This window comes from Acinonyx jubatus, chromosome B2 (assembly GCF_027475565.1).
Source record: "Acinonyx jubatus isolate Ajub_Pintada_27869175 chromosome B2, VMU_Ajub_asm_v1.0, whole genome shotgun sequence".
Taxonomy (NCBI): Eukaryota; Metazoa; Chordata; class Mammalia; order Carnivora; family Felidae; genus Acinonyx; species Acinonyx jubatus.
Genome location: NC_069385.1, coordinates 17,484,663 through 17,556,751, shown reverse-complemented (window position 1 = coordinate 17,556,751; position 72,089 = coordinate 17,484,663). Strand labels below are relative to the sequence as shown.

The window sequence follows — 72,089 nt, the reverse complement described above, 5'->3', positions numbered from 1 at the left end:
AGGTGGGAATCTGCTGGCTTTGTGAGCTCAAGTCTTCTTGCCTGTCACTCACTGCTGACCAGCATTAGGAGCCCGCATGCCCTTTCTGGTCACTGCCCTTTGTGCTATGGTTTGAGGCAACATTATCAACCTGTAGAACAGGACTGCTGTTGTCTACGGAGGTCTTTGCAATTTCTCAGTCAACGGCCACCAGATGCCCAGTTCTTCCGTGCCCTTCAGGGTAGCTGTCCCACCAAGTCTAACCCATGTCTCACAGTTCTCTTGTGGGTGGCTGGCCTTAAGGGAGGTAAGCATGAAGATTCTCTCTACCACATCTATTTACAAAAATCAAGTGATGCAAGAACTGTAGAGAAGAAGATGTAATCGTAGGGGAGATTCCATGTATTGAGTCTCTGAAAAGGGGAGTCAGTGAAAAGCTCTTCCAGAAGAGTTTTGGGGTAGGTTGTGCAACTGAACTTGAGGGAATATGGTCCAACAGAGTGCTTCCCATCCCCTTTGGTGTCACAGTACACAGAGAATACGATCATGTTTGAACCACACACCGGGGGACAAGGTAAAGACGTGTGGTGACTCCAAGCCAGAAGCCAAAGGCCAGGAAGCTCTGGAAGCTTCAGTCCCACTGCCAGCCCAAGAATCGAGGGACCAAGCCTGGGCACACTAAGGGGGACCTCTGTACTACTCAACGGGAGGGTCTGATGAAAATTCAGTGGAACCCAATCCTATTACCACTGATGTGGGTATTTCTCAGGCGGCTCAGAAACCAACACAACTATTTACGGTCTGGAGCAACGTCTTAGATCCTCTCTCTCTGGGCCCAGCCCCCATCCCAGTCTAATCTCCCAGCAATACAGAACTCCTGATGGTGAAGAAGGGTCATTTTGATGATACGTTATCAATCCTATTTCTCTCAAAGAGCCAGAATGCTAACACTGGGCTAGAAGAGCATATGAAGGATGAGAATTCGTCTCTGATTTACATCATTACCAGGCATTTCGTGTATAATCTCTTCTTTCCATGAAATTTTTGGAAGAAAGATGCTCTATTTTGAAATGTGATATACCAACAAAATGTCTCAGGATATAGCCTCTATTTTATTTCAGATATTCCCCCACTTTGCCACATCTTAGGTCTAATGTAAAATGTTGTTCTAAACATTTTTAAGTGGTCAATTTTTTATAATTTATCCTACCTTCAATTAAAGTTAGGATATAGCTAAATATCACAAAGATACATGATATTCTTGACTGCAGTCCAGAGAACCACTGCAAAAAAATAACCCACCATAAGGAAAAAGTGACTGAAACTTGCTTATATCTGCTTATCAAATTTAATTTAATAAGTGGTTTTGATATGACCCAGAAGTCCTACTCCTAGATTTATGTACCCAATAGCAATCTGTGCATAGACCTGCCAAAAGAATCATACAAGAATGTTTATAGCAGCTTTATTCGTAATAACTCCAAATTGGAAACCACCCATACGTCCATCAATAAGGGAATGGATAAATAAATTGTGCTACATTCGTATAATGGGATGCAACTCAGAAATAAAGACTACAGACCACTCATGACAATATAGATGAATCTCACAGACATTATGTTGAACAATAGAAGCCAGACACAAAAGGGTATGTATTGTATGACTTCACTTCTATGGTATTCAAGAACAGGGATCTGGAGTGGTTACCTCCAGGTGGAAAACCACGGACTGACTCGAAAGTGAACAAGGAACTTTCTGGACACATATTCTTAGCATGTGCTATGTCTTGATCTGAGTGGTGGTTACAAGAACGTCCACATATTTAAACATTGAGCAGCACACTCCAGATTGGTACATTTTATGCATTTATGTATATCTCCATAGAAGAAAAAAATGGGGGCGCCTGGGTGGCTCAGTCAGTTAAGCGTCTGACTTCAGCTCAGGTCATGGTCTCACGGTTCATGGGTTCAAGCCCCACGTCGGGCTCTGTGCTGACAGCCCGGAGCCTGGAGCCTGCTTCAGATTCTGTGTCTCCTCTCTGCCCCTCCTCTACTCACACTCTGTCTCTCTCTCTCTCGAATAAATAAACATTTAAAAGAAAAAAGAACAAAATGGATTTGACATGTGTTCAGTGCCTAGGAAAATTCCCCTAGTAGTGACCTAACTTTCCCTTATGTTAATAAGAATAATTAATAAATAAATAAAGCTAGAAGTTGAGCCCAGCAAGGCCAGGATGTTCTGGGAATGAACATTACATCAGAATCTGTTGAAAATACCACTGAGTGAAATCAGTAGATATTCCTCTGCTGATCTGCTCCATCCTGAAGTCTCACTGAGGGCTTATTCTACCCCTTCTGCCTTCTGCTTTCCCATTTTCTCTCTGGGGTTTGTTATGGGCTGAATGGTGTCTTCCAAAATTGATATGTTGAAGCCTTAACCCTCAATGTGACTGTATTTGGAGATAGGATCTTTAAAGAGGTAATTAAGTTTAAATGCAGTCATTAGGGTGGGTCCTAGTCTAATCTGACTGGTGTCCTGATAAGAAGAGATTTAGACCTAGACACACGCAGGGGAGAGACCTTGTGAAGACACGGGGAGAAGAAGAAGGCCATCTGCAAGCCGAGAAGAGAGGCCTCAGAGAAAAACCCTGCCAACATCTTGTAGGACTTCTAGCCTCCAAAACTGTGGGGAAATTAAAATCCATGTTTAAGCCACCCAATCTGTAGTACTCTGTTATGGCCACCCAAGCTAAGACAGCTTCTTGCCCTGGTTGAGACGACTCACATTCCTGTTCTTGCTTCCTGCCAGCCAAGTCTGCTTTCCCCAAGAATAAGCCTTGGCCTTATTCTTAATCTGTGCCCAGACCTCAATTCCAGAAGACACTTGGCATTCTGGACCCAGGGCATACTCCAGGAACAAACCACTGTAGACAAACACAGGAAGTCCAAGCCCATTTTCTGAAGGAAAGAAGAGGTACAGAAACAGAGTTTAACACACTCACAGTAATCCAAACAAACATGTCTCTATCTCCTTTGCTTCAAGTCTCTCCCAAAGAGAAGTCATTGTGATTTGAGGACGTGTTTTAAAAAAGAGAGAAGTCAAGGTGGCTCAGCTGGTTAAGCATCTGACTCTTGATTTTGGCTCAGGTCTTGATCCCAAGGTTCATACGGGATCGACCCCTGAGTCGGGCTCTGCGCTGATAGCACGGAGCCTGCTTGAGATCCTCTCTCTTGCTCTCACTCTGCCCCTCCCCTGCTCACAGGCTCTCTCTCTCTCTCTCTCTCTCTCTTTCAAAATAAATAAATAAAAATAAATAAAGAAAGAAAGAAAGAAGTGAGTGATCAAGCAGACAAAGACTAGAGCATCAAAGGGTTATGTTTTTTATGTTAATATTGTTAAAGCCACAAGAGATTGACTTCTTCCAGGAAGATGACTTCTTCCAGAGGTAGTTTTTTCCATTCCATTTGCTGAGTCCAACTAGAAATCTCAAACATTTGGTATAAAACCATGAAGGGTGTAAAGAAGAGGGAAGATGGGCTAGAGACCTTGGGACCCAAAGAATGACATGGTGGTGAGTTCCCTGGGCTTTCATTTTGCCTCATGTGTCCAGACATGTGGCCAAAGAAGCAGGCAACTGGGAAAACCCATGGGCACAGAAAAAAGAAAGCTTGCTCTCTCTAGCCAGAGGACCAGGAAAGGGTCAGCCTCGTCAGATTATCTTAAACAATAGCTGTTTTATTCCAGTCAAACACCCCAGAAACGCCTGTAGCCCTACTCCTGCCAGAAAAGGCCAAGTGGGGAGGCTAGAATTTTACCTCCACAGGCTGCAACAGGCTAACCGCCCCCCACTACATCGTGGCAGGGGGGAGGGTCAGAGAAGAGTAGGGAGCTGGAAATTCACCCCTCTGGGTAGTAACAACACCATCCAGCAACAGCAGAATGTACTTTTATTACAAGTGCCTACAGACCAGATATCAAGATAGACCATATCCCAGGCCACTAAAAATTCTTTTTTCAAGAAATTTTAAAGACTTGAAAATCACACCATAATGGAATCAAACTGGGATGCCTGGGTGGCTCAGTTAGGCATCCGACTTTGGCTCAGGTCATGATCTCATGGTTCATGGGTTTGAGCCTCACATAGGACTCTGTGCTGACAGCTCAGTGCCTGGAGCCTGCTTTGGATTCTGTGTCTCCTTCTCTCTCTGCCCCTCCCCTGCTTGCTCTCTGTCTCCATCTCTCAGAAATAAATAAATGTTGAATTTTTTAAATAATGGAATCAGGGGCACCTGGGTGGCTCAGTCGGTCAAGGGTCCACTCATGCTCTGTCTCTGTCTCTCCAAAATAAATAAACATGAAATTTTTTTTAAAATAATGGATTCAAATTATAAATCAATAACAGAAAGATAACAGGAAAATCTCCAAACATTTGGAAACAAAACAGCAGTGGATTGATATGTCTCCTTAGTGGATTGACCCTTTAATCATTATATAATCTCCTTACCTGTCTTTGTTAATTTTTTTTTGCTTTGAAGCCTATTTTATCTGATATTAATATAGTCCCTCCTCCTTTGATTGATGTTTGCATGATATATCTTTTTCCATTTTTCTCCTTTCCAACCTGCCTACATCATTATATTTGAAGTGGGTTTCTTACAGACAGCATACTGTTGAGTCATGTTTTGAAATTCTCTCCACCAGTCTTTCTTTTTTAACTGGCGCACTTAGACCATGTACCAACACTGAATGCTTTCCACTTAAGATTGGGAACAAGGCAAGGTTGTCCGCACCCACTATTCTGATTCAACACAGTGCTGCAAGTTCAAGCCAGTGTAGTAAAGCAGGGAAAGAAAGTAAAAGACATACAGATCAGAAAGGAAGAAATAAAACTGTCCCTATTTGCAGATGACATGATTGTCCACGTAAAAAATCTTAAGAATTTACCAAGAACTCCTAGAGCCAATAAAGGAATCCAATGAAGGTCACAGCATACAAAATAAACATGCAAAACTCAGTTGTATGTCTACATACTGGCAATGAACACGTGCACACTGAAATTAAAAATACTATACCACTTATAATTCTAAACAAACAAACAAAAAATGAAATACCTAGGTGTAAATCTAGCAAACCAGGCCTAAGATCTATATACTGGAAACTACACTGTGCTGATGAATGAAATCAAACAGGATCTCAGTAAATAAACATACATTGCTCATGGATTGGATGACTCAACAGAGTAAAGATATCAATTCTGCCCAAATTTAGATACAGGTTTCATGACATTTCTATCAAAATCCTAGAGAGATTTTTTGCACATGTAAAGAGTATCCCCAAATGCATATGAAAAGGTAAAGAGGTAGAATAGTTTTTTTTATAAAAAAGTGAAATAAGAACAATGTGGATTTCAAGACTTATTATGTCATAAGTAATATTATACAATCAGTAACCAAAACTGTGAGGCACTGAGAGAGGAATAGGCACAGTAAGCAATGACTAGAACAGGGAACCCAGAAGAAGACACACAAATATGCCCAAGTGACTTTGGATAGTGCTGCGAGTACTATTACTTAGAGTGGAGTCAGGGTAGCCTTTCCAACAAGTGGCAGTAGAGTAATTGGACGTCCAGACACAAGAAATGAACCCAAGCCTCTGTCTCACACCTTCTACAAAAACAAACTCAAAATGGACCAGAGACTTAAATGTAAAAATATAAAATGTTGGGGGGAAAAATAGAGGGAGATCTTTGAGATTAAGCGCTAAGCAAAGACTTTTTAGACTTAACACCAGAAACACAATTCACAAAAGAAAAATAGATAAATTGGATTTCATTAAAATGTAGAACTTTTGCACCACCAGCGACCACGTTAAGAGAATGAAAAGGCAAGCTAAAGATGGTGAGAAAATATTTGAAAACCACACATCCAACAAGGGACTACTCTCTCAAACATATAGTCTCAACATTCAGTGGTAAAAAAAACAAAAAAACAAACAAAAAAACTCATTAGAAAATGGGCGAAGAGGGGCACCCGGGGGGCTCAGTCGGTTAAGCATCCGACTTCAGCTCAGGTCATGATCTCTCAGTTCGTGAGTTCGAGCCCCGCGTCGGGCTCTGTGCTGACAGCTTGGAGCCTGGAGCCTGCTTTGGATTCTGTGTCTTCCTCTCTCTCTGACCCTCCCCCATTCGTGCTATGTCTCTCTCTGTCTCAAAAATAAATAAACATTAAAAAAAATGTTTTTTTAAAAAGAGAAAGAAAATGGGCAAAGAGACCAGGAAGCGATATTTCACAGAAGAGATATACAGATGACAAATAAGCGTATGAAAAGATGTTCAGCATCTTCTGCCATTGGGGAAATGGAAATTCAAACCACGACGAGGTATCACAACGCACTGATCAGGATAGCAAGGACGCAGCGAAACTGTACTACTCACGCATTGCTGGTGGGAGAGGGAAATGGTACAGCCACTTTGGAAAATGCTTTGGCAGCTTCTTAAAAAGAATAAACCTGCAACCACCACATGACTCAGCAATTGTGCTCCTGGGCATTTATCCCAGAGAAATGAAACACGTTCACACAAAAACCTGGCACAAATGTTTATAGCAGCTTTATTCATAATAGCCCCAAGCTGGAAAAAAAAAAAGATGCTTTTCAGTGGGTGACTAGTTGAACAAACTGTGCTGCACTCTTACCGTGGGATACTCGAGCAATAAAAGGAAATGAACTACTGATGCACATAACAACCTGGTTGAATCTCTAGAGAATCATGCTGCGTGACAGAATTCAATCCTATGCGTAACTCCATAGGTAACATGATTGAAAGGAGAAAATTATGGAGAACAGATTAACGGTTGGCATGGGTCAACAGGGAGGGAAGTGGATTTGGCCATAAAATTTCACCACGAGTGGGATCTTGTGCTGTCGGAAAGGTTCTGTAACTTGACTGTGTCACTGTCAGTATCTTGGTTGGGATGCTGTCCTAGTTTTGTAGCATGGTACCGTGGGGGGAAACTGGTGAGGGGTACATGGGATCTCTCTGTGTTGCTTCTTACAACAGCCTGCGAATCTGCCGTTATTTCAAAAAGTGTAATTTCAAACACGACCAAACAAAAATAAAGAACGAAAGAAAGAACAAAGAGAGAAAAAGGTCATGCCAACAGTACCAGGAGAAAATTCCCCGGATAGACTCTGGTTTGGCATGCTACTTGTCATCCTGGTGCATTTTATGAACCCAGTGTTTCTTAGAGTTTAGTTTGTAATCATCCAATATGGAGAGAAAGGGACTAAAACAAAGATATCAGTAGAGTGACCTTGTAACCTTGCTGCTCGGCGGATCCTTCCGTGGGGGTTGGAGGAGAGCTCTCGGTGGCACTCAAAGTCCATCCAGAAGAGATCCTTCCAGCTGTGTGTCGTCTTGTCCTTATAAACGTGCCACGAAGGAGAAGCTGATAGGATCCTGCTTTCTCTGTGCTCCTGATTCCCAGAAAGGAGGGAAGTATGGCATGGACACATTTCGAGATCTGAAAAGACACAGTCTCTATCTGGGATATTGGTCCCAGTGTCTAAGGAAAGGCTCCTTTCTTGCCCCACACGTGAGGACGTGAGCAGGACCTATCCTTGGCTTTGCAAAGAGGGAAGGTGACAGAGCAACACTCCAAGAAAAATGGCTAGAAATTCTACTATCAGCCTCTGACCTCTGACCTATGGCTTCAGTGCAGGACAACCGAATCCAGGAACAGATAAGGCACACCATAGTACCTCTTAAATTTTTCACTGAACGTGTGCCCCAGACACGGAGGAGAGGAAATACATACCCTCACACCCAGGGTGCAGCCTGAGACAATTCGCTACACACTAAAAATTTCTTTGAGGTTGTGTGTCTGCATAAGACTTCATATCTCTTTTGACGGAAGCTGGCCATTGCCTGCGTCCCCGCCTTTCCAGGAAACTACGAAAGTTCCTGCAGAAGTAAAGTAGGATTTCATAAGAACATGATGGATGGAGAAGAGAAAACCTATGGTGGCTGTGAAGATCCTGCCATGGATGTCATATCAATATCTTCGGATGGTCATGAGTTTGTTGTCAAAAGAGAACATGCACTAACATCCGGAACAATAAAAACCATGTCGAGTGGCCCTGGTCACTTTGCTGTGAATGAAACTAATGAAGTCCATTTTATTTTTTTTTTCATTATTTTTTTAATGCTTGTTTATTTTTGAGAGAGAGACAGAGCGCGAGTGGTGGAGGGGGCAGAGAGAGAGGGAGACACAGAGTCCAAAGCAGGCTCCAGGCTCCGAGCTGTCGGCACAGGGCCCGACGCGGGGCTTCAACCCACAAACCGTGAGACCATGACCTGAGCCAAAGTCAGACGCTTAACCAACTGAGCCACCTAGGCTCCCCCTAATGAAGTCAATTTTAGAGAGATCCCTTCACATGTGCTATCAAAAGTATGCATGTACTTTACCTACAAGGTTCGCTACACTAACAGCTTCACGGAGATTCCTGAATTCCCAATTGCACCTGAAATTGCACTGGAACTGCTGGTGGCTGAGAACTTTCTAGATTGTTAAATAAAATAAATTATTTTAAAAAAGACTTCATATCTATTTTATCATTGTAAAAAATAATGTGCTTAATTACTCACCATCATGCAACCTGAACCTTCAGGAAAACGGCCATGTTCAACTCACGGCTTTAGGCTTAACGGTCATGTCGTGCTGTGGCTGAGGGTCTGGGCTTGGGAAGCACTCCATCTGGATTCAAATCCTACCTCTAGGGCAAGTTCCTAATTCTTTTGTGGCTCAGTTTCCTTATCTACATAATGAGGATTTACAGCAGTGCCTACTTCGGAGCAGTGAGTTGAGAAGGTTAAAAAAGTTAATATGCATCAAATACTTGGTACACGCATCCGATAAATGTTAGTTTTGGGGCGCCCAGGTGGCTCAGTCGGTTAAATGTCCAACTCCAGCTCAGGTCATGATCTTGCGGTTTGTGAGCTCGAGCCCCGCGTCGGGCTCTGCATCGACAGCTCGGAGCCTGGAGCCTCCTTCGGATTCTGTGTCTCCCTCTCTCTCTGCCCCTCCCCAACTCGTGCTCTGTCTCTCTCTCCCCCTCTCAGAAAACAATAAACATTACAAAAAAAAAAAAAGGTAGCTTTTATCATTATGAGTTACCCTCGGTATTTTACCCCCGTTCCTAAATCCCACTCCAAAAGCAGTAGATAACACGGCAAAGATAAACTTGTAAGGTAAAAAACCTGGGGAATTATTGTTGTTTCAAAGTAGTGGAGTTAGAGATACAGCAATATGTTTTTGTTGTATGGGCAAGAAAGTTTGGGCACAGACTTGTACTACAGTCACTTTAGAGTGAGATTTCTAAATCTGTTCTGTACTTAAACCCATCTCCCTTTCTTCACCAAGCCGGCGAAACTTTGTGTTCCACGAAGCATGGAATAACATAAACGGGAATACACAGAGTTTGGGCCCCATAGTTTTGGGGGTCAACACCATCCGTACACGCTCCGCTTTTTATAAACAGATGAATACTACGTTTGGACAATGGTGACACTCTCCACGTCCTCCACAGCGGCTACTTTGTTGGTTACGTTTGGGAAATCTGCAAGGCTGTGGAGAACGTGAACAGGGCTCAAATGCGGCCCTTCTGTGGCAGGCTCTGAGTTGGAATGCGGTACAACGAGAAGCTTCTGAAGCTCGCCCAAGTTAAACACGGGGTTTGTCACACACACGGCAGTGACATAAAACGGGTGCGTGATGGTGCCCCTGCTTTTTCCGCAGCATGAGACCCGAGCCCAACCCTCCGAGCGAGGGTCTGCGAGATCTGTGCTGGGGGTGGCTGCTCTACTGAGTTGCCTTTTAACCAAATACCCTCCGAAGCCAGAATCCTTCTTTGTGTGCGGGGAACTGTCACCGGCTGTGCTCTGTTTCCACTGAGGGCAGGACAGGAGGAAGTAGAATGGATCAAACAGCACAGACAGGAGTTAGCGTAGATACAAGAGAAAACATTCCGACTGTGAGAATTATCAAACAGTCAGGGAGAGCTATGTAGGGCACTATAGAACCCTCTTCTCTGAATATCTTTTTGAGAATCCTCAGCATGGGCTGAGGGGAGAAAGCTGGCTCTGAATCAGTGATTGGAGGCCAACATTTCACAAAATGGGGTACCCGTTGACAAACTCCTGATTTTCTGAAATCTTGGTGGAAAATGAAAGGCCCTTCAGACTAAAAAGTGTACCTCCTGCTCCCCTAATCTTGATTAATAGCTTTCCTTTTTAAAATGTAAACACTGCCCACGTGCTCACATACATCAGCCGTTCCTAACAGTAGAAATCTCCAGAATCGGATAATCTCCTAAAACCCAACCAGGATGCTTCACCCCAGGGAACGAAGGTGTAGCGAACCCAGAAAAAGGTCTGGGTCCACCCAGGACTATCCACTGAGGTGGGTGCCGGGAAAGAACAGGGGGTGATGAAGTCAGGATCAAAGGGAACAGGAAGACCGTAAAATCACCCACCTTCTTCATGGTTTTATCCAAGTTTCTATCAATCTATACAACGACTGAGGAGCACTGAAAATCCTCCTCTTGCCCATCGCTGGCTCCACGCTATGAATTCCAAGCTGGGAAGATTGCCAAGGCGCCTTCTGGACTCACCATTCTCTGATTCCGGGATGCCTCTGTTTCCCAAAATGCCACATAGTCTGTCTTCCAAAGAAGCTCAGAGTCCCAAGGGGGAGGATCCCTGGGCAAAGACAAAAATGGAGCCATTACCAATACATGGGGTTAAGCCACCAGAGAGGGAGTGGAACTTTTAGGAGGAAAATAAAGAGACCACATATAATTTATTAACAATAGCTGACACTTATGGAGAACTTAATATGCGCCAGGAAAATATTCCAAGTGCTTTGTATGTGTTATCTCACTTAATCCTCACGACACTGTATTGTCCCCATTCTAGAAAACTGGGTGAGGAAACCATGCCACCAAGAGGTTCGGAGTCATTCCAAGTCTCCCAGCTGATAGGCAGAGGGGCTGGGCATGGTGGTCATTAAACTCCGTGGAATGTGCTGGATGGGTGTCCCTTTTCTCTTTCTTGAGTCACATCTTTGGTTCTCTCTTCACTCATCTTTTCCACTGAGCTTGTGGGGGGAGACTGGATGTGTCATGATTGTCGCCAAAGGAGCCCCAGGAAAGAAAACAAGGAGTGAGAAGTTTAGACCAGATCTGAGAGTCAGGAAAGAAGTCCTTGTTCCTCTCAGTCACTTCCTCCCCCCGTAGTAGAAGGAGTAAGATCAAAAGGGCCAAAATTCTTGCTGCCACTTCCCTCTCCATGCCCATCACAGACCATCCTCCCTCATGCTGAGCCAGAACAAAGCTGTAAAATCTTGGTCAACACAGTACAGGAATTGGTGATCGAAATGATTTTTTTTTTTTTTCTATTCTTGACCTGACACACAGTCTGCTTTCTTTTACCGCATCTCAAACCCACTTATAACTCGGGCATAACACCAGCACAGCAGAACTAACTGGTAAATCACAACATCCACAAAGGTATGACCAGCGGGTCACATGCAGTCACTTCTTCAGTCCTTAATGCATCCATTGATAATGATCAAAGATAATCCATTGATAATGTTCAAAGAGCAGCCCCTTGTGCTCCCTGGGTCAATTAATGATAGAGCCAAGAGAAAACACCTGTGCAAAGACAAGGGGGTGCTGGAGAAGGAGTGGCGGGGGTGGGGGCAGGGGAGGATCTTGGCCTCCGGCTGGTATTGGGTACCACTCCTGAACCCAGGCTGGGATGGGGAGCAGAGCCTTTGCGAGAGCTTTCCCAGCCTCATTCCAGTCCACAAAGCAGCCACAGGATCCTGTCACCAGCCAGAGGCACAATGTCTGGGACCCTACCCCAGGGAACTCTTCCCCCTTTCCAAATACAGTGTTCCCTTTTTTAATTAAAATTCATTCAGCCCCAGTGAAACCAAGCTCAGTTTCCACCCGCCTCTTTTTTACTCTTCTTACCTCCCCAACTCGAGAAGAAAAATAATTCTAATGAGCCAAAGAGCGTCTGCCCACAGGAAATGTTTGCATGGCCGACGGAGTCGAATTGGTGTGCAAAATGAGTTCACAGAAGTGTCTGAGAAGTAATTCTAGACATTGGGGAGGAAAAGTTTCAGAAGAATGAAGACTCTACAGGGACAGATGGAGAAGACAGCAAAGGGATTTGGCAACCACCCTTGGCCACAGCGGACAGAGCAGGATTCTCCCTTTCTCTGTCTTCCTTGAAGGAAACTGGTGCCCTAGATGCTGATTGCACTTCTTGGGTGGACAAAGCAGAACAGTTGTGTTCATTTCTTTGCCTTTCAACTATTTCCCCTCAAGGAAACATGTTAATAGAGCAATGGTAGGTGGGTTTGAAGTTTATTTTGTGTTTTTTAAAGTGGCCAGCTAGCTATATATGCTACATGTGGGGATTTCATTCTAAGTTCACCTTCTCACATCAAGTCCAGAATAGTAGCAGTAGAGCTTTTCGGGGGGTGGGGAGGGGGGAGACATTTTTTCACACTTAGGATACAATTTAAATAAAACTGCAGAAAAGGCAAATGGCGGGGGAAGAGTTACCATGACTCTGGCAAGATGTTTACTATGAGGAAAAGAGACATGAGCAGGAACCCACAAAAGGGCCAAGGAAGATCGTGAAAGAAAAAAGAATAGGATCTGAACATTGGGATCCACCATTTATTCATTCCTCCTCTTAAAAAAAAAAATTTTTTTTAATGTTCATTTACTTTTGAGAGAGAAAGAGTAGAAGCAGGGGAGGGGCAGAGACAGAGAGAAGGAGACACAGAATCCAAAGCAGGCTCCTGACTCCGCGCTGTTAGGTCAGAGCCCAATGTGGGGCTTGAACCCACGAACCATGTGATAATGACCTGAGCCTAAGTCAGATGCTTAACTGACTAAACCACCTAAGTGCTCTTCATTCCTTCTTCTATCTCTTCCATTCGCAAGGTTGAATCAAGATAATCTGGTAAGTAGGGGCGCCTGGGTGGCTCAGTCAGTTGAGCGTCCAACTTTGGCTCAGGTCACGATCTCGCGGTATGTGAGTTCAAGCCCCACATCGGGCTTGTGCTGACCACTCAGAGCCTGGAGCCTGCTTCGGATTCTGTGTCTCACTCTCTCTCTGCCCCTCCCCTGCTTGCACTCTGTCTTTCTCTGTCTCAAAAATAAATAAAATATGAGGGGCGCCTGGGTGGCTCAGTCGGTTGAGCGGCCGACTTCGGCTCAGGTCATGATCTTGCGGTCCATGAGTTCGAGCCCCGCGTCGGGCTCTGTGCTGACAGCTCAGAGCCAGGAGCCTGTTTCAGATTCTGTGTCTCCCTCTCTCTGACCCTCCCTGTTCATGCTCTGTCTCTCCCTGTCTCAAAAACAAATAAAATGTTTAAAAAATTTTTTTTCAAATAATAATAAATAAAACATGAAAAAAAAATTAAAAAAAAGATAATCTGGTAAGTAAAATAGCCCAATATTAATGTTTTAACTACGTGGGACCTGGTACTCCATCATCACCATCATCACCATCATCATCATCACCATCATCACCTTCTACATTCAAGTGCTTATTTGCTAATACGGCCCATAGTTTCTGCCATGATAACTTGGAGCTATTTAAAAAAAAAAAAAGGAAACATTTCTGGGGGAATCACAGGAGATGCTTCTGGGCTAGCCCTTGCCTGACTCTGATGAAAGTCACTGATGGGATGGAGAATATTTAGAATTTATGAGAAGACTTGAAGAGAGCTACTCCAGAAGAAAATACCATTTGGTACCAACTCTGGTGCTTGTGGGTAGGGTTCTATTTTGATGTCCTGGATTTCAGATAAAATGTTTCTTACAAAGTAGCCGTCAAGCAACTTCCATGGGTTTACAGTTTGGGGGAGCAGAAAGCCACAAAAGAGGGTCTTGACATGATCTGGGGGCTTCAAGAATGTAAAAAGATGTACATATTCAGTAATGCTTGGCTCTTGAATGGAAGAAGGGACAGACTTGGGATTCCGGGGAAAAGAGAGAACCCTGGCAGGCAATAAAAGTTGAATTTCTGAAGTTCACACAGGGGTCTTATACATCTTACATGTATACAAAGACATTGAGTTTCTCACTGTTAATTTCTTAACCTATCTAAAACAAACACTTAATGAGAAAGAAAACCTATATAAACAAAATTTCTTTTGGAGTAGCCCAATAAAGAAAGAACTGTACATTTAATAGCTGCACATGAATGAACTGGTAATCATTAAAAGGAAAGATAAGAAAAAGACCCCCCCAAAGAGGGGGGAATTCTAGATAAAGAGCCATATTTCCTACAAACAAGTATGCAAACAAAACAGACCAGGCAAAAAGCACTAGAGAAAAAGGGGAGGAAGCTGAACAATGGCTTTATTGATTTAAGACATGTGGATTTCATTAGGAAAGCTGAATGCATAAAAATGGGTTGTGATATCTGAAACGAGGCAAGGAGCAAAATTAGGTCACAGAGCTCCTCGGACAAAACGAATGATGAATCTTTATTAGGTAATTGGACTCGAAGGTAGGAAGTAAAAAAAAGAACTCTTTTCTTCCCCAACCCCCTTCGGATAGTTTTTGAGCCTTCAAAGGTAAGTCTACATGTCGAACTGAAATGGCAAATCCCAGAGCCCCGCTCTCTGACCCAGCATCTGCACTGCCAAAGAACCCCTGAGCCAGAAACTAGAGATTCCCCAGGAAAAACACACACACCGATATGGAAATAAATAATAAAGAGATCAAAGCAATGCATGTAAGATGTCCCAATGGCCCCAACACAAAGCTTCAGCTGAATTTGAAAGTAATAAAGTAGCAATAATATTTTTTCACTTGAATAGACATTTTCCTCTTAAGAGCTTATAACCCACAGTAGCCTATACGAAGTTGATACGCTATTCATATGGGAGTCTCATTTTAATAACAATGACACAGAAGCGACAATCACTGAACCGTTCAGATGAGACACAAATACATAGAAAGTGTGATGGGAATCCTTTTGCAGAAAACCTCTGAAATCCAATTTTGACGCTTTGGTTTGGCATGCTGAATCAAAAAAAAAATTTTTAATTAAGGGAAACGGTCTTTGAAACTCTTATATCTTTCTGTCCCCTTCCCTCTGTGCATTCATTTTTCCAGCACATTCTCACTTTTATTTTTGTGAACTAGTTGCCTCTTCCTGCTTCCCATCAAGAACCATGATCCCATAAACTGGCCCTTCCCCGCCAACTTTGCACACCCCCTTTGGACCCAGGATCCTGTTCCTCTGGGACCAGCCCATGGAAGGTCTCCTCATGTCAACCAATACAGGAAGGAGTTATTGGTTCAGTGTTTTACCCCCACTGGACAACACTAATACCTAAATGGCTGCCTTAGATTATAGTTGAGCCCACAATGTTATAAATTGAGCTAAATAACCGTGGGTGACTTTACTGACCAAAAAAATACTGACTTTTTTACCTTAGAAGAGTATATGAGTTTTTAGAGCACCTGATTTGTGCAAGGGATGTGGCTAAACTCTTTGAAACTACACAGGAAACACAACGCTTCGCCAACCTAGTCTCCAGAGTTTAAGACAAGACGAGGAAAGTAAGCCAAGTAGCTTTAATGTGAGGCTGATATGCGGCACGAGGGAGGGATATAGAGACCTGGGGTTGAGAGGGGTTCTCCCCTGGGTGAAGGGACTGGGGACGGATACACAAAATGTTCCGAAGAAGGTCAGATTTCAACAGGTAGTTTGGGGAGGATCCGGGCAGACAAAAAAAGCTTGAGTAAAGGTGGGAAAGGCCCTAACGGGGGCTTGTTCCTTAGACAGCTCTCAGGAATGTACAGTGATGGAAGGCCTCAATGGTGTAGATAAAAAAAGAGGGATCCCAGAATCAGGCTTCCACGTCACAGCCTCCCTGCCAACCAGCATAGTCCCTCCCGGCTGTCACCCACTGGACCCCTAATGGAAGTTCGAGAGAGAGAGAGTGCCCCCTTCCACGGGGCAGGTGTCAAATGCCAAGCCAAGAAATTTGAACCTAATTGCAAGGGTCTTGGGGAGCCTCAGAAAGCACAATAAATTACCTTTCCAGACTCACGCACGTGCAAGTGTGTGAGCGTGTGTGTGGCATTAGGTACATTCGCATTGTTGAACGCAGCCATCACCACCATCCGTCTCCAGAACATCCTGCAACCTGAAACTCCATACCCATTAAACAACAACTCCCCGTTCTCCCCACCCCCCCTTCCCCTCCACGCAAGAACCAGCCTTCTAATTTCTGCCTGCCTGGCTTTGACTACGCCAGGGACCTCACCTAAGTGGAATGATACCATATCTGTGTGCAGCTTACTGGACTTGGCATAGCGTGCTAATGGCTTTTAGAAGTTAATGCAGCTTCCACATGTGTATGAGCCTGGGAAACAGGTTAAATATGGAGCACATCCGGCCAGAGAGGTATCACAGCAGAATGCAAGGAGTGGGAGCAGCTGGGGCAGAACCCCTACTTTTGAAGCATGGGCCCAGCATTATCGGCTGTGTGGCTGGAGGAGTCACCGCAACTCTCTGTGCCTGGACCTGCCCACATGTGAAATGGAAATAACGACAGTGCCCATCCAGGGGGTCATTGTGGAGATCAAATAAGTTAATATATGCAAAACACTTACAACAGTGCCTGGCACATAGTTGACATCGGACAAAGATTAATGTGGTTAACAATAAAGGACCTACGTGAACATCTGCAAAATTATAAAGTTTATATTCTTAGGAAACGCTTAAATATTTCTGAACCGGTTATTCATGCAAAAAAGCAAAGAAGTATACTCTCAAAAAGCAGATCTTGGAAAATTAAACATGCATTTTCTGTTTGATACATAGAAAGAAAAAAAACCTGTTGAATGCAATAACCCTTGATCTTGGGAAAAGATAAGATCTAAAAGGAAACTGGAGGAATCCGGACAGGTTTACGAAAGATATGCCCCAAACCTCTAACAGACATTACATCCAGAAAGGTGGATAAATCAGGTCCCATTCAAGAAGTGCAAAGTAAAACTTTGGGCACCTGGGTGGCTCGGTTGTTTAAGCATTCGACTTCGGCTCAGGTCATGACCTCATAGTTTGTGAGTTCAAGCCCCATGTGGGGCTCTGTGCCAACGGTGCAGAGCCTGCTTGGGATTCTCCCTCCCTCTCTTTCTGCCCCTCCCCTGCTCTCTCTCTCTCTCTCTCTCTCTCTTAAAATAAATAAATAAAGTTTAAAAAATCTATTAAAAAAGAAGTGAAAAGTAAAACTTAAAACACTAGGTGATGAAGCAAAATAGTTTAATATTGCTAATGTTCCCAGCTTGCAATTGGAGATATTACAAGCAGTGAATCCTCAGAGAGGGAGAAAAAAAATCCTTTTGCGTACTTATGGAAGTGTGGACTTTCCCCATTATTGAACAAAAATATGTCATTTATCTTAGAAAAGTTCATTTTAAGGATTTTAGAAAACCAAAAAGGTCATTGGATACAGATTTCACAAATGAAATTCCTTGCCCACCTACTAACTTTCTATGTCTTTCTTTGTCCTCAGTTAGAAGTAACCACTGTCACTCTGTGGCTTAACTTAGCCAACCATCTTCCAGAGTTCTGCCACCTGCTCTCCCAGGACTTTTGCAGGAGAGCCACACAGCCTCCGCAGTGGGTCATGGTGGTGACCTTCCAGTATCATAGGTGAGTGTGCATCCCATCACAGACTGGCTTTTTTTCTCACCCATTTGATGGTTTGGGCATATAATCATCTTTGGGATAGACCAAAACCAAAAGAGCCTAATGTAGTACACTGGGAAGCCACTGAGAGGGTCATTTGAGTCAAGCCATGGGTTTCAGAGTGGGGCAGCCAGAGGTCAAGTCTCTGCTCCCATCTTGAGTCTGAAATCACCTGGGTCTTCATTTACAGTAGGACCAGAAGGACAAAGAATTAAATTGCTTCGACCCAGCAGAGACCAGTTCAGAAATACAGTTTTCTCTTTTGAGGGCATATTCATCATTCTGTCTTATCTTAAGCTTTCGCTTGGCCATTTTTGTGCTGTGCTGGCCTCAGAGTCAGAGTCTGTTGTCTGAAAGGGTTTTTCTGAAATGTTTACCCAGGAAGCACATGGAATGCACCCCGACAAGTAAAGCCCATGTTTCCACTGTTCACTGAGGCGCTTTGTTTTCACATATCAAATACCAAATACTTTATTTGCTAATAAAGATTCAAGACTTCAGCCACGGGGAAAAGAAAGGGAACCAGTGGAAATTAGTGGCATCCCAGTAAAAGGGAAAATATTTCATTAATTTCATTTTGAAAAGCAGGCCTTCATGGGTGCTAGAAAATTCCCCTAGAGTTGTTTCATTAAAAAGCACGGTATGTGTCAGAGTATGAAAACAGGAAAGGGGTGAGAGAGTCACCGTTGTTTGATCATCTCACTCAAGGGGAAATTTGTCTGAGATAAACAGTTCTCAGAAACAGCAATCGTTTCATGATCTGATGTTTTCAATGGTTGTGGTATACTCCAAGTGAGGCTTGGACTGAAAGTCCACACTCTTCAGGGCTATGAAAGGCAGGGCAAGTCAGTGGACTGCCTTAGGACTTGAAAGAACTTGGGACCCAAAGGGGTAATGATTTCACTATCAGAGAGTAACTTTAATTTGTGGGGACTGGCAAAGAAAAAAAAGACATAATTATTTGGCAATTATAGGGAAGTTGATTGAGAAGTGATCATAGGAAAAACATATGAACATCCTTGGATTATTCAAAAGGATAAAATATTAACATTAGACTTGGTAAGTAGATAGTCCTAATAAAATTTCTAAGGGAGCTACTAAAAGACTAGCTATAGAGTTTATCACTTCCAGACTAGTGGGACGGCGAGGTGGGAAATAGTACAGAAAAGAAAACATATTTCCTAAATTTATATAACCATTATATGGCTTATATATAAAAAAAAAAAGTGGAAAATTACTGAAATAAGCATGCAATTTAAGAAGTTAACCTGAAAAACACAATATAATCCACCCAAAGAGGCTGGAAAAAAAGAGAAAAGAAAGGAAATACAGGAGAAGAAATCAATGAAATAGGAAAAATAAAAACAAGAAAGAGGATCTATATGCCAGAAGTTGGATTTTTAGGAAGATTAATAAATGAATACTTGTCTCACATAACTGATCAAGAAAAAAGAGAGAAGGTATAAATAAACAATAAAATGGGCCAAACCACAAATATAGTGGAGATTATGAAGATTAAAAAAAAAGAATAATATGAATAAGTTTATAAAAATAAATTGAAAACTTAGATGAAATGGACAAGATCCTAGAATGACTCAAGCAACAGTAGAAAATCTGAATGTTTGCTAATAACAAACAAAATTAGATCAGTGGTTGAAAATCTTCCCACAAGAAAACCAAGCCTAGCTTTTGGTTCTACAGGTAAGTTCTCCCAAAATTCAGGAACAGATATTTTCAATGTTACCAACCTCTTTCGGAAAGCAGAAAAAGAGGAAATATTACCTCAACTTATTTACAAAATTTGTATAATTTTGTTTTGAAAATGGGGGGGGGGGGACAGCTCATGCATAAGAATTGAGTGAAATTCCTAAACAAAATATTGGTAGCCTGAATTCTGTGTGTTGTATACTACATCATAATCAAGTTAGATTTATTTTAGTAATGCAAGATTACTTCAAACTCAGAAAATCTGTTGATATAATTGACATTACAGATTAAAACGATGAGGGGATATAATCATCCTAATAGATTCAGAACAAGCAGTTGATGAGATTCAATATGCAGCAAACAATAGAAGAGAATTTCCTTAATGTGATCAAAGGTCCACATTTAAAAAAAGACAATAAATACTGTATTTAATGTTGAGATGTTAAAAGTATATTTTTTGAAATCAGGAACAATTCAAGGACACACTTTCTTACTGCTATTCCATCTTGTTCTAGAAGTCTTAGTCTTCCTAGATAAGCAAGAAAAGCATATTAAAAAATATAAGAATTGAAAAGGAGGAAGAGCCCTTGGTTGGCTCACAGTTAAGCACCCAACTCTTGATTTCAACTCAGGTCGTGATCTCATGGTCATGATCTCATAGTCACGAGATCAAGCCCCATGTCAGACTCTGCACTAAGCATAGAAACTGCTTAGGATTCTCTCTCTCTGCCCCTCCCCATCCAACTCTCTCTCAGAATAAATAAATAAACTTTTTAAAATCTTTAAAAAAAAAAGGAAGAAACAAAATTATTACTGTATATATAGATCATATGCCTGCATAGAAAACCTAAAAAATATCTACAAAGTGTTAACATTAGAACTTCTAGCATGGTTACAAGATATAATACCAATTTGTAAGAGTTCATTGTTCTCCATTCCAATAACAAATACTTGAGTTTAATGTTTTAAAAAGATACCATTTACAAGATCAAAAAATACATACAATAACTTAGGAATAATTCCAAAACAACACAGGCAATACTTTCCTGCAAAAATAATTCTATAAATGTAGAATTCTTTTAAATATTTAAAAGCATAAAAATATCTACATAAATTGGGGCACCTGGCCAGCTCAGTCGGTAAAGCATGAGACTCTTGATCTTAGGGTTATGAGTTCAAGCCCACATTGGGTGTAGAGATTATTTAGAAATAAACCTAAAAAAATTTTTTTTAATCTACATAAAAAGAAGGACATACTAATTTAATAGACCAGAAAGCACAATTTCACAAAGATGTTAGGTCTTAGGGGCACCTAGGTGGCTCAGTCGGTTAAGCACCTGACTCCTGATTTCAGCTCAGGTCATGATCTCATGGTCATAAGTTTGAGCCCCGCATTGGGCTCTGCGCTGACAATATGAAGCCTGTTTGGGATTCTCTCTCCCTGTTCCTCCCCCACTCTCTCTCTCTCAATCTCAAACTATATAAATTAAAAAAAAAAAAAAAAAAAGATGTCAGGTCTTATACAAGTGTATTATAGACTAAATGAAATTCCAACTGAAATCCCTAAACGATTTTTCTTGGAAGTCGACAACTTCTAAAATTTATATTAGAGGACAAAGAGCTTATTATAGTCAAGACCTCTTGAAGAAGATAAAGCAGGTAGAGGGATTTCCTCAACCAGACAGCAAGACTCACTACAATGCTATAGTAATTGAGATAATGTGATCTGTCTTAATGGAACAGACAAACAGACCAATGGGACAGATTAAGACATGCCTAGAATGCCTAGACACAGACCCACACACGTGTAAACACTGACATTTGTTGGAAGTGATATCACAGAGGTAGCTTGGAGTACTCCCAGGTGGTGTGGAACTCTTAACTATCTCTATAAAAAAACTATATTCGATCTCTACCTTGTAACTTACTCAAAAACTAATTCCTGAAGGCTCAAGGATTTAAATGGGAAAAGCAAAATTTTTAAACCTTTAGAAGAATATCCAGGCTCTTAAGAAACATACACTGAAGTATTTAGGGGCAAAGGGTCATGATTGATTTACCTTACTTTTAAATGTTTAAAGAGAGAAAGAGAGAAAAAAAAATTAGTGAGAGAGAGAAAACGCAAAAGGAAATGAAGATAAAATGTAAACAATATGGGAATCTGGTTATAGGACTTACTAGAGCCCTTGGTACAATTTTTATACCGTCAACTTATCTGTGAGCTTGGAGCTATTTCAAAATAAAAAGCCTTTTTTTCTTTTACAAAAATCTTTTAGAAGACGACACAGGAGACAACCTTTATCACCTCAGGGTACAGAAGCCAAACACAATTCAAAAGGTGAAAATCATAAGGGAAAATATTGACGAAATAGGTTGAAAAATGTCTGTTCCTTAGAAGACGCCGTAAAGAGAGTAAAAATTTCTTAGTAATCAAAGAAATGCAAATTAAAACCCCAATGGGGCATAATTTCAGACACACATGATTGGCAAATATGAAAAATCTCAATGATAGCAAGTATTCATATGTACAGCACGGTGACTGTAGTTAATAATACTGTGTGGCATATTTGAAAGTTGCTAAGAAAGTAGGTCTTAAAAGTTCTCATCACGAGAAAAAATAACTATGTAGGGTCATCTGTGCTAACTAGACCTACTGTTGCTATCATTTTGCAATATACATACATATTGAATTACTATGTTGTACACCTGAAGCTAATATAATGTACATGTCAACTATATCTCAATTTTGAAAAAGTGTTCAGAAAGACCTGGAACCACCAGAGGTCTCATATGCAGTAGCATAAAAATCAGTGCAACCTTCAGCAACATCTATTAACGTTGACCCAGCAATTTCACTCCTAGATACTTACAGACACTAGCAAACTTCGTGCACACGTAAACCAGGAGACACACATAAGATTGTTTATAATAGCATTGTTTGTAATATATAAAAAGACTGAAAAGAGTCTAAAATTTCCATCAAGAGTGAAGTGCATAAATACAATGTGATATGTTAATAGAATAGAATACCAAATAGCTATGTACAGCAACATGAATGAGTCCCAAAAGCGTTGAGGGGGTCAAAAGTAAGTCCCGAAAATACATTCAAGCAGTCAAGATGAGATTTTGAAAAATGAGGAGTGAGCTAGGAGAAGAGAGGAAAGGACACGCCAGTCACAGAGACAAGGGACAGCATAACCCTTTTAGGATCTGCAAATGCACCCCTCCTCCATCAACATTTCCCTAAGGTGGACCTCAAGTATCCATGAACTCAGTGCCGATACCTTTTATTAAACCATGAGAAATACTGTGTAAGTGAATTGCTTCTTAGAAATAGCTGCATAAGGAGGGGCACCTGGGTGGCTCAGCGGGTGAAGTGTCCAACTTTGGCTCAGGTCATGATCTCACGGTTCATGGGTTTGAGCCCCGCGTCGGGCTCCCGGAGCCTGCTTTGGATTCTGTATCTCCCACTCTCTCTGCCTCTCCCCTGCTCATACTCTGTCTCTGTCTCTCAAAAACAAATAAACGTTGAAAAAGAAAAAAGAAAAAAGAAATAGCTGCAGAAGGGGAAGAATGAGCTTAGGAAGCCAAGAAAAGAGGTAAAGCCCTTAGAAAAGGAGTAAATATGTCTGCAATTAATTCCTCATAGGACTCAGGTGGGGAAATTAAATCCTGTGCATAGGCCTTCCCTCCAGCGACGTCCCCAAGGATGAAAGGGGCAAAGACAAATGTAAGGCTTGTTTCAATGTGAAGATCACAGAGGTACAATCAAGCTGCATTAACCTGAATTTTGGAGAGGGATTTTAAAAGTCAAGGACAACCAAATTAAGGTTTTCCCTCAGCTTTTTCCATCTCAGGTGCTTAAGTTACTCCCTGAGATCACAATGGGAATGAGCAGTTTTTAAAAGTTAGAGGGATTTTCCACAAACGTATGGCCAACTAATCTTTGACAAAGCAGGAAAGAATATCCAGTGAAATAAAGACAGTCTCTTCAGCAAGTGGTGCTGGGAAAACTGGACAGCGACATGCAGAAGAATGAACCTGGACCACTTTCTCACACCATACACAAAAATAAACTCAAAATGGATGAAAGACCTCAATGTAAGACAGCAAGCCATCAAAATCCTCAAGGAGAAAGCAGGCAAAAGTTGCTTTGATCTTGGCCGCAGCAACTTCTTACCCAACATGTCTCCGGAGGCAAGGGAAACAAAGCAAAAATGAACTATTGGGACCTCATCAAAATAAAAAGCTTCTGCACAGCGAAGGAAACAATCAGCAAAACTAAAAGGCAATAGTCACAATGGGAAAAGGTATTTGCAAATGACATATCAGATAAAGGGTTAGTATACAAAATGTATAAAGAACTTTTCAACTCAACACCCAAAAAACAAATAATCCAGTGAAGAAATGGGCAAAAGACATGAATAGACACTTCTCCAAAGAAGAGATCCAGATGGCCAACCAACACATGAAAAAATGACCCCATGACCCAGCAATTGCACTACTAGGCATTTATCCACGGGATACAGGTGTGCTGTTTTGAAGGGACACATGTACCCCAATGTTCATAGCAACACTATCAACAGTAGTCAAAGTATGGAAAGAGCCCAAATGCCCATCGATGGATGAATGGATAAAGAAGATGTGATACACACACACACACACACACACACACACACACACAATGAAGTATTACTCAGCAATCAAAAAGAATGAAATCTTGCCATTTGCAATTACGTGGATGGAACTGGAGGCTATTATGCTAAGTGAAATTAGTCAGAGAAAGACAAAAATCGTATGACTTCACTCATATGAGGATTTTAAGAGACACAACAGATGAACATAAGGGAAGGGAAATAGAAATAATATAAAAACAGGGAGGCGGGCAAAACAGAAGAGACTCATAAATATGGAGAACCAACTGAGGGTTACAGGAGAGGTTGTGGGAGGGAGGATGAGCTAAATGGGTAAGGGGCACTAAGGAATCTACTCCTGAAATCATTGTTGCACTCTATGCTAATTTGGATGTAAACTTTAAAACATTAAAATTAAAATTAAAAAAAAAAGTTAGAGGGATTTTGTGCCTAGAAAGAAAGATTTTCTGTAGCAGGGCTTAAAATTAGTATTCAATCCATTAAAACTATAAATTGAGAATCTCGGTCCTTACAAATGTTTAAATTCAACCTACAAATCTTGTTTCTTTTTTATTTAGAAATATAGTAATTGTCCAAAAATAAGAAAAGTCATTTCACACCCCTTGATTGATTTTTAAATTAGCTCATAAGTAAAAGCACTGAACTTTCTTCTCTTAAATAACAAAATTCGCTTAGACATTCCATACTACAATTACATATTTAGTACACATAATTAAATATATTTAATTATATTAAATATAATAATTTATATTTAGTAAATTAAATATATTTAATACATCGTGGCAAATGCCTGTCAAGTAAATTTAACAAATCTAAAAGTACATTCCTTTCTAACATTTAATCACCTATTGTGGCTCCAATAAATTTTAGAATACAGTAAAGTCAATAATTCTAATCTCACACGTCTTAAAATCAGATAACACATACTAAATGTAGCACAGTCATGACAAAACTTACTACATTCATGTGATCCTTACGAATGCATACCTTACATAACACCATCAACATTACCTTAACTTTTTAATCCTGGATTTACAAGTTTATGCAGTGGAGACCAGCAATAACACTCTGGCTGGCTGCGGCAACCAGAGTGGAGGCCAATAATAGATCTTGCCATTGACCTGGGCCGGGTGACCCTTCCTGAGTCACAGGCCAACAAGGGGAACCCTGGTTCAATCTTAGGCTCTGTCTGCTTACTCAATTATTCACTGAAATAGTTTCATAATATTTTGCTTCATGCCCACACTCCCTTCCAATTCCCTGCCCCACCCAGATTGCAACATCTTTTTTTTTGAACCAAATAATATATCTTGGAGGGTTTTTAAAAAAAATTTTTAATGTTTATTTTTGAGAGAGAGAGTGCGAGCAGGGGTGGTGCAGAGAGAGAGGGAGACACGGAATCCGAAGCAGGCTTCAGGTTCTGAGCTGGCAGCACAGAGCCCGATTCAGGGCTCGAACCCATGAACCATGAGATCGTGACCTGAGCCAAAGTTGGATGCTTAACCAATTGAGCCACCCAGGTGCCCCTGAACAATTTTTTCAAGATCAGTTTATAAAGAACTTCTTCGATATTCTTAATGACTGCAGTGACTTTTGTTGTATGGATAATACGTACCATAATTTACTTAAGTACTCCTTTATTAATATTTATATTGTTTCTATTCTTTTATTAATACAATTGAGGCAACGTAAAGCCTTGTGTATATGTAATTTCTTTTTGTGTTTTTTCCAGCTTTATTGAGATATGATTGATGAATTAAAATTGTATATATTGAAGGTATAGAGTGTGATGTTTTGATATACATATATATTGTGAAATAATTGTCATAATCAACCTAATTAACGTATCCATCACCTCATACGGTTAAGCTTTGTGTGTATATGTGCGCATGCATGGAGAACACTTGAGATCTACTTTCTTAGCAAATTTTAAGTATACATTATATCGTTACTAACTATAGTCATCAGCCTAAGCATTATTAGCTCTCCAGAATTCATTTATCTTGTAAGTGAAAATTTGTACTCTTTGACCAGCATCAGGTTGCAATGTCTTTACGTCTTTTCATTTCTGAAACTCTGTACCCTCTTTGGTATTTTACCTTGTCATCTGTTTTCTCATTTCTATAGCCATTAATTTGCCCAAGGCCAACCCAGAGGGGGGAAATGAATGCTCTGGATCGTAAATTCCGATAGGCATTGGACACTTGGTTAGAAGATGAGCCAGAGACAAAACGTATTCTTAGACTATGAAGTATCTGCAATAAAGACAAAAAAGACTTACAAACATCTTGAAACCCTGGGTGGGAGACGTACCCTGTTGTTTCTGACAAGCAGGGGTTGGCGAATAAAAATTACTTCAGCGCCCATGTCTTAGTCAGTTTGGGCTTCCACAACAGAGTTCCATAGACTGGGTGGCTTGAACAACAGAAATCTAGTTCTCATAGTTCTGGAAACAGGGAAGTCAGATCAAAGTGCCAGCAGATCCAGCATCTGGTGACGGCCAGCTTCCTGGCTGGTAGACAGCCACCTTTTTCCCTGGGTCCTCACTGGCCAAGAGAGCGATCATGTTTCTCTTGTCTCCTTATAAGGACATTCATTCCAGCATGAGGGGTCCATCCTCATGGCCCAGTCTCCAAATACCATCACGCTGGGGATCAGGCTTCAACATACAAATTTTAGGGGGACACAAACATTCAGCCAACAGCAGCCCATTGTAACTTAAGATGCGTAAAATGTCACTGCCTTTGTGTCAACCTCCCCAGCGGGGACACAGACGCTGTTACAGTTACAGTAGTCATCCAGTTGTGATCAGTTATGGCCCCTGCCTGCTGGTGTAAGAACTTGGGCACCTCCAAATACCAGCCAAAGATTTGTGGTGGTTCCCCCACAAATGTCTCACATGTTTTCATCAATGAATTCGCTCACGCAGCTGAGGCACCGGTAGTTTTAGTTTAAGCACTTTTAAATGACCCACCACTGGCTCGCTCGAGACCCCAGGGCTGTCCCATTCGGCGGTGCGTCGTGTACCCACAGGTGAACAAGGGTGACACTGCCAAGAAGGCCTCAGTGCGACACACATGGAACGCCTCCAGGTATAGGGTTTGGGGAAATCGCAACATGGTTCTTCTAGCTTTTCTTTTAGCTCCTGAGGAATCCAGCCAAGATGGGGGTTTCCCAAGAAATCAGACCTAACACACAACAGAATTTGAATTCCAGCAGAAAACAGAGAAGAAGCTATAGCTTCTTAGTCCTCACCCTGTCCCGTAGGCTTTTGTTCCTCAAACACATTTTCCTCTCCACATAATGCGTGGCCCTTCCAAAATAGAAGCAAAACCCAAACCAAAACACTCCACTCTCCACAGAGCCTCATCTGAGGACCAGTATATAGATTGTCCAACAGCAACTGGGGTTGTGGGAGGGGAGAGCTGACACCCCTCCAAAGTATGTTTCAGTGTTTTCTACCCACAGAGACCCTCTCAGGAAAACATGAATAAAAAGAAACTTCCTCTTACTATTTCAACCTTAGACTATATACCAAGCACTTTTCAGCCCCCTGCCGGGTTAAAAATCACACCAATCCAGACAGTATGCAGTTTATTAAAACTCTGTTCCCACTGGGGTAGCAGAAACAGCTAATATTATTGTTTTAAAGATATTGAAGCCAGGTTTTGGGGGGTGTTGTTTGTTAGTACAAGCTGATAGGACCAAGTAGCTCCCTTTTTATTCTTCAGAACAATTGGGAGGCACTTGGTTTTTGCTTTTTGTTTCTTTGGCTTTTTATTCTATTGTATGTCAACTGACTCATTTGGAGGGCGTAAATTCACATGTCAGCCTGTGGTCTGACCAATGTGAGTTATCCATAGGAAAAAAAAAAGAGAACATTTTCAAATTAAGGTATATTCAGCAGTTATACATTCTTACTTGATTTTTCCTTACTCTTTAAAATTTATTGACCAGCAACCAGACCACATAAGCCAAGGGCCTGTGCCTGAGATAGTCAGGTGGGAAGGTTGGTCAACATCAGTCCCATCATTTCAGTGGAGATAATCTGGGTATAAGAAACAGAAACCCACTTCCAGCAGCTTCAGTAAAGGGGGGTCTCGTGCAAGCACAGTGAAGTACTTCATGAAGTGGAAAATGTACACCTAGGAAATCCATAGCGGTTGGGAACTAAATGCTTGCTTGCTGTCTCTTTTTTCTACCTCCTCTAACCCCAGCTTGATGGTCTCTCACGTCTATTTCCCTGTGTGCCGTTGCTCAACCTCTGGCTTCCCTTGGCAGACTGGCTTTCTCTGTTCACACACAAGTCCTCATGGCCCAAAAAGGCTGCTCTAATCCAGTCTTCCAGTTGAAGAAATGTCCAATGGAACAAGCGTCTCCTTGTCTCTTAAGTCAAATTTTTGTAATTTATAGCTGAGTTCTTCAGGTTGAGTCAGATGTCCCTGACTGTGTTATAAAAATAGTTGCCGAACTCTACTCTTCAACAAAGCCTGTAAAAAAGGTGCTTGTAAAATGAGGGGCGGTCTTTGCAGGCCCCCTAAACATGTTTACCACGCTTCCTATTTTCATATTTGAACCTCTTAGCAAATCCAGCCCTATTTACCCTGGCAGGTAGTGAGGCAAGAGACAAACCATCCATCTTGGTAAACCTGTACATCATGTTTGGTTTTGCGTAGAGATGCCCCGTAGAGATGGGACTAATATACCCAAGGTCCAAGAGTATAATGTTTATTTTTGAAAGAAAAGTAAGTAAGGGAGAGTATTATAGCAGATTTCAACATATCAGTAGAGGCACTTATTTTTAACCAAAAACATATTAATTAAAAGTATGCAAATAATCCCTTTGACTTAGGAATTTCACTTCAAAGATGTGTATTAAGGAAATATTCATAATAGAACACAAAACGCAATAAAGGAAAGTGCTCATTATGGATGCATATAACATAACTATCAATAGAATTTTGATGACAAATTTATGTTCTGTGCGTGTGGTTGCAATCAGGCAGCCTCTAAAAAAAAATCACCTTTTTGAAGACTTTTTACTAACATGGAAAACGGTTCATAACACACTAGAGGAAAAAGATCAAAATACACAATTACATGTCCAATTCTAAGATAAATGTCTATTGTTTTATAATATAGATCATATTTACAATGCATATTCTAATGGCCTTGTTGACTGAATTTTTTCTAATGTTTTTTAATGTTTATTTCTTTTTGAGAGACAGGGACAAAGTGTGGGCGGGGGAGGAGCAGAGAGAAACAGAGACACAGAATCCGAAGCAGGCTCCAGGCTCCAAGCTGTCGGCGCAGAGCCTGACGTGGGGCTGGAACTCTCAAACCGGGAGATCGTGACCTGAGCCGAAGTTGGATGCCTAACTGACTGAGCCACCCAGGCGCCCTGGACTGAATTACTTGATCAGTTTGCTTCAGTTTTCCGCCTCATAACAGTGGGTTCAATAAAATGAACACAAAAGGGAAAAACAGAGAGAGAAGAAAATATTAGTAAAATACCATGAAACATGACCAGTGTTTGCCTTTATTTTTCAGCCCGTCTTTTGTTCTTGTGGGAAGGGCACTGTGGAAACCAGCAATTTTCCTGAAACTGACATCTGACAGGGGCTGTTTTTTTCTTCTTCCCCATCACAATCTACAAATGCCCCAACATAATGCTTGTGATCACCAGGGGTTAATTGTGCATTTCAGCTTCCACTAGCACACGGGGAGGCTGATAGGGTTTCTGAAAACGGTTGCTTCTATATATATATATATATTTTTATGAATGGTTATGTTTATTATGACAATTGAGTGTTGACAATCATGGCAGAGACTAAAAATATAGTTCCTTTTTGAAATAAAATATTCAGCATTTTCACTGGCTGAAGATTTATTTGGCAGTAAGTTCTTGGTGAAAATTCCCTGAGGTTTGTTTATATGGCTATTTTGGTTCTTTATTTTAAGCATATCAGCATTTTTCCACAGCTTCAAGCTATTCTCATCTCAGCATGTAGGAAGTTAATAGGTAGCACAGAAGCTTATTATTTTAATTCCAGTGAAAATATAATCAACTAAAGAAGCAAGAGCGGTAACGCCATCCCTTCTGGCATGCTGAAGTATGCAAATTCAAACTCATCATGGCTCTCAGGACCTCTGGTCCAGGTGACCAAAGGGATGGGCTCGCGACACTCGGCTCCGAGTAATCTACAGGCACTGCCAGTGAATGCGAAATAAGGACGGCTTGGCATTTTGTTTCTCTAATGCGACAAAACTTTATGAGATTTTTTTTTTTTAAAGAAGCATAAAAGCAATGTAGTTCCATTTAAGGTAGTTGCCCACGTAGATAATATATGTATTTGTCACCATTCTGCAAAACATCCGTGAACTGGTTCTCAGATACAGTTTATTAAATGCATCAGAAAATTAATCTTGTCAGTTTCTAATCACATATGAATGAGATTATAAAGTTAGATTACTCAACGTATTTACCAGACTGGGCTCCAGATGCCTTTTGCGTTTTCTAAATAGCAGATCCCCTCACAAAAGCAAAGTTTGCCGCCAATAAATCCTTCAAAACCACATGCCTTGCTCTAAGACAAGAATTCCAATATGAGAATTGCAAAAGGGATTAGAATAATGGCAGAATCACTGGAATGAGTGTATAGATTTACAACCTAACAACTCTGAATTAGGCATTTGGATCTGTGAGACCAAACTTTAATTAAAAAAAAAAAAAAAAGAAAGAAAGAAAGAGAAAGGAAGGAAGGAAAGAAGAAAGGAAGAAAGAAAGAAAGAAAGAAATCCTGACTTTTTTTTCATTCACTTAGTAGTGAACGAGTGCCAGCCACCGTTACAAAGGATGCAGCAGACATGGCCGACATAGGTTTGGCCTTAACTCTATGGCAATACCAATCTAGTGACAACTAATTTTTAAAAGTGTTTTAATATGCTATTTTAGAATTATGTGAATTTGAACTCTCTCAGCAAGATATATATAGAATAGGATATCTCAAAAGTGAGAAAGTTAGGGGAAATTTTTTGAAGTCTTTTCCTTTGTTTTTTGTTATTGTTGTTGTTGTTTTCTGTATGGGACTTTGAAACAAAGCAAGGAAGTATATTTGGATTCATCTCAATGTAATTTGAGTACCTAGATAGCCTCTGAGAATTTGGAAGTCTCCCTAAGCTGGAATATGCAACCAAAGCTTCCCACCTACCTCACGGTAGTTGCTATGAAATAAAGGACTAAAAACTTTAAATGCTGCTTAATTAAAGCATCTTTGCCATCATCAGTAGCAGTGGCAACATTCTCTAGTAGTTGAGACGTCCCAGGTTTCACCCCTTTAACAAAAGGGTAAAAACAGTTTGGGAAAGTCAGTTAAAGTCAATTCAGCTTCAGTCAACAAATACAATCTAGCCACCAGGAATGGAGCTCAGATATGAGGATACAAAAATCAATGTTCTGGTGAGATTTCTTCAGCTGCAAGGAACTCATCCAAGTTACCTCAAGTATTGGTATCTTCCTGAGAATGTAATAGGGACACATAGTCTCTCAGTTCTCAGCTAGGACCAGCTCTGGAAGCTTTATCCCCCAACTTCTACCAGTCTAGATGTCTAGAGATCTCCTAAGCTTAGTGGTGTCTTGATGTAAGGAAAAGAATCTTGCTCAGGAGATGACAGTGGTTTGGCAAATAATATCTAGAAAGACTGGCAGCTTGATGTTCCCATTCAGAAGATGAACAGAATCTTAACCAAACAGAATTGCACTGCAGTGGGAGCATCAAAGTTCCTGTCATACTGCAGAGCATCACCTAGATTGGGTGGGGCCCTTGGTCTCTCCAGAAAATTCAAGGGCCACCATTTATAGTGCTCTTCCTACTTTTTAAGTCACCCCCCAAATTGGGGGTGAAGGACATTCAGCTGATTCCCTTAAGTCAAGGCCCCTTCCCTTTCCCATTTCCCAAGTACCACCGTTCTCTTCTTTACGTCCTCAAGGACTGGTCCATGTAGGAGAATAACCTCACATTTTTTCCTAAATGATGCTGTCATTACATCAGAGAAATAAAAGTACCTGCTCTCATCAATCACGATCTTGACCTCAACTACTTCTCTTGGGTCCTAATACCTTGACCTTCAAAGATTCTAAGATGCTGTGTGGCAGGTGTCTCTTACTGTGCCTTTGGCCTCCCCATGCTGCACTCCCCCACTCCCCATCAGCCATCTCCTTGATGAGCAAGCAGCACAAAATTGTTGGTACTGAATCTCAGACTAAAGGAAAAGTCACCAACCCAAGGATTCTTTCTTTGTTAAAAATTATTAACCACTTATTCCCAACGCTCTAAAAATATTAACCAATTATATCCAATTGTCCAAAGGCCCATTCCTAAAATCATCCCATCAATTCAAATTGGTTCCTTTCTACCAGCTTGACAAGCAAAAATGTTCTTCCTCTCATTGGAAGTGCAAGTCCCTTTCAACACATAGGCCTGTGAATATGCCATTAGTATATAAATTCTCCTTTTAAGTTACCATTGTATTAATGAGTAGTAGTAGCCTTAACTGAAATTCAGGGATATAATTGGCACTGTTTATTTTGTTCATTAAATTAATTTAAAACGGGGCAACAGGGTGGCTCAGTTGGTTAAGCACCTGATTCTTGATTTTGGCTCAGGTCATGATCTCATGGTTCGTGAGTTCGAGCCCAGCACTGGGCTCTGCACTGATAACACAGAGCCTGCTTGGGATTCCCTCTCTCCCTCTCTCTCTGCCCCTCACCCACTCACACACACTCTCTCTCTCTTTCTCTCTCTCAAAAAGAAATAAAATTTAAAAAATTAATTTGAAATAAATGTGTATCAGTAAACTTATGGGGTTAGTGGTTTAAGGTGGGTAAGAATTCAAATGACTTCTTTTCACATAGAAAAGTTTTGTAGACAAAAGAGAACAATTAAGTTGACCTGTGTCACTAGCTTTTTCTGTGACCTTATTAATATCCTTAAGACCTTTAGGAATATATTTTAAATAATGTACATTTGTGCTGCCTTTGACATTCCAAGGACCTTGGTGACCAGGAATTTAGATAATAAATGATTGGGATGGAAATTGTCCTCGATTTTGTCCAAATCTAAAGGTGAGGATGCATATGTATATATTTTTTTCCCTCTGCCATCCAGGAAAGAGTGCTGTCTGCTACGTCTTGTCTTCTAGCAATGCTATCACACACCCCTTTAAATCTGTGTGTGGTGAATGATGTATTTACTCTTTCAAAGTATCTGGTCACAGTCCAATCAGACTATAGTTAGGCTTTAACATTGGCTCACATCTTTATTCTTTGGACATTATAGAGTGCCTAATATATGCCAGGTATTGTATTTGGCTTTGAAAATATAAAGACGAACAAAAAGAAAGAAAATATAAAGATGGGGAGAAAGATGGAGAAAGATCTGGGAAGAAAGATGGATAAATTACTAACTACATCACAATAGGACGAACACATTAATGAAAACATGGACAGAGTGGTTTGGAGGCAGAGAGGAGATCGTGAGTAATACCTGAAAACTGAGAATTAACCAAAGTTTTATTTGCTTCATTCGGGCGAGACTGGCATGGCATGCGGATGAATCGTGTACATACACACACATACGTACACATACCCATTAGAGCACAATTTTCAATTTTTGCGTGAAGCTGCATGATGTACTTATTTCACAGCTGAGGGAATCAAGACACGTACTTCACTGGAGTCTTAGTTGGTTTCAGGGCCACTGAGACTGACCCTGGCATTGTCTGGCACTTTGATTCATGTTCTCTGCCTTGTTTGCTAGAGAATATTTTTCAACAGTGGACGTTCATGATTTCCAAGCACTCAGAAAAATGCTGTTTGACCACTGTAGAAATTCTTCTTGATTGTTTTGGATTAAGAATTGCTACTCTGCTGAAATTAAGCCAAAGCAGCATTCAGGAAGCAAGGTGTTTTGTTTGAACAGAACACAGATCAAAGCTGGAAATGGGGGCTGCTTCAGTTCCCTGTCCTGAAGCCTTGTCAAGCCTGTGAATTCCGCTGTAAAATCCTTGCTTCCAGACCTTGGGAACATGGCTTCACAGGTCTGCCTCTTCTAAACTCACACTTGCCATTTGCTTTGATTCTGTGGCTTCTAGGCCTGTTTCAAGAATTCAATTCAAAATTGTAATTTCATGGACTATTATGCAATTCTTTCTAATGGAAGGCCACTAAGATTGTCAAATTTCATTGGTTACCAAGTCATGTAGCTGACTGACCGATGATTACAATTTGAATGGTCCATAAAAGTAAAAATAAATGGAATAATTCCAAAGTAAATGTAAGCCCCTACACAGCCCTTGATAGGGATTTTCCTCTTGAGACATGTGTACAAAGAACTGAATGATGACTGCGGAGGGAGAATCACAATTACCTCTGTGATGTGTTTCTCAGACAAACGTACACCCCCAGAGATGACTGTGGTCAGTCAGGCCTCGAGGCTGGGTTAGCTCACTGTGGGACAGCAGTTGACAGCTAATTTTAACTTCTTCTTAGCTTAAGTAAACTCCCTATAAAAATAAAACAGGAAAACGATGTTGAATTTCTGAAGCACTCATGTAAAAAAGTGTTATAAGAGCAAAGAAAATCCCATTTTTATTTCATTGAAATACAATAATATTCTTACGATGGACTGGATGTTTGTGTCCTCCCCCCCTCACCCAAATTCATATGCTGAAGCCCTAATGTGATGGTATTTGGAGCTGGGGCCTTGGGAGGTAAGTAGGTCATGAAGGTGGAGCCTCCATGATGGGATGAGTGCCTTCATAAGAAAAGGAAACGAGCTGGCCCAGGCTCTCTTTCCACCATGCAAGGATACAAGAACATGGTCATCTACAAACCAGGAAGGAGGCCCTCACCAGGCATCAGATTTACTGGTGCCTCGGTCTTAGACTTCCCAGTCTCCAGAACTATTAGAAATAAGTGTTTGGTGTTTAAGCCACCCAGTCTATGGTGATTTGTTATAGCAGACCAAACTGACCGAGGCACCACTGACCATCTAATATTTCTAAACAGAAACAATTAAAGTGATACATGAAGTCAGAGATTCCCAAAGTGTTGATTCCAAGCTTTGCTTTGGCTTTATAACATCTTTACATTTCTCTCCTCTTTTCTATTATATATTTATATATTATTTTTATATAGTACATTTTTAATGAAAAAAGTGATATATACTCATAGTAAGAAACTGAAACAGTACAGACTATCGGTTTTTGCAATAATGCTACAATTAAAGCCTTATCCATTGGGTAGATACCTAGAAATGGAAAGGATGAATCAAAATGTATGAACATTCAAAACTTTGGTAGATGTTGCCAAGGTGTCTCCAAAGTTTATGCCTACACCGATACTATTTGTCTCCATGCACCTTCTCCACGCTGGGTATTACCAAACACTTACGTTTTACATATTTTAGAGGTTAACAAACAGTATTCTATTGTGCTTTCAACTTTCCCATATTTAATTAGGAAACTGAATAATGTTTTACTTTTATTAAAGTCAATAAGCCCTTATTTTAGAGAGAATTGTACAATACCTCGAAATAATAGATCCTGCTCTAAGATAATCTATGAAATTAAGGCAGTTTAACTTATATTCGAATATAGATGGGAGGTAAAACTTTTAAACAAATAGAAAGAAATCTGATATGGCTGTGAAAAGTGGAAAAGGAGAAAAAGAATAAGAAGCCGTGGTAAATTGAAAACATGAAATCAGATGGCAGCAATATATCATATACTCTCATATAATAGTATTATCTATCATGTTAGATAATATATAATTATTTTTAAATATAAATGAATTAAAACAGAGATCTAAAGACAGAAATTATTATAATTAATTATTAATATTATTTCCAAGAGACATATTTTTTTAAAGAAACCAGAAAGGTTGAAAAGCCTAGATAAGGATGCCCCAGTCTGATATGAACGAAAAAATATGCACTAACAGTTTTACCATTTGCATGTAACACATTATATTTAATCTAAAACCAATTTTAGAGAAGGTACTTAAGGAAAAAATCATAAAGTGGATTATTCAGACATGGGGTGGGCACATTACAGGGTGAATATTAAAGTTGAAGGGTTGCCTCAGGCCATTAAAGACCTAAGTGTGAAAATAAAGACATACAATTAATAGAAAAAAGAAGTTGGAGAATTTCTTCAAAAAGCCCCAAGAAGCATAAACCATAAAAGTGAAAACGAATGCATTTGATGACATCAAATGCAGAGACTTCAGGTTAACTAATAAAGGCTAATAATCACTAAGCAAAAATTTTAAAGGGTATTCATTCACCTGATCTTACTACCTCTCCTATGAGGCAGGGGCTACTGTTCATCTGACAGATGAAGAATCAGGCACAGATCAGTTAAGTGACTTGTCCTAGGTCACATCCAGAGTGTAGGAGAGATGAACCCGACCTTGAGAGCCCTGGTGCTCACCCACTCCACTGTATGGCCTCTGGAAGACAACACAGACCAATGAAGCATGGGGGATAGGCCGGGAGACAGTATTTTAAATAACTGTAATTTATACAATCGAACATACAAGAAATCCCTGCAAAGGGGCGGAGGAACAAGGAAAACCTATAGAAAGGTGGGCAGAGGATACAAATACACAATTCACAGCGGAGAAAACAGAAAGAGCTAATTAGCGTGTGAACAAATGCTCAGTCTACCTGGTAATTTAAAAATGCTAATTTTTGAAGAGCTAGGTTTCACTGGCCTTACACCAGGACCTCCCACACTCGTCTGCTGAAGAAGACTTTGCACAAGAGGGGCACACGGTGGCCATTATGTCTACCTCTTCTAGCCCCAAGCACCAGGCACTGCTGAATCTCCAGCCCCACTTTGGACTTGGTTATCTCCTACCATAATAGCTGGATATGATTTGTTTTGCTCTGATCTCCCAAAGTTATATACTTACATCCTTCCTAGGTCACTAACTGGATGTTGCCTTCGCCTATAGTTCTCTGTAAATTTGTCCTACAGCTTCCTCTCCAAGGGCAGGAACTCTTAGTCATCTAGCATTTTCTGTAAGACCAGCATAATATTTTGCACATAACAGGAGTCCAATAACTATTTATTGAATCAAATTGAGTGGAAGTGTGGTACGTTAAGCTCCCAGCTAGTAGTCAGGAAACCATACGAGCTTTGAAAATGAAGAAAAACAAAAGGGGAAAAATGACAAAGTTGAACGACATCAGCAGTTTCCAAGATGTGCACCCCAGAACACAAATCCTATAAAATCCTACTTGAAGAAAGGGTCCTGGGTCAAGTAATTCTGGAGACTGCCATATAATATCCCCCCCCCCCAACACACCAAACCCCTTTGGGAACCATAAACACTGGTGTGCTGGATCCGGTTTGTTCTAGCTTTCAAACGTCAATTGCTACATTTTTAGGAATTTTGTGAGTGAATTGTTAAACACGATCATTATTAAAAATTAAATTGTTTAACTTACAGTTAACTAAATTATATTAAAAACAAGGTAATAATTACTCAAAACAATACTTCCCAAGTCTTTCACTACATTTTGCTTTGATGTTTGCTCTTGAGGTTATTTACATCTGCTGTCTAGATTGTGGCCAGTACGGATGACCAAGTTTACCATCACTGATGTTGTGTTGGAAGGTTGAAATTGACCGTGAGGGGAATATTTACAGCACAGAAATCAGCAGATGCCACAAAGCAGGGCTTTTCCTCTGGAGAACTGGTTGTTGAACGTTTAATATGTCATCACCTGGTTACAACCATCTGGTCTATTAAAATCCCTGAGAGCCCTACAGTAAATACACCTGCTTCACTGTTTAAATCACTGTTCTGAACTTTAATTGATCAAAAGCTTATTTTAATGCATAACCTGTATTAACATCCTGAGACACATCCTTTGGGACAAAATGGACTAGATGATCACTAAGGCCTTTTTCTAGTTCTTACAGCATGTGTAAATGCACATACACACTTACCACCCGCTTCTCGGCTTTTCAGCGTATCGGGGAATGTGGATAAGGTTAACAGATCGTACCTGTAAAAAAAAAAGTCGAAATAATTTAAAAGGATTCCTACTTCCTAGAAAATATTAACTGATTTGTTTATGATTTCTCAGTTTCAGGCAATTTGGTTAAGTGCAGAATACCATATAGAAAGATTCTATTTTCACTCCGTCTGCAAGTGGGGCACTCAATACCTCTAAATCTTATTTCATTCATTTGTAAGGGCACTTTATAGGATTTTTGAGAAGGCAGACCTAGATTACATATGAGGAGTTACACGGAAAGCTGGGCAGTTAGTATATACGAAGGGAAATACGATTCCGGGGTTTCGCTCTGAAAATGGTGTGATAAATACGGTTCACGAACTGTCTTTAGCAGAGTTTGCCAAATCTCAGAAGCCTTCTCCCAGATGCCCACGGCAAAGTGGATAAAGCCTTGGCTCAAACTCCAAAGCAACCTAACCTTGCTCCAAGCAAGAGCTCAAATGTTATTATTCAGATGCCTCCTGGCTTCATGGCCAAGCTCACAGGAAACTGTTTTCAAAAGATCTAATTGAAGCCAATTGTATCTGGACTGATCGTCAGTGTGAGTGAGGCTGGGTGGTCCCAGTGCAGATGGAATTCTTGGTAGGGGGTTTTCAAGAAGTGCCCCCTTACAATTGGGAGCAGTTACAGTTCAGAGAAGCCGCCCGCAATTTGGCCTAAGCCCAGAGAAAGGTGATTTTATCTCTCCGGTCAGCCTAATGTGGCACAGATCCGCTTTGGAATAATATTTTCATAAACATGGACATTTTCATTGTGGTTGAGGGTCTAAAAATGTTAACCTGCCTCTTTAGGAGGTCACTCTCAAAGGTGAGAATGAGGAGAGGGGAGGGCAGAAGGAAGAAAACTGTCGCTTGTTCTCTCTGTCTCTTTGATCCCCAAGCACGTAAAAGGAGGGCAGTGTGCCCAGCACACGCTTCCTGCTCTGGCTGGCCCCCGCCCAAGATTCGGGGTCTTGGTCAGTGCAGCCCTTCTTCTGCTTTTGCCTCCAGTGGGGACACTCGGGATGTTTAACCACCAGAGCAACAAGGCTCCAACTGACCAGAACGGATGCCAGTCGCGACGCCCTGGAGGCCCGAGCCCGGTAACCTGGAGAGACGGGGCATGGGGGGGGGAAGAAGTCTCAGGGAAACGGCTAATTACCAACCCAAGCGGACACGCTGCATATTTTAACAACTGCTGTGGGCATGCTGGAGCCTACTGGCTGAACGTCGGCCCGGCTTGCCTGGATTCCTCCTCGGAGGGAAGATTTAGCGAATGACATATTTTCCAGAACTTTCCACATTCCGCCTTTTCTTAAATACTTCTCGTATGAGGAACCAGGGGGTCACTCATGAAGAGTAATGATGCAGTGACCAGCTATGTCTTGCTGAGGACAAAAAAAAAAGGGTGTTTGCCTACCCCTTACTGATGTACCATTGTATTTAGGGTTTTTCATTTCAGGATTCTTATTTTATCCTCAGAAGAGCCTTGCAGGATAAGGATTATCACCCTTATGTTATACATGAACCCTTATATCATAGCTGGTCAAGTTACTAACCCAAAATGACCCAACTAAAAATTGGTAGGGTCAAATTTGTATGTGGGTCTGTCCGGCCCCCCAAAGGGGCTCGCTTTGCTACACAAGGTGGCAAAGAGGTTGAGAGCACAGACTCTGGAGCCACATTGGCTGGATTGGAACCCCATCTCTGGTGCCCAGCTAGTCACATGACCTTGGGTAAGTCACTCGGCATCTATGTGCCTCCATCTCTTTATCTTTAAAATAGAAATAAGGCATTTTTGGGATACCTGGGTGGCTCAGTTGATGAGTCGGTTAAGCATCTGACTCTTGACTTCTGCTCAGTTCATGATCTCCAGCTTTGTGAGTTCAACGCCCGCATTGGGCTCCGTGCTGACAGTGTGGGGCCTGCTTGGGAATCTTTCTTCCTCTTTCTCTGCCTTTCTCTCTCTCTCTCTCTCTCTAAATACAAAGAAATAAACTTTTTAAAAAATTATTTAAAAAAATAAAATAAAGAAATAAAGCATTTTCCTCAGTTTTGTTGGAGGATTAAATGATTGATTCGCAGCCTCCGCAGCTGTCCTGGCACAGAGTAACCACCCCATAAATGTTAGGCTTTTTCTTTCTTCCTTTTTTTTTTTTTTTTTAATGTTTATTTGTTTTTGAGAGAGAAAGAGTGAGTACGTGGGCAAGAGGGGGGCAGAGAAAGAGGGAGAGAGAGAATCCCCAGCAGGCCCCACGTTGTCAGCACAGAGCCTGAGGCAGGGCTTGAACTCACAAACTGTGAGTTCATGCCTTGAACTCAAGATCACGACTTGAGTTGAAACCAAGAGTCAGACGCTTAACCGACTGAGCCACCCAGACGCCCCTAGGCTTTTCTTGTCCTCGCATCTCTCAAGATTGCCACCCACGTCCAGCCCATTCTTGGCCAGGATCTATCTAGGTCAGTGGACCTGAAATTTACTTTTAATTTCACCTCATTTCTTCTCACTGACCAAACACTGGGTAACTAACAAAATAAGCACTTCAGGCTTTACTTCAGCCTTAAATATTCAGAGATTCCATTAGATGATTTTGGAGATAATATTAGGCACTCTTGCTACCTGTTCTTTGTTACACTTTCATTTTTGCTTTAATTTCACATAACTGACCTACTGATCCCCAGGGGACGTCTCTAACGCTGAGAGCAAAGACAACCGGTCGCAGGGGTGAGGTAAGCGTGTGGGGACGTAGGGAGCAGACTGGCTCAGCTAAGGCACTGGCCTCTGAGATATTTTCAGAACTGAATGCTGTCATGGGTTTTACCATCTAGGTATGGTGAGACCAACAGATCAGGAGACGATCGCCACTGAAAAGATAGTGTGTTCCTCAGAGTCCCACAGAGAAGGCATGCCACACCACGAGGGGCCACACGTGAGGGCAGGAGGGTTGGCCAAGAGGAAGAGGGAGAAGGAGGCCAGCTGTGGGCCAGAGCCTTTAGAGTAGTTTGTGCAGGAGAGACCGAGCAAGGCAGGGGGAGCTATTTAGGACTGGCTAGTTTGAGTAACTTTGGGGGGTTCTGAAGAGTAGGGGCTGCCCACGGCTGTCTGGTAGCTGGCCGTGGGGTGCAGAGTGGCCCAGAGCTTGAAAGCTCAGGAAAGGAGGTGTCAGGGTGCGGACCCTGGATTGGTTGTGTCGTATTTGACAAGCGCCCTTGGAAGCGAGTTGTTTACTATCTCTAGGAACTGGCCTGCTCTGGAGTCCCTCCCTCCAGGGTCACAAGGCCCCAAAGGTCAACGGGTCAGTAGACAATCAAAGACATGGTTAATATGCTGAAGCGCGGGACACTAGGCACCTGTGGTAGAGGGTGGGAAGAATCCAGAAAGGGGAGATGAGCCTTTCTGTAGAAGCCCCTCGGCAGGTGCTGTCAGCCTGACTCGCGTTTTCCTCCCCTCCCTCATCACCCTCATCTCCAATGGTGGCCTCTGTGAACACAGGCTTTCTGCTTACCCAGCCTCTTCTTCTCCGTGGTCTGTGCGTCGCAAACACCTGGTGGTGGGGGCTCCGGTCTTTCGCTGGGCCCTGGAAAACCTCACTTCTCAATCTCTGCTTGGCAGAAAGCAGCAACTCTGTCACACTTAAATGCTCTCAATTAGCATATACAAACAGGCCTTTCACAGAATACCCGCCGGCAACTGAGACACGCCTAGATTCACAATGGGACATATTCATCAGTCAAACATGAACTTCTGGGTAGGGGCTTACATTTCAATGGGCTTTGTCAGGCCGTGATCTGCACCTCCTAAAAGGCAAGGGGGGGGGGGGGGGGTGCAGGGCTCTGAGGTTGACCAGGCTCAGCTTTCCGGCAAACAGCCCAAATGCTATCCGGGTGTACCCGGCGCCCACTGAGTCCTCTCTGTGCTGTACCAGCGTGGGTAGAAGCACCAAGAGACAACAGGGCAGCATCCGAGGTGCCATTTTGTATTTCCCACTTGGCATCTGTGATGTGAATTGCTCGCAAAGTTAATTGGGAGAAGGGCAGTAACTTAGGGTCTGGATGCAAGCAGTTTCCATGGATTCTGGGGCCTTTATGAGGTCTGTTTGCTAGAAGCCAGCTTCACACGGATGAGTAAAAGGCAGCTGACTCTTGCTAAACTGACACAAAGTGCTAGATCTAAAACCATCAGGTTTCCTACCTGATGGCAACATTCATGTAATAGGTCAACTTATAAGATATCAGAAAGCCTATTGTACATAAGCTCGGCTTAAACTCACCTTTCATGAATAGTTGAGATAAAAGGCTTATGTAGTTCCCTATTAGGGTTCTCAGTAATTGCTAACCGCCCTATCTCACTTCTGTGACCTCGCCTGCTTACTAAATAGATAACTTAGGATGCAAAACGCTCCCCCACCCCCTCTACCAAGGTCTGGCCTAGGCAAGACCAACAGGTAAAAAGTCACATACTCACTGCCCTACCGCATCTCAGGTATCTAACTATGGTCATTTTAAACCCTCTTAGGACAAAGACCTTCAAAATTTATATGTTCCCGCCAAAACTAACGTCTTTGTGTCACAATATAATTGGCTACCATGAAATGCCGCTGATTGTAATTGGTTAACCAAATAGTGATGTATTCTGACTTGCTAAAATCCATATAAGCCCACCGCTGCCTTTGTTCGGGGCCCACTCTCTGCACTTTTCTCCTTAACGTCAGGAGGTCAGGTTTGGCCCGGCTGTGAATAAAATCTTGCCTCGCTTCTATTCGGCGTCTGGTGGTTTTTTTTCTATATCACCCTGTTTCCATTCACAAGTTCTATCTTGGGGTTGAAGAGATTTCTGGGAGGTACCTCAGCTTCTAGTAAATTAAAGCGCACCGAAGTGAGGTAAACATGAGTAGAATTACATAATTGTTTTCTCATTGAGAAACCTTCCCATGTGAGATATTTCAAAGCACTGTGGTTAAGGCAACATTTCTTTCTATGATTAAAAAAAAAAAAAAAAAAAAAGCCTAAAAGACCTGACACAAAAGGACTTATCAGAGAAATTGTACAAGAATTGGCCTTTACCATTCTGAGGTTTCATACAGTTTATATCTCAGTATCATTGTATACAATATTTTATTTGAAGTTTTACAATAAAACACGCCTTTAAATACCCTGCAGTCCGTAAGCCTGGATTATCAGCAGTTATTACAAAACCCGGACTTTGTAGAATGGATGTTTTTCCTTCTGCTTCCCTCGGAGTATTTGTAAAACATGAAGACCAAATGCCCAAGCTTTCCCCAACACCTCTATTACAAATTCTGCTTCTCCTGAGCACACCTTTCCATCTCCCCTCCATGCCCTCTTCCCACTTCATTCTGCCCACCCAGAAAGACCCCTGTTCTTTCATCTGTAAAACTCCTGCCCATTCCCCTGGTCTAGCCCTGCTTCATCTCTGGCCGTCACAACCTAAAGTCATGGCCCCTTCCTTTGGCAGCTCAGAACAATAACAGTGGATAGAATGGCTTTGACGATTATTATAAAATGGAGTTGACACTTGAACAACAGTTGAAAATCCCTGTATAACTTTGTTTTTAAAGTTTATTTATTTATTTTGAGAGAGGGAGAGCGAGCGAGCTAGTACATGTGTCGCGGTGGGGGGGAGGAGCAGAGAGAGAGAGGGAGAGAGAGAATCCCAAGCAGGCTCCCTGTTGTTAGCGCAGAGCCTGACGCGGGGCTCCACCTCACGAACGGTGAGATCCTGACCCGAGCCAAAATCAAGAGTCGGAGGCTTAACCAACTGAGCCACCCAGGCGCCCCATCCTGCATAACGTTTGACTTCCCCAAAACGAAACTACTGACAGCTGACTGTTAACTGGAAGTCTTACTGATAACGTGAACAGGCTAGCAACACATATTTTGTATGTTGCATGTGTTATGTACTGTATTCTTGCAATAAATAAGCTATAGGAAAAAAATGTTATTAACAAAATCTTAAGAAAGAGAAAATACGGTTTCAGTACTATCCTGTATTCAACAAAATAAATGTGCATAAGTTTTCTTCATCAAAAAAATCTGCATGTATGTGGCCCCATACAGTTCAAAACCATGTTGTTCAAGAACTGTAGTTCTTCCATTGCTCTCTTTTAAATTTTTTTAATGTTTATTTATTTTTGAGAGAGAGAGACACACACAGAGTGTGAGCAGAGGAGGGGCAGAGAGAGAAGGAGACAGAAAATCAGAAGTAGGCTCCAGGCTCCAGGCTCTGCACTGTCAGCACAGAGCCCGACGCGGGCTCAAACTCATGAACCGTGAGATCATGACCTGAGCCAAAGTCAGCACTTAATTGACTGAACTACCCAGGCACCCCCATTACTCTCTTCACTTAACCACTTGAATGCTGTCTAATCTTTCCCTGAGTGATAGCTTCTCTCCCCAACTGGACTGGAAGTTCTGAGCAGGCCAACGCTATCGCTTCTGGTTTTTCTATCCCAGGGACAGCCAGACAGAGCAGCCTGAGGAGGGAATTAAACTGTTGCCAGGTCTTGTTAACCCTTTACTGCCTGTGTTCTGTGAGTCTGTATTGAGTGTTGTTAAATGCCGCATGCTTTCCTTCTGTCTGGAAATCTGAGACTCTCAGTTCTGCTTGTTTTGGAACCTGGAACTCATGTAAACTGTACTGTGACCAACGTTCTTCCAAATAGGAAGACTAGAGGATGGGAGAAAACAAGTTCTTTCCCATCAATGCCTTTCAAGGATTTATAGACCTCTGTACATTTCACCTTTGTCAATGTTACTCCTCAATACGTCTAGCTTACATTTCCATCTCCTGTTATAATCAGGTTTTCTTGTGCAGCGAGAGGAGCCAGAACATTCCACAGCTGTGATTACACGAAGGCCAGCAAGATGCTACTGAGTTTGCCCCTATTCATTTTGTCTCCAGAAATATCAGAGGCTTCTGCTAACTGTGCTTGTTTAAAACATACGAGGGAGACCCAATCTATGAAATGGTGAGAAAGATTTTTGTTTTATTGCCAGACTTGAAACCAGACCTGAGAGGTACTTAAAATTTCAGTCACGGGGGCAAATGGGGTTTCTTTACGCTTGAAGAGGGGCTCTTACATCTCTAAGTTGGAACAGGTTCAACAACAGAGGTCAGTGAGCCGCGTGTTGGCTGTCTCTCCTCATCATGAAACAGAGCGTGTGCTTCAGCAGCTTAAAAAACAAAGCAAAACAAACAAGCATTAATCCACAGATCTGGCCTTCACACTTGGGCACCAAGCCACCGTGAGTGTCTGGGTCTCTTAGCGCTCTCGTCCTCCACAGACACACCAGCCCCACCATGGCGGGGGCACAAGCCTCTCACCAGCACAGAGGTGCCATCTAAGATTGTCAGAGTCGCCTGTAAGGATGCCGAGAGCCCCTCTGAATTCTGCCCGGTCCCTAACCCGGTGGGAACCCCAGCCCAAAAGAATCAAGGCAGCCTCTCTGCTGTGTTTTGAGAGGACTTGGGGTGTGTCAGCCGCCTGTGGTAAGCTTCAAATGCTTACAGAGGGGGGGCTTTGGGTTAGACCACGACGTCCTATTAAAAAGCAATACACACACACACACACACACACACACCCCTGAGACCAGGGGAGATTAACATACCTACCTCACATCCCAGGCCTGGCCCTCCCAAGGCCTCCCCTAGAGCCTGTCACAGAGGGCCTGAGTCACTCAGAATCTCTCCATAAGGCATGTGACTGAGTCACCTCAAGCTACTATAACAAAATGCCATTGACTGGATGGCTTAAACGACAGACATTCATTTCTCACAGCTCTGGAGGCTAAACGTCTAAAAGCAAGGTGTTGACAGGTTCAGTCCCTGGTGAGGGCCTCTGCCTGCCTGTAACCTTCTCACTGTGTCCTCATACGGTAGCAAGAGAGAGAGATGGGGGACAGAGACGGAGAGAGAAATAGAGAGAGACAGTGCACTGGTATCTCTTTCTCCCCTTATAAGGGCACTAATCCCCTGATGAGGGCTCCACGCTCATGACCTCATCTTAAACTAATTACTTCCCAAAGGCCCCGTGTCCTAATACCATCACCTTTAGGGGTAGGGTTTCAATATATGAATTTGGGAGGGACACAAACATACGGTCCGTAGCAGCATGAGAACTAAGAAACCTGACAAGAACGTGTCAGTTACAGCTGAAGAGATCATGGGGCAGAATCAGGACTGGAAAAGCCAACGCAAAAACATACTGCAGTTGTGGTAGGGGAGCAAAATTGGTAAAAAGAAATGGGAAGTCACTTGTGCTGGGAGGCTGGAGAAAGCAACAGTCAGATTTGAGCCGAGATGTGTTAATGGCAGCACAGAAACGGGTTTCCACACCTCTGGCTGCGGAGGTCCCCAGAGCTTATCAGTGTTAGGAAACCTCCTTCCAGCACCAGCACCAACCCTATTAAGCTCTTGCTCCAGGATGTTAGTGACCTAGTTTTTTTTTTAACTTTTTTTAACATTTATTCATTTTTTTGAGAGACGGAGACGTGCAAGCAGGGGAGGGGCAGAGAGACTGGGAGACACAGAATCTGAAGCAGGCTCCGGGCTGTCAGCACAGAGCCCGATGAGAGGCTCAAACTCACAAACTGTGAGATCATGACCTGAGCCCAAGTTGGACACTTAACTGACAGCCACCCAGGTGCACACACCATTGACCTATTTTTAATGTATATTCCTACCATAAGCTGCCCCTTTACCCGAGTTCCTCTAAGTCAAGGGGAACAGGAATTCAGCTCTTCTGGGCTGAATTGTGTTCCCCCAAAAAGATATGTTAAGTCCTAAACCTGGAAACCTATGAAAGTGACCTCATTTGGAAATAGGTCTTTGCAGATGTAATTAAGACGTAAGTTTGGATAAGGTCATACTGGAGCAGAGTGGGCCTTTAATTCAATGTGCCCGGTGTCGTTACCAGAAGAAGAGAAGGGACGCAGACACTGGGGTCTCACAGAATTGCTGGCAAACCCCAGAGGCTACGGGAAAGCAATGGGACAGACTCTCCTCTCCCCTGGATCTTCAGAGAGTGCATGGCCCTGCAGACACCTTGATGTCAGACTTCTGGCCCCAAAGAATACATTTCCATTGTTTTAAGCCACCGAATTTTGGTACTTTGTTACAGCGACCCTGGGAAACAAACCGGTATTCTTAGAGAGGGAGCTCAGAAAAGCCCCAGAATCCCGGGTTCGGTCCGAAAACAGCAGGTGTGAACAGGCAGATGTAGGGGTCTTGTAAAGACGCTATCTCTCTGCCTACCTGAAGTGAAGGATACAGAGCAGACTCCTTTTGACACTGCCACTGCTCATCCCGCCAGCCCTCAGAAAATGCCAGAATGTCCAATGGATGAATGCTGGCTACAAGCAAAGAAGGAGGAGGAGAGCAAGGAGGAAGAGGGGAAGGGGTGGAGGGAGGGGGGAGGGAAAGGAGGAGGAGGGAGACAAGGGAAGAGGAGGAATGGGGACATCAGGGGAAGAGGACCTTTGCCATGTAAGGCAGCACGGTCACAGGTGCCTGGGATTCGAACTTGGATCTCTTTGGGGGACCATTGTTCAGCCTGCCCCTGGGACTTTCAGTAAGTGTCTATTTACACAGATACACAAACCAGTCTTTACTACAACTTGAAAGGAATTGCCTTTAAATTGAAGAGATCAAAATATAGAACTTACTTTCCACTTTTATGCTTCTTGTTTCTCCCTTCCACCACCTGCATAATGCCCTCCATGAGGAAACAATCTGATAGCCTCAGTGATAAAACAACCTCAGTCACTGACTTGCACAAACATTTCCTGAGCCAGCGTCATGGCTGAGCAAGCCTACTTTGCTTCATTTTTCGCACAGGAGCCTGCCGAGCGCTGTAATCAGCACTCAGCATTGCCTTAAATTGGCAGTTTGCGCTCTAATGTTGGGTCCCGAAACAATGGGGTCGATTCAGAGGAGAAAAAAACTCGGTCAGATTGGTTGTTTGACTTTCACGTAGGCAAAACAACCATTTGATTGATGGACTCTTTCATTTTTCATAGTTATTTTAGCACTTTATAACCACAAGCTAAGTGTGCCATTTATATAACCGAATAGCAGTCTATTTACAGGGTTATCAAATGTCTGAATTCATCTATGAAACCAACATGAACCACTCCCAGAACTTACATTTGCCTACGGCGCACCCCGCCCTCACCAACCCTGCCCTCCACCTCTTGTTATTCCCATTTAGCTCAGGCCAGAGCTCTCCGTCTAATCGGGTCATGAATTTTTTAAATTTTTTTAACTCAACAAATATTTCCTGCCTGCTCATGATGTGCCAGGCACTGAGCTGGATCCAAAGGCAAAAAAAAAAAAAAATGGAGCAGGGCGCATAATGAGGCAGATTGAACGTTGTTTAGCAGGGGACTCTAACAACGGTGTCTTACCAGTCTGGGAGAACTTGATAGTTTGGAAAGGATTCCGAGAGGTTTTGCAGAAGTCAGGGGAGAGTCATTTGAGTGGCCCATTCCTCATGTTCTTAGGCCAGTGTCAGGTGGGTGAGCACCATTCCTCTGGAGGAAAGCAGTATTAAGAGCTTACTGTGATTAGATCAAGCTGTACCTCACAGTCCGCAAATGGGTAAGTTTACAGAAGTGTCCCAGCTGCCTGATCTGCAAGGGAGGAAGTGAGCCATGCAACCCCTGGAAGTCCGCACCCATGAATTAGCTTTTGCCGTAGCATTTTCAAGCCTGGAAAAGGTACCGCTCTAAAATAAGGGAAGGGAACTGGAGCCACGCAGCCTGAGGAGAAAGACCAAAGAACCAACCAGAACTAGGATTCTACGTGAAAAGATATGAAGAGATATCAAGAGACAAAAATTCATACAGGACTTTCAGTACGCCGTCTTAACAAGGCCCCAGTGGTTTGGGCCCAACTCAGAATCAGAGGAATCCACTCAACGAGGTGATATTCAAAAGAGACAGCCAACTTACTATGTTAGCACCATACACATAAACAAATATATATGACAATTTGATTTTCCATTATCCTTTCTCCTTTTGCTTTTTTAAAAAAATATTGGTTGACCTTTGAAACAATTTTAAAAATTTGGTAGAAAAAGTGTGTATTAGGAAAAGGGCTTCAATATTCAGCTCCTGTCTAACATTCTCATCGTATTTAACAAAGCAGGACATATAAAAGGATGGTCCTACGATTCCAAGAAGCCCATGGCTTGTTTTGATTCTCCTTCAAGCAAACAAAATGTAAGATAAAACTTTCTAGGGAGAGTTTGATTGATTATGCCATGATATCATTAAACTCGCGTATGTAGAACACTGTGCTAAGATTGAAGAGGTCTAGTCTAGCTGTTATGTTTGGGGCCCTCATCTTTATTTCTTTCTTCACCTTTCTAAAATAAAGGGTTTTTTTGTTTTTTGTTTTTTAATGTTCACTTATTTTTGAGAGGGAGAGAGACAGAACATGAACAGGGAAGGGGCAGAGAAAAAGAAGGAGTCACAGAATCTGAAGCAGGCTCCAGGCTCCGAGCTGTCAGCACAGAGCGCGACATGGGGTTTGAACTCATGAATCAGGAGATCGTGACCTGAGCCAAAGTCAGACAGTCTACCAACTGAGCCACCCGGGCGCCCCTAAAATAAAGGGTTTTAACGAGATGATGTGCTTTGTAAGTTCACAGACTTCGGGGCTCCCTTCACTGCCACAAAAACAAAACTTTCGAGGTTCTGTTTTATTGGGAAGTTATTCAAGAGGTTGGAAGGCTCTTAACTAAGGTTTTTTTGGTACAAAAGGGGCCCTAGGGACCCAAAGGGACACCACCTGGAAGGCCTGGGGAGTTTGGACTGACTCCACTCCGGCACCACGTGGATGGGAAAGGAGCATGCAGGGGACAAGGATGGCTGAGGCTACAAACCTGTCCAGACACAGCACTGCTTACACCAAATTGGACTCTGGGATCATGTGGTTGAGCATGTGAGTATAAACTTAAAAAAAAAATCTACCAATGGTGCCATAAACACCTGGAAGATCTAGATGCAAAAGGCACCCTGAAAGCATCGGACAAAGACACATTGACTGTGCAAGTCCATTTTCTACCATGAAACCACTGTAGGGCTGAAAATGAATCGTAGCAACTATAATCGGAAGCCCCCTAGCAAACTAATCAGACTTTCCAGTTCTTTTTCTACTGGCATTTGGGCACAAGACTGACCCTTTGGACTGAACAAGCCTCCAAGATGCTTAAGTAATCGTGGGAGCAGGGATAGATGAGATCAAGAGCAAGAAATATGAACTTCCTGCTAAAGAGAGAAATGGCGGCCCTAGTGCATCACTGGAGAGATGAAACAAAAGACACGTGACTATGTTTGTACCTAAAGATGGTGACATGAATAATTCACATCCGGTTGTGAATATCCAAGGCTGAACAACATACTCGGAGAATTATCAGGATGATTTCTGTCACTACCAGAATGTCCTAGGGCCAGAAAAGAGAGTGTCTTGTATAAGAAAAGGAAATAAGAGTGGAAAAGGTGAGGGGTGCCTGGGTGGCTCAGTCCTCATGGTCTTCAATTTACTAAAGGACGACAACACCAAATTGCTTTTGTAAAAAAGGTATAGTAACCCAACTGGCTAAAGGTCAGTTAAATCTCTTTAAAACGGGGACCAAAATTTCACACTAAAAATAAAAATTGTTTGATAAGAACTTAATCTTGAATAATAAAACAAAACTTATAAAAGATAAATTTACGTTATACTTAACACAATTTACGCTAAATTCCAATTATGCTTCAATGTTTTTTTAAAAAAAGATCAATTGCACTGGGTGTTGTATGGAAACCAATTTGACAATAAATTTCATATATTAAAAATAAATAAATAAAAATAAAAAATTAAAAAAGATCAATTGTAGGGGTGCCTGGGTGGCTCAGTTGTTTAAGTGTCCAACTTTGGCTCAAGTCATGATCTCACGGTTAGTGAGTTTGAGGCCCGCGTCAGGCTCTGTGCTGACAGCTCAGAGCCTAGAGCCTGCTTTGGATTCTGTGTCTCTTTCTCTCCTTCTGCTCCTCCCCTGCTCTCTTTTTCTCTCTAAAAAATAAATAAACACGCTTAAAAAAAGTAAGTTAAAAAACTTTAAAGATCAGCTGCATGAGGATTGTCTTGAAAAGGATATTATTATCTTTCAAGCCAATTGCATGATAGCTTAATAAGACATAGTTCACTTGATATTCATGTTTGGCTTTTTCAGTGTGGTCATAAAGAAAGTAATTAGAAAAAAAAAAAAATCTAGGACAGTGTTAACTTCCCCGATGCTTCCCTTAATCCTTTGGCAATCAGATCATTTTCTGCCCAGGGATATATCCTGACCCCACCCATACTAGATTTCTCTTCTTTGGTTGTTCATCAGGTTAACTCTGCCAGACTTTCATTGTTCAAAGCTTTGAGTGTGATTCCAACAATTCTCCAATTTATTTTCATCCATTTTACAAATTCCTGAATCCTTTGTATTTGTATTTTATTGTCATATATTAACAAGATCTGACCACCAGCAAGAGACAGGCCGCAAAATGCCTTGACATGATGAGGTGAGAAACACTCTAGTGTCAAGGTCAGATGACTGGTTGTCAGATCATTAGTGAGTATTTTCAGGCGAGTTTTTGCTCGCCTTTGACTTTGGCTTCCCTATGAATCCTGCAACCCTGTAACTGTAGAGACTCCTGTAATGAATATAAGTAAAGGACTCTCTATAATTTGAAACTCATACTGTCTCAGAAACTTAAGTTCCTTATCCAACTCAAAAGCCAATTTAGCCCTTACCATATGCTGACTGGAGTATGATAATTTGTTTGCAACTATACTCTTACTTGTGAATGATTTTTATGAAAAATGCATCCTGGGCATGTGAGTATACCAGGAATCCACCTTCCCTTCTATCTAGAAGACAACAGCTACAGTGGCAACCTCCTGGGCACTAAAAAATCATTAACTCTACTACAGAATGAAGGAGGGCACCAATTATAACATCCCTTCTAGCTCTAAAGATTCATGACAAGGTGACTCTTTACTCTCTGGGTGGGTCGTTCTAAGGGTGCTGCAGAGGGGAGCCAGGAGCAGTTGGTAGGAACAATGACAGGTCCTTCTCCTGGCCAGAAGTGACTTACAAACTCGGTGTTACCTGGATATTTATCTCTGTTTAGTTTCACTGCTGATTTCTTTGGATACACTATGGTTTATTTTTAAATACTGAGTACATGGGCAATTATTCATGGTTGGGACATGGTTTACCTTGATTCTTTGGTGGAGATTATTCATGTGCATAAATCATTCAAAGCAAGCAAATCAGGAGTGCAGAAAGAGAAAAGAGTAAAAGGGAACAGAAATACCAACTTCCTTTTCTAATGTGTGTAGTTTTATTTCCAATGATGACTAAAGTCTACCTCGTTTTTTGTTTTGTGAGTTTCAGATTTATTATTCTAACAACGAGGCAAAATGTTTTTCCATGTTAATGCTGAAATTATTGCTAGTCCTAACAAGGTACAGAATGTGTCATATTTGAGGGTACTAGTTGTCACTGAACTACAATCTAAATGTTTTTATGTTTTAAACCACAAAAAGGTCAATGACCTCATTTCCGTTACATGAAATTGAGACCCTATTTATGGAAATCAAATTCATAGCATAAGAAAAGACTGGATCACAAAATGAATTTAAAATATCAGTGATGTTTACATATGTTTTAAAAGCAATAATACAAAAGGTGCATTGAGGGGCTCCCGAACAATCACCCAGCCATAAACAACTAAAAAAACTGGAGAAAATACTAGAACTAGCTATGTTTAGACATTGTGCAACAAGCAGTGTTTGATTTTTCTTCCTGACAAAAGGAAAACAAAGGAAAAGGACCCTACCATTGGCAAAGCTTTCTGCTTGGATGAACTTTGTGGAGAAGTAATACAAAAAGAGCCTGGCTATTTTTCTAAGTGAAGGGGACACAGATATGAATTTGGGGAGTCCAAGGTAACTCCATGGGGCAGAATATATGAAAAAAGGGAGCTGTGCAGAGAAAGAACTGTAGAAATCTGCATGGAGTCCCCTGAAGCCTTTAACCCACTATAACAAGCTTAAAAGAAAGTCTCGATAAAACTGATGCCAAGTAATAAGTACTTGCCAGGAGGGAAAAAAAGAAACCAACATTCATTAAAGGAATATAGCAAAATGAACACTCAGAAAAATAAAATTTACAATGCCCGACACCCAATGAAAATTCACAAAGCATGTAAAGAAACAAGAAAATTTAACCTACAACCAGAAGAAAAATCAATCAAATGACAAAGATATGGAATTAGTAGACAAGGATTTTAAATGATTGAAAATGAAAAGATTGAGATTTTTAAATCTTATAAACATTCCTAAAGACATAAAAGAAAGCATGAATGCAATGATGAAAGGGCTAGGAGGTTGGAAAAGAGCCAAATGGACCAAATAATGTCTGGTGGGAAAAATATAACATGATGGGATTAGCAGCAGATTAGACTCTGCGGATCAGGAATGGACTGCAAAGAGGAATGAGAGAATTTTGCAGGGCCATGGAAATGTTCTAGAGCTTATCTTGATTGTGGCAGTGATTACATGACTGTATACATTTATCAGGTCATCAGACTGCACATTTAAAATGAGTCAATTATATCGTGGGCAAATTATACCTCAATAAAGCTATCTGTAAAATGCCAAATGTAATGGTGTATATCTGTGTAACCAGATAGAAAAGAACGCATGCTCTACGTGTCCGTATACATGAAACTTTTATAACTTAACTACGGAAACAGAAAGCAGATCAGGGGTTGCCTGGGGGTGAAGGGGGGGAGGGTGGGGGGATGGAATATCTTAATGCCTTATCCATTCATTGTGGTGGTGATTGCATGGGTATATACTTTTGTCAAAACTCATCAAAATCTACACTTAAAATAGACACATCTTATTTTATGTAAATTATACCTCAATACGTAGAACAGAAAAAGCAAAGAAATGGCTATATATTTAATTCTTACTTTGAATGTGTTTTGAGGGGAGTCAGGATTTTTTCAGCAGGTCTGGACTAGTCAAGGCATTTTAAAATTCATCCAATAATGTTTGGACTGGAGACACGCTATCTTATTCTTGGTATGTCACCTTATACTGAGGAAAAAATATTATTTAATGCCCCAAAGAGCATCAACGTGAGTTCAAAATGAGGGTTATCTGGTTTCAAAAAACTTTGTGATCTGTACCGTGCTTATGGTGAAATGCCTTTACAAATCTTTAAAAGGTAAATTTAAATAACAAGTCTTTAAATGTAAACAAAAGGATAGCTACCTGGGTGTTTTTGACCTCCTGGGCTTATCAGTATTATTGGCGTCCTTGACTGCCTAATCATTTAGGAATCAAAAATCGGAAAATATTAGTGTAATGCCTGCTGTGGAGCGCTGCCCAGCTCTCCCTTTAAGGATTGAGGCACCAGATCCCCTAGTAGCTTGGAGTGTTGACTTCCAATGGCCTCTGAGATTGCCCTCTGCTGAAGGGAACTGCCTGACCCAAGTTCACACTTCCTTCTCAGGGCTTCTCAAGCGAAGTCCACTCCAGTGTGCAGTAGATGGGGTCAAAGGCCTGGCCCCTATGCCTCAGTTCAGGACAAGTTGGAAGGGCCGTCCCAGCTCTACAGGTCCCTAAGGGGACCAGCTGAAGTCTCTGCTGCGACTCTACTGTGGCTCTATTTCTCTCTCTCCCGATCCTGCTTCTTACTTTCTTGAGGGAACCTTCCAGGAAGTCTCCTGTACACAGACCTGTCTGCAGGTCTGTTTCCCAGGGAACTTAACCTAGGGCAATCAGTAAATGGGAGTGGGAATCACCTATGACTGGTGTGATCTCTCTACGACCAGGTAAAACATAAATATCCAAAATGCACTAGCTTTCTTATTTACCATAACTGACTGGTTATAAAACATAATTTAAAAATCCGAATCACAACAACAACAAAATAGGTGGGGAGAATATCTAGCAAGAACCACAACAAGACAAATGGAGGACATAAGTTGATAAAACGCTGCCAAAAATCTTTATAAAAAATGTGAACAAATGGAGGAAAGCATATGGGTCTTACGTAAGAAAACTCAATCCTGAGAAAGACAGTGCTTCTACCTAAATTAATCAATATTTGTAGTCTAAATTTGCTTAAAAAATTGTACATAGTTCCCGTAGAAGAATAAACATGGAAAAACGGGGGTGGGGGATTTTATGCAACAGGGGAGATTTGAGAAAGCGTGAGCCCTGTACACCAAATATTGTAAAATCAAGCTGCGGTCACTTCCTCCAGGACCCTCTCTTCTTTGCAGGCCTCTGCCCAGAGGCTGAATCCTCCTGTTGTCTTTCTCCGCCTCCCCTCTTTCCTACAGTACAGCAACTACCTGTTTATTTTGTCTTTCCCATTCTGCTGTAATCTCTTAAAGGGACAATCTATGTTTTTCAAGATATATCTTCAGCACCCAACACAGTGCTTGCACAAAGTGCTAAATGAATGAATGAATACATGAATAACCACCTAAAAGTACAATTAGGTCAAGCACAAAATGGGCTACAGTGGAGCTTAGTTCTGGAGCTTAGTCCATTCCTTCCTTTGAGGAGCCAGTGTCATTATAATCTAAACTGATACCAATGCTGTCAAGTAGTCAATGCTTATTTCCTACAGATATACCCCCATTTCCTCTCAGTGTGAATTTACGTTTGAAACAGTGCTTGCAACTATGGAATATTATTCAGCCACTAAAAAAGAATGCAATCTTGCCATTTGCAACAACATGGATGGAACTGGAGAGTATAATGCTAAGCAAAATAAGCCAGAGAAAGACAAATACCATATGATTTCATGCATCTGCGGAATTTAAGGGACAGAAACAACAAGCAGAGGGGAAAAAATAAGAGAGACAAAGCAAGAAACAGATTCGTAATTATAGAGAATAATCCGATGGTTACTAGAGGGAAGGCAAGTGGGGCGAAGTATTAATTGGCTGATGGGGACTAAGGAGTGCACTAGCCATGATGAGCACTGGGTGATGCATGGAACTGTTGAATATTATACACCTGAAACTAACATAAAACTGTATGTTAACTAACTGGAATGAAAATAAAAACTTAAAAAAACACAACAACAATGCATGCATTTGTAAACATGTCCATGTGTGAACAATTAAACCGCCTGTCAGGTTACATTCCTGAGTCTGTCCGGCAATGGAGACTTGTAAAGCCCGATGTCTCAGCCCTCTTTATGAGAAAAGACGCTTTCGATGCTGTAGCTGAGAAATGAAAGTCAATGTCATGAGATCTATTTTTCCCTTGGGAGAGTCAAAGAGGGGCACTGCATTTACACTAGGACATGTTGACAGTGTCTAAGTACGTTGAATCTTATCTACAGGAGCAGTAAATCCCCTGACCCCTCGGGCTGGTAAGAGGCTAGGCTGGGCTGCACACTGTTGCCAGCCAAGGTTTCAGCCCTTCTGCTCCCGAAGAGGTTTCATTTCAGAATGCAGATGATAAAGTACCCAAGGGGCGCCTGGGTGGCTCAGTCGGTTAAGCGGCCGACTTCGGCTCAGGTCATGATCTCACGGTCCGTGAGTTCGAGCCCCGCATCGGGCTCTGTGCTGGCAGCTCAAGAGCCTGGAGCCTGTTTCAGATTCTGTGTCTCCCTCTCTCTGACGCCCCCCCCCCCCCCGCGCCGTTCATGGTCTGTCTCTCTCTGTCTCAAAAATAAATAAACGTTAAAATAAATAAATAAATAAATAAATAAATAAATAAAGTACCCAAATAGAACCATCTAAGTCCCCAAGAATTGTAACAATAAAACCCTTTGCAAAGCGAGGGAGAAACTACACTGTCCTACTCTTACCTTCCTGGAGAGCCACAGGGTGATTTGACCACCTGTGCCCAAACCCATGACCCGAGGGCAGGATTTACCTGGTTCATGAGAAGTCACAGCTGGACTTCATGTTACACGTGCCCCAAAAGACGTTTCATTTTAAGTTGGTTAATACAGCCCTCGTCTGCCAACTAACTGCTGGGTAGGTTTCAAACTTCAGCTTTTATCCGCATGTAGCTCAGAGTTGCAGAATGCCAACCGGGCAAATGACCTCATGAGAGCAGAATCAATGCACGGACTCTGACACTACCAAAAGTTGCAGTGGAAATGTGTTTTGTAAGGAAAATGTGTAAATCTGATGACAGAAAATGTAAAGAAAATTGTAGAGTGCCCCCTGAAAACATAATAAAAGCTTCTCCCAAGTTAAAGGTGTACGCGTGGGGGTCTTTCACCAACTAGCCTTCACGTTCTTGCGACTACAGGGTCTGTGGACCCATACTACAGATGTGCCAACCTACAGATGTGATCTGAATGTTACCATGAGGATTCAGACCGGGGTCCTAAAACTTGGAACCAGAGTCTCTGAAGTCTGGGTCTTCTAAGAAAAACAACCTTCTCGGTGTTAATGCAGTTCAATTGTTGCTTTTGGCCCCAATTACCTCATAAAAGGTCTTGAAGAACATGCATGAAACATGCATGGAAAACATGTATTACATGCATTAAAAACCTTGGAAACATTCGTATTGAAGAAGACACATAGGGGGCACCTGGGTGGCTCAGTCAGTTGAGCGACCGACTTCGACTCAGGTCATGATCTCATGGTTTGTGAGTTCAAGCGCCGCATCAGGCTCTGTGCGGACAGCTCAGAGCCTGGAGCCTGCTTCGGATTCTGTGTCTCCCTCTCTCTCTGCCCTGCCCCCACTAATGCTCCATCTCTCTCTGTCTCAGAAATAAACATAAAAAAAAATTTTTTTAAAGAAGACACATAGAATTCAAGCAAGACTGATGCCTTTTTTTAATCACCACAACAACTCCCAAGATTCAGAAAGAAAATACTTGAGAAAAGAGGGGTAGCTGACTTACCCTAGAGAAAGAAAAGTTAAAAGTTCTCTGATTTCTCTGGGGAAGGAGGAAGACATTTCATCTCCCAGAGATTTCTTTGAGTCAGAGATGCCCGGAAATAGCCATTTCTGAGGGAAGCAATCAGGCAGAGTCAAAAGTAACATACTAACTCTAAATCCTCACAATTACATGTTGAGAACTTTGCCTAGATATTCTAGGTGCCACCTTGCAATAGGCCAGTTGTGTTGCTGACAGCTCAGCGCGTATCAGGGAAAAGACACACTCTCAGTTGGCGCCTCTTAGAGCCACATTAATCCAATTGAAGTGTGGTTCTGGAATACAGCCAGTCTACCCCACTGAGGCAAGACTTGATGGAACATCAGGCTAGCATGAGTGGACCTGGCCAGCTCAGAGCGTGAAAGATGGGAGACACGGGGTAGTTAAAATAACCGTACGGTAAGTCTTCAAGCATCACTAATGCTAAGAAGACACACAGAGTCCCAACATCCCAGGGCATAGCTGTGGAAACAAAGGCAGTCACCTGACTCTGAAGGCCTGACGATGATCTGAGTTAAGGCTCATTTTAAGCAGAAACTGTGTGGGCTTCAATGCAAAGATGTAAACCATGAACATAGAACACTCCTGGCTGACACAGAGTCATTAACCAAAAGATAGTTTTCACGTTTCCAGAATGGTCATAACAGCAAACATTCAGTCTGCCTCTCTCTCCCAGCCCCAAACAAGACGTAAGATGAATTCCACCCAGTCTCTATCTGGGGGAAGAAGGTCCAGCTACAGAGGCAGAGTAACATTTGTTTGAACTAGAAGAAGACATATCACAGTCAGTGTCTAAATTGTAGAGCCCGAATGGTAAGTGCCATTACGGTCCTGGGGATGTAGAACTCCTTAAGGGAGAGCTGGACCCTGAAACGTAAGTGACTGAAATTAGGAGAGAGGCAAGTATCCTATAAGTAGAGGCATGTAAAAACTAAAGAGAGTGTTGGACATTGAAATACTGAGTAAACTAAACTATAAAGACGTGACCCATAAACCAAACATTCCCACTTGATGAACAGACCAGTGATTGTCAAACAACGTGAAAACTTCTCCAAGTATTCACTGCAGAAAGTAATAAGGGGACCTGGGGGAACCTCTGTGCCACCCACCACCACCATCCTCCCCACCAAGTAGGTTTTGCTTGGAACATTGAACTTTGATCTGTTTTATGTACTCAGGTTCCATGTAAGGTTTTGTTTTGTTTTAGAGTAGGTTGCTTTTATTTTTTTAATGCTTATTTTTATTTCTGATAGAGAGAGAGCATAAGCAGGGGAAGGACAGAGAGAGAGGGACACAGAGGGTCTGAAGCAGGCTCTGTGCCGACAGAGGCAAGCCCAACATGTGGCTGGAACTCACAAACTGAGAGATCATGACCTAAGCTACAGCCAGACACTCAGCCAACTGAGCCACCCAGCCACCCCCAAAATAAGTACCTTTGAAAAGTTTAGACATTATAGGGACCTTAACAGTGAGAAGAAGCAAGAAAAGCTACAAAACTCATAGTTTTTGAAAAGCCAGACTTAAATGAACTTAATTTCAGAAAGTGACAAGTTCTTCCTAGGAGGGAAGAGATCTATAGTGGCTTCATACTTGGCAGGGTGTTTGGAGGAGGAATAATTTTTTATAGAAGGGAATCGGGAAAAGCCAGCTGAAGTTTAACAAACATGTAACAATCACAGAGGCTCCCCTGATGGACTCAGAGTCCTGAGTAGCACCAGCCAGAGCCAACTCTTTCCTGGAGGCTCTTATCAAGTTCATGGGGAAGTCCACACGAGACTGGGAGTGGGGAAGGAACTCAAACAGAGACCCTTCTGAGGTACACAGACCTTCTCCAAATACTAGTCAGTGGTATACTGAAGGCTAGAGGAAAGGCAGAGAAGGGGAGAGAAATCCCCAGAGGGCACATGAGGCTTTCACTGAGAACACAGAAACAGTCTAGTGAAGTCTAGGATTGAGACAGGAGAGGTGAGAAAAATCCCTTGAGACACTCTAGACCTTCACTGAATGCTGAATGCCCTGTAGTGGCCCTCAAGTTTTGTACGGGACAGAGAGCTAGAGAAATCTCCCACGGAGTAAAAGTCTGGAAGTGGGACAGGAGCAAAGAGACTGCAGAGGCCCCAGAGTTGGCAACAGCTTGTAAAGCAGAAAGCAACCTTGTATGGTTTGGAAAGTTGGTGGCTGAACTCTTAAGCATAAAGAAAACTATGGAATCTCACCACTGCTCAGATTTCATGCCCTGATAAAGGGAAAACCCTATTGCTGCCTTCAAAACATTAAAGCTGGTGACTGGTAAATGACTCTTACGTAAGCTGTGATAAAGCCAGTACCAGCTCAACTCAATTAGATGGACTTATCCTCCCTCACTAGCAGCCTGTCCAAAGAAGAAGCAAGCTCTTTCCTGAGAGTAAACCGTATTTACTTTATTCTCTATTATTGTGTTGCACACAATATTTGGCATTGAATCATGAAGTCCAAGACCTGCGAAGAGGTAAGAAAAACGTGTTCTGTGATCAAGAGAAGAAGCAGTCAATAGAAGTAGATCCAAAGATAGCCCAAAGATGGTGAAATTATCAGACAATGACCCTAAAATAACTGTGACTCAATATATTAGAGGATCTAGATGGAAAAATTAGACAATAGGCATGAACATATGTGGAATTTCAGCAGAACTGGAAACTATAAAAAAAGAATCAAATAAAGATGCCAGAAATGAAAAATAATGTATCAAAAATAAAGAAACCATTCAATGGTTTTATCACCAGACTGAACAGAAGAGGAAAGAATTAGTGAACTTTATGGCAAGTTAATATATATTATCTAAACTAAACCACAAAGAAAAAGAGGTGGACAAAAATGGAAAAGCACCCAATATGTTTCAACAATATGAAACAGTAGAAGATAAATATAACTAGAGGCTCAGAAGGAGAAGAATACAGAATGGGACAGAAGAAAACACTTGAAGAGAAAGAGCTCCCCAAATTGATGAAATGCACAATGCCATCAAAGAAGCTCAGAACATGTCAAACAGTTTAAATACAAAAAAAAAAAAAAAAAAACCACATCTATCACATCATAATCAAACTGTTAAAACTCAAAGATAAAGAGAAAAAATTAAAACAGCCAAAGAAACAAGATGTATCAGTGAAAGTTGACAACAATACAAACAATGACTCACTTATCATCAGAAACAGCGTTGACCAGAGACTTTAAAATGCTGAAAGAAAAAAAAAAAAAAAAAAGAACTCTCTATCCAGCAAAAATACAATTTTATAAAAAGGCAAAACAAAGACAATTGCAGACCAAGAAAGTTGAGAGACTTCGTGGCCTGTAGGCCAGCACAACAAATTCTTTGAGTCAAATGGGATTGATACCAGATTAAAGCACAGATCTGCTAGAAAGGATAAAGAACACCAGAAAGATACTTTAAAAAATCAAATACCAGGAATAACTCCAAAACAATACTGGAAGTCCTCTGCACTGAAAACTAAAAGAATATTTTCTAGGAAATAGTAAACAAGGCCTAAATAAATGAAGAGATGCATCATGTTCATGGATTACTAGACTAAATATAGATAAAAGATCCATTTGAAGACTTCTATTTCTGGCCCAGGTAGAGACACATGATTTAACCTCCCATCCGAAACAACAAAAACTAAGCAAGATATATGAAATGACAATTTTCAAGACATCAAGTATCAGGTAACAAAGAAAAATGATTCTCAAGAGATGGGAAGTAAGTGAGGCGAGTCTTCTGATTGGCCCAGCTTATCACCTTGTATTTCCTGGCCATGACACAGGGAGGGGTGACCTCAGTGGATACCAGCAGATTCCCTAATCGCCCTAGATCAATGCTACTCTGGGTCCATCTGGCAACTGTAAAAACAGGATCTAAAAGCATCAAACTGTTTCCAAGTACAAGCATCCCAGAACAAGGCTCAAAAATATTTACAGAAAACAAAAATATCCAGCACCCAGCAAAGTAAAAGTCACCATGTCTTGTCTGGTCACACAATTCACTATCTTATCTCAAGTCTGTCTGACTCCAAAGTCCACCTCCTTTCTGCCACATATGCAGGGAAGGGTTATGTTTTCCTGGATTGGAGTTAAAATACCCTTTCTCTTCACTGGTGGGTTGAAACTCACCAAAAGAGAGACCGATATTATGCGCCCCCTAATGTGATCAATAGAAAGTACCAGCTCCAGCTACGAAGTGTTCCTGCCTTAAAAAAAAACCCAATCTTCCATACGATGAAATCTCTAGACTTAACTACTAGTCACAGGAAATATAGGGGGCGGTGGAGTCTATGTGAAATGATACCACACCGATGCAATCAGCCAAATCCACATCATGGGAAATTCTATAAGACAAATGACTCATTTCTTCAACAAAGAAATGACATGAATGGTAGGAGGGAAAGGAGGAATAATACCGATTACAAGACAATTAAGAAAAAATACCAACCAAACACAAAGCGCGTCTTACTCGAGTCCCAGTTTAAGCAAGTCAACTGTAAAAAGATGTTTGGGGAACAATCTGAGTATTTGCACATGGAGTAGAGACTGAGAATATAAAAGAACTATATAAGGAATAAAGAGCCATCTAAAAAATTTATTAAATGTGATCATAATAATGTGATTTTATAAAATAAGAAGAGACTTTCTCTGTTAGAAATACACACTGAATTATGATATTTTTAAAAAAAAATTTTTTTTAACGTTTATTTATCTTTGAGACAGAGAGAGACAGAGCATGAACGGGGGAGGGGCAGAGAGAGAGAGGGAGACACAGAATCCGAAGCAGGCTCCAGGCTCCGAGCCATCAGCCCAGAGCCCAACGCGGGGCTCGAACTCACGGACCGTGAGATCGTGACCTGAGCTGAAGTCGGACGCTCAACCGACTGAGCGACCCAGGTGCCCCTGAATTATGATATTTTAATTATATTTATTTTAATTTAATTTAATTTGCTTCAACATATTCCATTGAAGGGGATGGCAAGAATTGGAGGGTGGTATATAGGCAAAACAAGATTGACAGAATCTGGTAATTGCCAAAGCTGAGTGATAAGTGCGTGGGGATTCATGGTACTATTCTCTCTACTTGTACGTATGTTCACACTTTTCTACAAAATTCTTAGAGCATCAGTGTTTGTAAAGATCACCTTCCATTCTACTAAACTGGTTTTTCTCACTTTGCTTTGACATATTATAGAATCACATGCCTAAAAATCTGTGTCAGCTTAGATGAAATAAAATTGCTTTTGAAATGCCCTCATATTTTACACTGAAAAAATATTGTCTTATATAATATTAACCAACATACAAAATACTGGGAATTGTCGAAATATAATGTTAAACCATCAGATACATCATAAAATAAAACTTGAAGGTAACCATCAAAAACTTTTGAACTAGATAGTTTTTAGTCTCCAAAATGGGCCCCCTAGAGACTGTCATCCCCTAAACAGAACGAGGATTAGCGGTGGAAATGAACCTTTAAGAAATTTTTTAATGTTGATTTACTTTGGAAGGAGAGAGGAGGAGGGGCAGAAAGAGAGGAAGACACAGAATCTGAATCTGAAGGAGGCTCCAGGCTCTGAGCTGTCAGCACAGAGCCCAACGTGGGGCTGGAACTCACGGACCGCGAGATCATGACCTGAGCCGAAGTCCAGAACACTTAACTGATGGAGCCACCCAGGTGCCCCTGGGAACGAACCTTTAAATAATAACTGTCAGGCACTGTCCCAGTTGCTGATTTGTTTCTGTCACCGATATTGTGAGATAGAGCTTTTTACAGGGAAGGCAACTAGAGAAGTTCACCTGCTTGCTTCAGGCCCCAGCAAGGTAAATGAGGAAGCTACGTTTTAAATTTAGGTCTACCTGCCCTCACACCCATGTTTCCTCCACAGCATCAATCATTCAGCAGGTTGTTTGGGTTGTTTGCTTTGTAACAGCTTCAAATCACTTTATTATTTCTAATTCCATATAGAGAGAGATCTTTCTGTGGTAGAATGGGTTTTTCAGCATTCCAGGATGCATCCTTACAACGACACATATGGAAACTATTGGAGACTTTTTTCCTTTTTTTTTTTTTCCTCCTTTTTCTCCTGGGGTCTCAGACTGGGGTGACTACAGGAGACAGGAACCCTTTTAACAGAAGGAAGGAAGGGCAATGCCATAGAGCTGCCAACACGAGCACTGAGAAAACTCTGCTTATCCTTCCCACCAGGTCCTAAGAACAGTCCGCTGAGAAAGCCTGTTTTCCTCTCCTCTATTCCACCCTGCAGGATTCAGTGACGCCCGCATGCACCCAACAGTGGGAACCAGATTAATCCGAAGAAGAGGACAGAGAGCTGAAGGACAAAGAGAACTCCATGTATAGGACAGGCAGGACCCTGGGGTTGGGAGTGCTCAAGAGAAATTGTTCTGTCGCCTGGTAGAAACCGCAAGGAAGCCTTTCTTCAAGACTACTGCAGTGGGGGAGGGAGACTAGACTTAACTCTGAATAACGGGAACAAGTGGGAATTTAGAGCCAACAGGTAGGGTCAGCGGGTGGATGAAAAATTACAAAGGGGAACTTAGTCAAGTACCAAGGGTGGGTAAAGGAAGAGCTTGGTTGGATATCAGGGGTGGGGACAATTCTGCATGAACTTTGCAGGATTCTTTGCTAAAACTGCACTCAATGGGCCAAGAATGGAGCCAAGGACAAGGACTGCTTGCAAAGAGGGCTCAGAGGAGCCTGTCTGAAGTTTAGTCAAGGGAAAAGCACTTGTCAGGAGTAAAGGAGATTCCGAGGTCTGAGGGGCCACGGGAAAGGGGGGAGGGGTAGAAGCAAAAGTCAGAAAGGGTGACTGGCTACACAAGGGTGGCCACATGGATGCCCAGAGAATCCATTACCAGGCCTGCCCAGCGAGAAATGAAAGAGGGCGCCTGGAATAGGACTGGGAAACCCCGGAGTAGATTCAAATTCAAAATTAAGATCTCTTTTATACATTTTTCCTTTATTCTGTGGGTACTGACACATAGTCACTTAGGGGATATCAATCACCCCCCTCCCGTTTACACTCGGGGTGTGGTGCTGGGGTAATACTTTGAAAGGTTACTTATTTGATTTTTCCCATTTATTGCACTATTGGACCACTTTCCAGACCCTTCTCCCGTCAGCTGTTTCTAACTGATAGCTAGACAGTTTTAAAGAGCATCCTTTGTCAGTGAAGGAGATTATAGGGTTAAATCAGAACCCCCCCCCCCCCCCCCGCAACAGGTTCCAAATTCATTTAAACAGATTTCTATTCATTAGCAATTCCGAATTTAGGGAGTTATTTATTCCTTCATATTACTGAGAAACAAACTGGACTAAAATGAGTATTGAGACAGTCTGAATTTAGTGGAGAGGCTTTTTGGTTGAGGCTCTTGTTTGTTTTTTTTTTTTTTTTATCAAACCTTATTCCAAGCAATGCAGATAAGGAGCCGATTCAAACAATTCCCCCCCCCACACACACACACACACGATGCATTGTCACTATTGTTGCCCCAGCTAAGCAGGGAAGCTCTAAAGGAATGAAATTTTCCTCCTTCCCACTGTTCTGTTGTCTTTCTAAACAGCAGACCTGCCAAGATCAGCAGCTTGAAAGCCTCCTTTGAGGTGGTCCTCATGCCTCTTTCACTGGCCGGAGCCCATCCAGCCCTTAGACTGAATGCCCAGTCCCCAAGGGGACACCCAGGAGGCCACACAACCAGGGGAGCGTAGAGAAAACGGCACAGCGAAGACAGGGAAACTTCGGGCTGCCAGGGGTCAGATCCAGGAACTCAGAAACATGGGCTTAAGTCACTATAAATACCTTTGTAAAAGTGACGGGGGCAGCGGTGGGGGAGGACAGGAACAGGTGGTCGGAGGCCCTGCATGCACATCACTGGCCGAGAACAATTACTCTGGGGGCACGGGCCCTGTGTGCTATATTCCGAGTCCACGTTTACCAAGAGACGGGATAGTTTTCTCTTCTTGCGGTTCCGTGTGCCCCTTCCTCCCGCTGAGGATTAGTTTCTATCTTCACAGTAATCTAGCATGATTTTTTTTTTTATATATATACCGCATCATGGGCACCTTAACAATTTACAAGCACAGGTTTGAGGGAACCGTATCTCCATCGTAAACAGGACAGAAAATGTTTCAGAGCACAATTAGGGAGGAAAAGACTCTCCAGTTGTCTAGGGAATAGAGACAGACACAGTGGGAAAATAAAGGCGGATCAAACGGATGAGAACAAGCAACTCTATTTATTCAAGTTGCTAGAGCCAGGGGGGTCAGCCAAAGCCATTTGCATTTTGACAAAGGCTCAAAGGCAGGCAGAGGAGCGGGAAAGCTTTCCGTGGAAAGAAAGGAAAGGCTTCAAGTGTGCTCTCACTGGACGCTGTTGGCTCCGGGAAGTGTGGCCAGCTAACTAGAAGCAGGGCACCGTGTGATTGGTTAGGGGTGCGTATTTGGCTCTCTCTGGCCCGTCCTAAGTTGGAAGTAAGGGTAAAAATCGGAGAAGCTAGCCGTTATTAATCAAGTTCTGGCAATTCAGGGCCAATTGTTACAGAAGTTATTATTTAGCTTCCCAGATTGTTGCCAGAGATAGCAATCCGTGCATCTGATTTAGAGCAGGCGGGCTTCCTGGGTTGTTTACTGGAGATAAAGGGCCTGGTTTTCCTCGCAGGTTGCGGATCAGAGTCCTATTTTTATGTATGGTCTGGCCATTGTCCATTTGTATATTCAGTCTCTCAGGAGTATCCCGAAACAAGGAGACCAGCAGGTAGGAAAAACAGTCGTGAGTCAAGCCGTGCTCTCTCTCTATGGAAGAAACCATAACTGGGATTTCATGACGTCAGGTTAAAGTTGAGATATATTTTTTCCCTGTGTTTTATAATTCTCCCAAGTATTTAATTCATTGACCATGTGACTTCTTGGTCCACGTTCTCCCACACTTCATGCAGGAGGGACCCAACATCCTGCTAAATAAGAAAGGGTGTTTCTTTATTCTTCTCTGGAATCTGGGCTCCAGATATATTTTTCTTGGAGGCAAAGGCAACCTCGGTTTGGGAGGAATGGAAGAACAGAAATTCCATTCTGGGGCGCCTGAGTGGCTCAGTCGGGTGAGCATCTAACTCTTGATTTCATCTCAAGTCATGATCTCATAGTTTGTGGGATCGAGCCCCATGTTGGGCTCAGTGTTGACAGCACAGAGCTTGCTTGAGATTCTCTCTCTCCCTTTCTCTGCCCCTCCCTTGCTTGCACTCTCTCTCTCTCTCTCTCTCTCTCTCCCTCTCTCTCTCAAAATAAATAAATAAGAGAAAGATATTCCATCCGTAAAAAATAACTTTAACTTGGATTAAAATAACCCCTGGCATCCATATGTATAGGATGGATGCTGGGGTTGCACTAGTTGGCTTGGGTTTCCATCACAAAGTACCACAGGCTGGGAGGCTTAAACAATAGACATGTATTTTTCTCACAGTTCTGGAGGTTGGGAGTCCAAGACGAAGTTGCCAGCAAATTTGGGATCCCACTGAGTCCTCTTCTCTTGGCTTCTAGGCAGCTGCCATCTTGCTGTGTGCTCACATGGCCTCTTCTCTCTTGGACCACTGAGGGAGAAGGCAAGCTCTCTGATGTCTTTTATTAGGGTGCCAATCCTATTGTATCAGGGCCCCAACCATATGACCTCATTTAACCTTAATTACTTCCATAAAGGCCCTATCTCTAAATACAGTCACCATGGAAATTAGAGCTTCCACATCTGAGTTTGGGAGGTGGGGGGGGGGGGGGGAGGGTGGGGGATAAATATTCAGTCCATGACAAATGTGAAAGGTGGACACATCTCACTGAAGGTGACATCCTATGTGCCTGTAGGGATATGGTGAGAGCCAGCAAGATGAACCTCCAAATGACGATAGAGTTTTGACTTATTAGGTTTTAAGATTGAATGTATCTGATTATGAGACAAAAATCTTTGCCTAAAATCAGTTCTGAATTGATAGAATAATCGCAATTTGACCAAATCACAATAACTTTTAAAGTGTGATTGGGTTTAAGATGTGATACCTTTTTCTGAGATAAAATTTTGAGATAAAACTACATAAATATAGGGGCGCCTGGGGGGCTCAGTGGGTTAAGCGTCCGACTTTGGTTCAGGTCACGATCTCATAGTTTGTGAGTTCGAGCCCCACGTCGGGCTCTGTGCTGGCGGTGTGGAGCCTGCTTGGGATTCTTGCTCTTACTTTTCTCTTTGCCCCCCTCCACTCATGCTTTGTCTCTCTCAAGATACATACATACATACATACATACATACATACAAATATAGCATTTAGGGAACCACAGGTCCTTAAACAGGGATCAAATTTTATTAAATATGGCCCATCCCATATTACTCCTCCAGTAGCAAACTTTCCATCCACTGCAAGTTAAAGACTGATCTCTTTAACTCCAACCTACCTTTCCAAAATGTTTTCCTACCTTTTCTGCACTAATAACAGTAATAACAGTGGCTAACGCTTTGTGCAAATTGCTTTACATGCCTTTGTTGTTCATTATCAGTACTTGGAATAAACATACGAAGTAGGTCCTTCTACAGGAGGTTAAGTAACTTACCTAAAATCCCCGCAGTTATTCCCAGAACTCACCGCAGACCATCTGACTCTGAAGCCTTCACCACTCTATGCTTCATATTCTTCTCCATCACAGCGTCCTGCTTTTTGGCAAATATTCCTTTGTAGCTCTTACTCTCTTTAAGGTAGGTCCGTCTCACACCACGGGTCCCCAAAAGTGTACGCTCCTAAAATGTTGAACCAAGTTCAGAATATAAATTCTTTGCAGTGGACTGAGCTTCTCTGAGCAAGAAAGCCAAACAGAAAGGGAAGGCATATTTGATCATTTAAACGGTTTTTTAAAACTGTCTGTCTTTTGTCATTCAAAAGATAAGTCGTAGACTGCAAAAATATTTGCTTTGCGTCCAGCAGGCATAAGATTATGTCTCTGAGATGAAAAAAAAAAAAACGCCTACAATTCACAAATTAAATTCATTCTGCCTGTCATTTATTTCTTGGTAACTCTCACATGCTTTAGCAAAGCATAACCCACAAGGTAAGCAGTCCAAATTTTTGAATGAATAATTAAGAACACTTAAAGGGCACCTGGGTGGTTCAGTCAGCTAAGCCTCCGACTTTGGTTCAGGTCATGATCTCACAGTTCTTGAGATTGAGCCCTGCATTGGGCTCTGTGCTGACAGCTCAGAGCTTGGATGGAGCCTGCTTCAGATTCTGTGTCTCCCTCTCTCTGCCCCTCCCCTGCTCGCGCTCTGTCTCTCTTTCTCTCTTTCAAAAATAAACATTTTTAAAAATTAAAAAAAAAAAAAGAACACTGTACAGCAAAAAGTGAGATGCCTTGAGCACCTTGCCAGGAAAGTGTATGAAAAAATGTCAGAGGGAAAACGAGTCTGGAGCTCTAGGCTCAGGAGAATGAGAGTGTCAGGGAGAGACTGAACTCAAAGACCCAGAACCCTGTGAGCCACAGCCCTGGTGACTTTCACCAGCATTTACATGGCACAGCGGGGCAAACCTGGAGCCCTGCCAGAATGGACATTGCTTCTCCAGTAAGCTCAGAGCCTGCACTCGGCAAAAACTGGGACAAGGGACTGGAGACACCCGTGAGAACACGTGGTGAATGTGCCCTTGGGAGGTGAGCCTCAGCTCACCTTAGCAAGTGGCCTTAGTAGTTATGACACCGGTCTTCTGTCGGGGGGGATTCCTTGCCCAGGTTTTCTGAGGATTCTCATTCGCCCAGTATTGCAGGCCTTGGGGTACAGACACTGAAACCAGACGATAATTCCCATCCCTATGGAACACACAAGTTCCGTAAAGATCGCAACTTTCAAGTAAAATCAAGCTAATATAGCAAGCTTAACATTAGAAACAAGCAGGATTTTTTTTCTTTTTATCACCAAATCAAATCCATTCTGCATGAAGCTGGGAAAATGAGCAAATGTGGGCAGAACTCTCTGGGATCACAACATAGAACGTGATGTGGAGAGAATCCTTAGAAGACGTCTCCTCTTTCTCCTTCTCCCACACACAAAAAAGCAAAATGTAGCTTTGCAGGAGTGTTTCCACTGGGAATCATTTTATTGCCATGGAGGTGGAGGAAAATAATTTAAAACAGCTAAAAGACAGGGTCTGGATAACTCCTTTTTTCTTTTCTTTTAGATCTTAAAAACCATGCACTTCAATACCACGAGCCCATGTGAGAATGCCATTCAAAATAATGGTTTTCTCTCTCTAAATCCTTGTTATTAGTCATTTTGAGGGAATATCATGTAACAGAAAGCCGCTTTTATTTTTTCCCATCAGACAAGGATATCCTAAGCAATTACCAAATGCTGATTCAGTACCCATGATAAGAACATTGGGAGTTTTATAACTTGCATGGTTTTGTGGCCCCTTTAGATCTGGGGGGTTGTAGACATCTAACCAGTAATTTTTCTCGGTGCCCGTGGTCATGTCTCAGGCTGATTGTGCCACGCGGGCTTTTGTGTTTGTTGTTGTTATTATTGTTTGCTTCGTAAAAGTTCTTAGAAGTTCTAGAGACACAGAATTTGGTTAGCTATTAGGAGAAGCAGAAGATATTATCCAACACTGTTTATTTACAAAAAACATTAAAAGGCCGCCTGGGTGCCTCAGTCGATTAAGCATCCAACTTTGGCTCAGGTCATTATCTCACTGTTTGTGAGATCTCTGCTCACTTTGAATCATCTGTCCCCCTCTCTCTCTGCCCCTCCTCTGCTCATTCTCTCTCTCTCTCTCTCAAAAGTAAAACTTTTTTAAAAAATTAAAAAAAAAGTTAAATAATATTGTTCTTACAAACATTAACAATAAACTATGGTGAGTTGGGACACCTGGGTGGCCCAGTCGGTTGAGTGTCCGACTTCGGCTCAGGTCATGATGTCACGGCCCATGAGTTCAAGCCCCGCATCGGGCTCTGTGCTGACAGCTCGGAGCCTGGAGCCTGCTTTGGATTCTGTGTCTCCCTCTCTCTCTGCCCCTAACCCACTCACATTCTGTCTCTGTCTCTCTCAAAAATAAATAAATATTAACAAAATTAAAAAACAAAACAAAACTATGGTGAGTTGATAACATAAAGCTTAAAGAAAGACATCCCAGCTCTCTTACAGATATATATATATATATATATATATACACATATATATCCTTATATGTATTATATATCTATATATATATTACAGATAAGATATATATCTTTATAGGTATGCCCCAACATTCTGATTATTTTGATAATTATATCAATGAGTAAATAAAAATTCAAAGTTTCCATCTTCGATAAGGATGATTTCTTTTATCCAGGTCCTGGTTTTGTACTTGATAAGTCCTGTATTCAGGGTATATGTTACTGGAAGACCCCATCACTGGGTGGGAGAAGGCAAGGGTGCCCTAATCACTGAGCCTGGCCGTGTCAGTCAGCGGAGCTCAGCTTTAGGATGGCAGAATGAGTGCCTGTGCTCTCATCCTCTTCTTCAAGGAACTCCATTTAGATGGCACTTCAACAAAGTAGAATCGATCCGTGATAGTACTGAGGGCAGCGGATAAGAGATTTTGACACATTTTTGAAAACTGGGAAGTCCGTGGTATCATACTGCCACAAAAGCATTGCTGAGAAAGCAGTAGACCAGAGTGCTCCTAAGCGCACTTCTTCCAGAAGAAGCCTGTGCGAGTTTCCTAGGGCGGCTGCTGTGACAAAGCACCGAGCACTGGGTGGCTTAGGACAACACGAAGGTATTTTCTCTCAGTTCTGGAAGCTAGACGTTCAAATCAGGGAGTCAGCAGCGTTGCTTCCCTCCGAGGTC

At 42.0% G+C, this 72,089-nt stretch overlaps 1 protein-coding gene and 2 long non-coding RNA genes across 4 annotated transcripts; 1 reads left to right on the top strand and 2 right to left on the bottom strand.

The window, feature by feature from the left end:
- Positions 1-7,075: 7,075 nt before the first annotated feature.
- Positions 7,076-8,550, top strand: LOC106987182 (elongin-C-like). Its single transcript, XM_015085423.3, has 2 exons — positions 7,076-8,147; positions 8,373-8,550. Exons 1-2 carry the CDS (start codon positions 7,971-7,973, stop codon positions 8,547-8,549), a joined length of 354 nt encoding a protein of 117 aa, XP_014940909.1. The 5' UTR covers positions 7,076-7,970; the 3' UTR covers position 8,550.
- A 22,343-nt stretch (positions 8,551-30,893) lies between these two features.
- On the bottom strand, positions 30,894-43,169 carry LOC113598638 (uncharacterized). 2 transcript variants are annotated; one of them, XR_008298280.1, is made up of 6 exons: positions 41,713-43,169; positions 40,014-40,185; positions 38,158-38,216; positions 37,115-37,339; positions 36,485-36,649; positions 30,894-34,701 (listed from the first exon to the last, which is right to left on the bottom strand). It is a non-coding gene; the product is annotated as an uncharacterized LOC113598638 (long non-coding RNA). The 2 variants fall into 2 exon arrangements; XR_008298281.1 differs by lacking the exon at positions 37,115-37,339 and having other exon boundaries at positions 41,713-43,166.
- A 2,019-nt stretch (positions 43,170-45,188) lies between these two features.
- On the bottom strand, positions 45,189-48,176 carry LOC128315800 (uncharacterized). The gene is made up of 2 exons (XR_008298874.1): positions 47,481-48,176; positions 45,189-45,400 (listed from the first exon to the last, which is right to left on the bottom strand). It is a non-coding gene; the product is annotated as an uncharacterized LOC128315800 (long non-coding RNA).
- Between the last annotated feature and the right edge of the window lie 23,913 nt (positions 48,177-72,089).

Bases quoted from the DNA above. Each gene is read 5' to 3' on its own strand.
- LOC106987182 (XM_015085423.3), top strand. From the start codon at position 7,971: ATGATGGATGGAGAAGAGAAAACCTATGGTGGCTGTGAAGATCCTGCC. The intron at 8,148-8,372 runs GTCCATTTTATT...TGAGCCACCTAG, and splicing joins CTGTGAATGAAACTAATGAA to GCTCCCCCTAATGAAGTCAA.